Genomic DNA, 72,089 nt, shown 5'->3' with positions numbered 1-72,089 from the left:
TTGGAATTTGACTCATGAGCCACATGGACTTCTTTTATAATACTTTATAAAATTTATAAAATAAAACACTTTGGGTCTTTTTAAAGATGTAAATTGTTTGAACGGATTTTTCCGAATAAAAAGGAAAACCATATGGGTTGGGAAGTTGAGTACATAATAACTAATATATATATATATATATATATATATATATATATATATATATATATTAGTGTGAGCTATTCCTTAATTTTTTTAGATTTTGTTCAATTTATATGCCCAACAATGGGACAATAATTTTATGAAATCAATTCACATTTAAACAAATTAAAAATGCCCGTATTTTTACACTGTATAAAATAAACACGAGCTTTACAAGAATAAAATAATGAAATTCCAGTTTTTGTTTGGCCAAATGGTAGTAAACAAAGATTAATATTACTCTAGCTATGTTAAAACCAACCCTTAGCCTTTGTGTGATGGTAACACATGAGAGCGTCCTAATAGCATTCTCTTTACAACAGTAAACTAGCACCTGTGGACAGGACTGTAAATAACTTTTTGTTTTCTTCACAGATGCAGTAACGTAACACTGGCGCTCTACCTAAAGGTTTGGGGTGAAAGTGTGTGTTTGGGGTTTTGGGTGACGATGCATTTGTGCAAGAGTATGTGTATGTGTGTGTTACTGAACATAGCAGTTAGGTGTAACGTTACACCACTCTTCCGATTATTGTGACAGGTTCCCACACACTCCCACAAGTTTGATGAGCCTCACACACCCAACAAGACTTTCCATTGACTTCTACTGTTTTAAAACTGAACTAATGATACTTGATATCACCAACTGTTGCTACTGTAAGTTGTTTCTCATGTGAAGACTTTGGCTTGTCTCCTCAATTTAGGTGATTTTAGGTTTTGCTATACTTTTGGGGACGTTTAGTCCATACAATGTAGGCAAAACCTGGCCTACACACATAGCAAATATGTATCTTAAACAGAGATTGAATTCATTCACTGCGTTTATGTGTGTGTATAAATTGTCCTAGTTCAACGTCACTCACATTACATTACAGGAATGTCCTGGTCGGACAGCAGATATGTCGTCCTATCTTACCGCCACAGGCTATTAAACTCAACACACACACATTCGGCACTGTCTTGCTGAGAGAGAGAGAGAGAGAGAGAGAGAGAGAGAGAGAGAGAAACATTTTCACCAGCTTGAGTGCTGCTAGAAGAACACACTCACACACACATTTATTTTTAGGTATAAAAGTCTGTAGCCCGTCCATAGTAAAAAGGACAATGGAGACTTGTTTTCTTTGTTATGAGAGGAGATTGCTCTCTCTTGTGAACACACATACACTGAATTTACTGTATATTAGGATGAGATCAGCCAGTCCACCTGTAGTGTGAAACAGTGACAAGTGTGCTGTAGGCAGGGTTGGGATAGTTACTTTTGAAATGTATTCCACCACATATTACAGAATGCATGCTGTAAAATGTAATTTTTAATATTCTGTTAGATTACTCCATGTAGTAACATATTTTAATTACTTTGGATTACTTCTTCAGCACTGGTAGATTTTTTTAATTTGTTTTGACTAAAAAAACTCTGCCAGTACAGTATGACAAAATACACATTTTAAAAAATACATTCTCTGAAAAACTTAAATATCTTATGCAGTGTTGTTTCTAAAACAAGATCAATCTAATCAATCTTGTTTTAAGTTTTTTTTTTTTTTATATTTTTACAGGAAAACAATACAAAAAGTATTATCAAAAATACGATTTTTGCCCTAATATCAAAGGTCTTACTAGAAAAAAGAAATTATGATCCAACGTGAATTTTCTTGATAAATATGATCATGCCTGGTAACATGTGCATGTAAAATGACTAGAAATTACATTTTAGCTTAGCGTAAAGAGGACAATTTACACAAGGTTTATTTCTATTTCTTCTTCTCCAAACTTACTTGTATGAATGTAACACATCATAAGAAAGTGTTTCACTGCTGTTCAAATGCACTTTGGATCGCATCATTTATATGTATAAATGGTTTCCATCTGAAAGGAATAAATATTAAATGAAACAAATTACAATAAAATGCAAATTAATCTCTTCAGTAATCAAAATACTTTTTGAATGTAACTGTAGTCTAATTACTAATTATTTAAATTGTAACTGCAGTGGAATACAGTTACTTATATTTTGTATTTTAAATACGTAATCCCTTTACATGTGTTCCGGTACTCCCCAACACTGGCTGTAGGGCTACTGGCAAGAGAGAGAGAGATTCTTTTTTTCTTTAATGATTTTCAAAGTTTTTCCTTTTATATTGCTTGATCAAATACTAATTCAATTGTTCTAAACTATTTTCTATGTTGTTGTTGTTGTTTTTTAGTTTTTTTTTAAAGCTTTGGCAATACAAAATGTACTTTTGTCATGCCAATAAAGCGAACTGAATTGAACTGAATTGAGAGAGAGAGAGACGTCTAGGTTACGGATGTAACCTCCGTTCCCTGATGGAGGGAACAATACGTTGTGTCTAAGAAGCGAAACTAGGGGTCGAAGAAAATGTCTTAATGAAACAGACGCATTTCCCTCCCTTTATACCCGTATGTCCGGGGGCGGGACATGCAAATTCTGTCTGCCAATTTCTCATTGGCCTTTTCTCATAGAAGTTAGCGACAGATGGGGAACTAGACTAAGTAAACAGTTCACTATTTTTTTTCTGTTCTCCCTTTTAGATTTTTAGTTTTACCATATTTTCAATTTCCAATCAGCATAAATTTAAGATTGACATTTCTATGTAGATAGATATGATCAAAATTAAGTACATTAAGTACCAATCGGGCTAATCCGCCGAGAAGAGGGATAAATCTGAGCCAGATGCGGCAGTTCGGGAGAGAGAGTGAGACACACACACAGCTGCCGAGTGTGTATTTGTTTGTGTTTTTTTGAATCAATATATTACACACTGAACTACTGTCATGAACTATTCTGTGAGCCCCCCCATGTTGAAATCACCTTCTTCACTACATTTCCCAAGATGCACTGCTATCATCCTCATCTGTCCTGAGCAAAAGCCTTTCTTTTGTTATCATCTTCAATATTCCTAGTGCTATTTCTGTTTTTATATTTTTTTTCATTTTGAATAAACTTGTTTGGTTCAACAGCATTTCTCTCCGTGTTCATGTGCTGACAGAAGACTAGAACCAAATATGAACCCAGCAGAAAATCAGATCGAGGACAGTGATCTGGTGGATACATTTTATTCACAGAAAGAGAGATAGAGAGACACACATGCTTCTGTAAATTCTTAATTCTTGACCATAATGTTCACACAGATAAAAAGCTCATTATGGTCATGGACCTGAAGGTATGACTGCATTCTCTCATCTAAACTTATGGTTGTGAATCTCTCTCTCTCTCTCTCTCTCGTTTTGTCCGCTGGCTGACTCTCTTAGTTTGTGGCAGCTGCTACATAGTTTGCTGCTGTTGTGATCAAGCTGGAGTTTTCTCCCAAAATATGTCTTAATTTTTCAGGATTTGGTAATGGCATAAAATTGGTGCTATTTGTTGGAATTTTGTAATGTAGGCTGATCAAATATTGTGGTAGTGATCACAGTGCAGCAGGAAGTGTTCTTCTTTCTCCACCTCTCTCAGATAGCACAGTCTCTCTCTCTGGTGAATGCCGGGAGTTTAGGGAACGTGAGCATCTCATGGGTGAGAAGAGCATTTCTGGGGATAGTTTTCATTACTATTCTCGGTTATATTTATATATAATATATGAAGAGTAATAGGCATCAGGTGAAAGCTTTTTATGAAACAATTTTTAAGAACATGGACTTCAAGCTCTCATGTGAATAGAGACCTGTCTTACTCTGAACCCAGGAAAAACAATCTTTTTTTTTTACCTCTTTTTAATAATCCTTTACTTCCAGCAAAGGTGCTTAATACTAAAAGCCTTCAGAAAACAATGGCAAGATCTGGATGCACAAGGATAATGGACTTAAAAGATGACGATGAGTGGAAAAGCCCTCAGGAAATGTGCAATCTGACAGGAATTAAGTCTGTCAGATTTATGAAACATGTAATGGATGAGATTTTCTCTTTTTGTCCTTCTGTCTATTGACAAAAGTCAGGAGAAGAGGATTTGAATAAAGAAGAGAATGAGATGCAGGAGGACAATTTTCCTGAACTCAATGTTTCAGCTTTGGTGGAAGAGGAGCCACAAGAGGATTCAGTACTTTCTTTCTGGACTCCAGAGTTCCATGGCTTCAAAGAGACTTCAAAGAAAGCATTATATTTGACATGTGTAAAAGTTGCTCATGAATCAGGTTTGAAGGACTGTAAAGAAACAAAGTGGTCAGATTTGCTAGGACCAAACTCTTCTCCTAAAAGGTGCTGGAGGTCATTGTATAAATCTCCCATTGAAAAACGAACTGCAGATCTACAGTGGAGAATTATACATTGGGCAATAGATACAAACAGACACGTGGCACACATCAACCCCACTGTAGAAAAGAAATGTCCCTTTTGTGATCTAGAAGAATCAATTGATAATCTTTTTTTATATTGTTCAAGATTGAGAGGTTTAATTAAGATTTTTAGAAAGCTGGATTTGAAAACTTTTGTTTTTGGACCAAACTATAAGGCTTCAGACTGGGAAGAATGGGTTTAATTAACTATCTAATAGGTGAAACCAAATTGGCAACATGGGTAACAAGGAAAATAAACTTAAAAGAAGATGTTTTCTTTGATCCAGAGATAATTTTAAGAGCTTTAGTGGCTTCAAGGATCAGAGCTTTGTCTATTTTAAACTGACAAAAAATCTGGTTTGTTTTATGGAAACATGGGGTTTTAGTGATGTTTTGTGTACTATAGATTATGAGGAATACCTATTGCTTTGTGGTTGGTGTATTTTTAACTGTTGTGTTGTATTTCAATAATTTTTAAATCTTTACTTTTTACTTTTTTTTTGGTATATTGATATAGTTTTGTATGTGATGACGGTTGTTTAATTGCAAAGTAATGTTTTTTTGAAGGAAAACAAATGTGTTTGAATAAAGAGGTATAAACATATCTCTCTCTCTCTCTCTCTCTCTCTCTCTCTCTCTCTCTCTCTCTCTCTCTGAAATGGAAGCAAATTGCAATTACACCCATACATTTTCTTATACTTTCCTTATTTCAGTTGTATGACAATGTTTTTGCCCTCACTTATTTTGTCTAATCCTGAGATATGGCACTCACGATGTGTGTGTGTAATTTTTTTTTTAAAGCAATCCACTGTCAATCCATAAGAAACTGTGAATTCCATCATTAGGCAATGAATGTGTGGCTCCATGTGGCAGTAACAGTGTCACATTTAGAACAATTTAAAAGCAGCTGCTTCCGTTTTGCTGGTAAAATCTGTCTCTTTATGTAGCTAACACCCGTTTTAGCTATTAAATGCAGTTTCTCCAGTTCTCAATTTATAACACTGGCAAGAGGGGAAATAAAAGCTAAAATGGATGCAGCCTTATAGATTCAACTCAGCGCTTTTTAGATGCTATCTCTGCACAGAAATGTAAGCTAAAGCTGTGATGAATTACGGCTTAAGTTGTTCAACCCCGCCAACCTCCATCTGTCTCCATTCACTTCATAATGTACATATGTAAGCATGTATGTCAGTGTATTTTAACTACGCTACCCATTGTGAGCAGGCATCTATAGCCCACATAACACACACACACACACAAATATCCACTTTCTATGAATCAAGAGAGTTAACAATAAAATACAATAAATATAAAATGGAAAAGAACATCCTGAAAAAGAGGAAAATTTAACTAATGTTATTATAAAATGTGTTCCCTATCCGTCACTCACTCAACGTTTTACCGCTGTAGTGACACTAGGGGTCACTCTTGAGAGCCATTAAAGGGTCAATGGGAATTGGCCAGTGGTATTTGCATGCCCCTCCCCCAGACATACAGGTATTAAATGAGGGGACGTGCATACCACTCATTAGATTTTCTCTTCGGAGCCGAACGGTTGATGGTTCAAGCTGTTCAAGCGATTTCCATCCCTCACCTCTGCTGGATCCTTATGCCGCATTACAGTGGCTTTCTCCCATCTCTGCACTGGTGCACTGCAGAGATTTCCCCTGGGTGATTCAGCAGATCTAAAAGAGGGTATATTCCAAAGAGCAGTTTTCCCTCACAAAAGAGAATATATTCCTAAAAGAGCAACACACTTCGGAACGTCTTTTTTAAGAAACGTCTTTTAAGATCGACTGGTTGCAGTCGATACCTCTTGCCTTCTGATGGCCATGATTGCTGTCTTTCATGCCTGGGAGCTGATGCTTATGCTCAGATGGTCCAGCTAATTTGGAGTCGATACGAGCAGGCACAGGTAGACCTGTTTGCCACCTCAGAATCCTCCCATTGCCCACTCTTGTACGCCCTGACCAAGGCGCCCCTCAGCATAGATGCGCTCTGGATTTTGGATGGCCATCTGGATTTTGCAATTATGCTTTCCCACCAGTGAGCCTACTTGCACAGACCCTTTGCAAGGTCAGGGAGGACGAGGAGCAGGCCACCTTAGTGGCCAACAACTGGCCCACAAATACTTGGTTCTCGGACCTGAATTTCCCTGAGGAAGGACCTTCTTTCTCAGGGACGGGGCACCGTCTGGCACCCACGACCAGACCTCTGGAACCTCCATGTCTGGCCCCTGGATGCGACGCGAATGACCTCAGTGGCCTACCACCCACCTTGGTAGATACCATCACTCAGGCCCCTACTGGATCATCGATGCCATAGCCGTCGCCTACCAGGCTCGGCACATGCCGCACCCTGCAGGGCTACGAGCCCATTCCACCAGGAGCATGGTGGCCTATTGGGCTCTGACCAGTGGTGCCTCCCTAGCTACACCCAACACCTTTGTGAGATTTTACAATCTCCAGTGTCACTACATCGACACAACACACAACACCGAGTGAGTGACTGATAGGGAACGTCCTGGATACTTTAGTAACATCCGTTCCCTGATGGAGGGAACGAGACGTTGTGTCCCTCCTGCCACAATGCTGATCTACCGCTGAAATGGCTGGGACCTTATTCTCGGCTCCTCAGCACAAACCCTAATGAGTGGTTACGGAAGTAACCAGGACAATTTGGCTTTACAATATTCAGATTTAAAACAATATATTTAGGGATACATTTATAAATATACAGGATTTATAATTATATATTTGTATTTGCAAATATATTTACATTAAAAAATATATATATTTAGATTTACAACTTTATTTTCAGGATTTATAACTATACATACAGAGCTGTATATTCAAATTTATGCTACATATAATATAATATAATATAATATAATGGACATTATAATATACATTGTTAAACCATGTTTTTGGAATTGTGCCATTACAATACATTCTCCACGGTTGGGGAGTAAAAGGGATGTAACGGGATTACATATTTAAAATACAAAATAAAAATAACTGTATTCCACCACAGTTAGAATTTAAATCATTGGTAATTACAATACAGTTACATTCAAAAAGTATTTTGATTACTGAATAGATTACTTTGCATTTTATTGTCATTTGTTTCATTTAATATTTATTCCTTAAGATGAAAACCATTTATACATATAAATGATGCATTCCAAAGCGTGAAACACTTGAACAGCGGTGAAACACTGTCTTATGATGTGTTACATTCATACGAGCAGACAGAAAAGTAAGTTTGGAGCAGAAGAAATAGAAATAAACGTTGTGTAAATTGCCAGATTTATGCTAAGCTAAAATGCTATTTCTAGCCATTTTACATGCACGTTAACAGGGGTGTATAGTAACGAATTACAAATACTCACGTTACTGTTGTTAACGACTTTTTCTGAATAATTGTACTTTTTTAAGTAGTTTAAAAATTATATACTTTTACTTTAACTCGAGAACATTTTAAGTGCTGTAACTGTACTTTTACAGCACTATTTTCCTACAGTCCTACAGTCTGTGTTCGCTACTTCCCTGTCCTGAATTTATTTTTATCTATCAACATGATTGGCTAGGGAGAGTCTCTTGACTACCATCCAATCAAATCACACGTAAAAAACTTGAACGGCAGCCTCAGATCTGGCACCGTTTTTTATGGATGCCTCAAGCACAGTTCAACACCTGAATATCACAGCTGCATCTGGAAGGGCTTTTCGTGGTGAAAAAGGCCAATTGCTTGATGTGAGTTTAATTTGCTCAAGCCAGATATCAGCATTAATCCTGCCTCTATTTTGAAGAAACATATCGAGGTAAATTTTATATTTCTGCTTACTAGATTCTGTGTATTTAATGTAGCCTGTAAATTAATTCACTATCTATCACTGGGATTATTGGGTCGATTGTGAGAGATTAAGGCAATGTAATCAATAGGGCTGGGCAATATAACAATCATGATGTTTATTATTGATGATAAACTTTTGAGTAATTTTCTGTGATAAGCCTATGATCTACATCTAGAACGGGGGTTGTAATTACATCGATCATGATAACAAGACAACCACTGGTTGGTTGTTCTAGATAAAATATAAAAGATTGACTTTTTATTTCCTGACGTCTGTTGCTGTGTGCTGTTTGACAGCCGTTAATGTTTGTGCACTATTGCGGTTATGCGTCTAAATGATCAAATACACTTTATAATTCCAATGCCCGTCTTGATGAAGCATTAATGTAAACACAGTTGATTTGGTCGAAAGTGAACGTTTGTTTTTGGACACATCAAATGTTGGACATAAAGTGTACATGTAACCAAATTGAGCACTGTCTAGTAGGCTATGTCATATATTAATCAAACAACAATAATAAGGAAACGATGAAAGCCACTCACTACTTTTGGCTGAATATCTTGAATAGCTTTAAAAGTATTCATGTAATATAATACATTTTATAATAATATTTTTTTATATTATTGTTAGGTTTTTTATAATACTGACCCCTGATGTAGAGAGAATGTTATTATGTATAATAAATTACCAGGTAAGTAGAGATGATAAAATAATTTAAAGTAGCCTAATCCATGTGACTCCAGTGGTTAAATCCATGTCTTCGGAAGTGATATGACAGGTATGGGTGAGAAACAGATCAATGTTTAATTACATTTTTGCTAGAAATTATTCTCCCTGCCCAGTAGATGGCGATATGCATGAAGAATGTGAATCACCAAAAACAAAAGAAGAACGTTAAAGTGAAAATTGACATGACGGGGAGGAGAATTTCTAGCAAAAATGGCTACGTGCAGTCCGAATGCATCTGTTCCTACACTCACAGTAGCTTGCCTACACCTGCATCGGCAGTTAACTTAACACAATTTAGTCATGTGGCATTTTGTATAGGGACCCCCTAGTGTCACTATATCGACACAACGTCAAGTGAGTGACAGAAGGTTAACATCTCGGTTACTGTCGTAACCTCCATTCCCTGATGGAGGGAACGAGACTTTGTGTCCCTTTTGCCACAGGCTGTACTACACCGCTATAATGGCTGGGACCTTGTCTTGGCTCCTCCATTACAGTAACCAAAAAATGTTTATTATAAAAGGGCATAGCTTTTGCTCAGTACTCAGTACTCAATACTCACTACTCATGTGTACTTCTAAATGAGCTACACTTTTACTCTTACTTGAGAGGTTTTTAGGACAGGTACTTTTACTCTACTCAAACACATTTTTTTTTAAGAAGTAACAGTACTTTTACTTGAGTATTATTTTTCAGTACTCTTTCCACCCTTGCATGTTACCAGGAACGATCATATTTTTTTTATCAAGAAAATTCACATTGGATCATAATTTCTTTTTTCTAGTAAGACCTTTGATAATTAGGGCAAAAAATCTTATTCTTGATAATAATTTCTGTATTGTTTTCCTGTAAAAATATCTATAAATCCTTAAACCAAGATCTATTTGATGTACAGTATCTTGTTGTAGAAACAACACTGCATAAGATTTTTAGGTTTTTCAGAGAATGTATCTTTAACATATGTGTTTTGTCATACTGTACTGGCAGTATAGTAAAAACAAGTGAAAATATCTACCAGTGCTGAAGAAGTAATCCGAAGCATTTAGAATATGTTAGTGACCTTGTGTAATCTAACGGAATATGTTAAAAATTAAATTTAACAGCATGTATTCTGTAATTTGTAGTGGAATAAATTCAATGCCATTAGTAATCATTCAGTAGTACCATGGTTTATATTAAAGTAGCATCATACTATTATCTGATATCATCATTATACCATGGTATCGCCACAGTACATTTTGTAAGACACCTTTTGAGTTATCGTGCCACAGGATATTGCACTCTAACATCAGTACACACCAAATTGTACTTTTATTTAAAACATTTTTTAAAAACATTTAAATGCAATTGCAAATCAACCTGACTGTTGTCCCTAAGTGAGGCAATTCAACAAATCAAGCTTAATTAATTTAGCAATATAAAAACCTTTAAACCATATTGATTTGTTTTTACAATACTGACATGATTTAATTTGATTTAATATAAAACTGCATTTGAGCGTAATAATACTGCAGGCTAAGATACCATTAGTGATTGCTCTCCATTGCTCTCCCCACCCCCTTTGCCATAACCCTTGGATTTCCACATTCACATTCAATCATCCACAGGTGTCCTTTCATTCCATTTGTGTGTAATCTGGAACCATCATCTTCAGCATTCTCTCTCTCTCTCTCTCTCTCTCTCTCTCTCTCTCTCTCTCGCTCTCTCTCTCACTATCTCTCTCGCTCGCTGTCACTCTGGTGCACACTGGGAGCAGAACTGTGTGAGAGATGGCTGCGCTGGTGAGAGCGTATACTTTTAGGGTGGTTTTCTTTGGTTAGTTTTTTCCCCTCGTTAGCCTTTCAAACTCATGTTTAAGTATTTATTTTGACGAATACTCCATGTTTCGCATGTAGCGTGGTTTTTGGAGACCAGTATAGCGTCAGTCACTGACTCTTCGTATTGCATGTAGGTGTGTGCCAGAGCCCATTGTAACTGCTCATGGCAGTAAGCGAGCAGGTCGGATTTGAAAATATCACTTCAGACTCACATTTGAATAAAGGGATCGTTGTGCTTTTAAAAACTGAAAACCTTGTGAATCAGTTGACTATGAGCAGAATATATGTCAATGGAGTTTTCATTCCCGTTACCACGCTGTCCGCTCCAGCAACTAAAATTACAGTTTCAAATGTACTGCCATTCATCTCAAATGAAGTCATTACAAAGGAAGTAGATTTGGAAAAATCGCAAGTCTTATGAGGATGATTCTTTAGGCTGTAAAAACACAGTTTCAAAGCATATACTTTCTTTCAGGCGTCAGATGAACTTGTTTTTGAATTCCCCTGAGCGAACTTTTGAAGTTTTGTTTCGTGTAAAACATGGAGAGAATTCCTATGTAGTATACTCGAGCACAATGAATCTGAAATGTTTTGAATGCAGGGATGTAGGGCATAAATGCTTTTCATGTCCACACAAAGAAGCAAATGGAATCAAAGAGCAACGGTCATCTACATCTAATGCTGAGATACACATTGCTGAGGATACAGAAGAGAACGAAGGATCTAACAGAACTGAAGAGCAGATTAAAGGGAACACAGAGGAAGCAAAAGGGCTCCATGTGGTGAGTGATGAACAACCTGGCTGCAGTAGTGCCACAAGTATGAGAGATGATGAGGATGATGAACATCAACTTTTCTCTGAGAAAGACCTTTATACTGTTGAACAAATCAATGTGTTCTTGGATGAAACAAAATAAAAATCTGGTGTTGAAGTCAGTGGTTATTTTCCTGACATGGAAAAAAGTTTTTCCTCAGTTGCATGGGCAGGGAAAGTGAGCATTTATAAGGATCTAACTCAACAGAAAAGTTACTGGCTTAAAACAAAACAAAAAACAACCGAAGGGACAGGAAGACGAGTGATTTACCATCACATATTGTAAATGTTAAACAGCTGAGTGTTATATTTCTACTAGAGTCTCATAGTGATCAAATTAATGAAGTGGACTGGGGCTTGTGGTGAACAGGAGATACATTTCACAGCCATGGGACTAACTTAAGTGCTGGAGTTGCAGTGCTTTTTTCAACAGCTGTAAATCAAAAATATTATCAAAAGAAGAGAATGAACCAGGTAGATTGTTGATGGTGAGGGCTGAAATTAATACTTTTATCTTTTTCTGAATATCTATACTCCAAACACTGGACAAGAAAGGATACATTTATTCAATAATTTAGAGCACGTATTAAGACAACAGCAAGGTAGAGATTTTATTGTGTTGGATGGTGATTGGAATTGTACATTAGATTTCACAGCAGATTGAAATGGACAAGAACCACATGCTCAGTCAGCTAAGTGCTTAGCTAATATTATTGAAATATTCAACCTCTCAGATGTGTGGAGAGAAAAGAATCTGTCAACACAATAATACACTTGGGTGAAGGTTAATAAAGGTAGGATTTCTGCAGCATGCCTGGACACGTTTTATTCATCATATAACATGAAATAGCCTTTTACATTCAGAGATTATTCCCATGTCTTTGTCCGACCATAAATTAATAACATTTGATTATATTTTTATAGTAAGAAATCACAAAAGTTTTTATTGTCATTTTAATACAAAGCTTTTATATTAATTTTTTTTTCATATAAAAAGAAAATAAATTATTTTTATTGAAAGAAATATGATGGTTTATAATTCTGTTAATTTATAAGAATTATAGACTGCCAAGAAACAAAAGCTGAATTCAGTTTTCAATTAAAAGGTTAAAGGAGCTCTTATTAGTAGTAGGTTTCCAGATGCAGCGTCAGCCGAATTTGCCGGGGCTTCAGCCCCGAATGTTTTGAGTGTAGCCCCGAATGTATTTTGAAAAGTTGACTGACAAATATGAAATTGGACAATAGCCTATGTAAACCCCCGAAATCATAAGTTGCCTTATTTCATTGTGCTTTGGCTTTGCACATACTGCATACAGCCTGTAAAAATAGACATCTTAAAAATAATCTAGCCTATAGAATAAGTTTCTTTGCTGTTGGTAGCCTATGGGCTACTCCGTTTCTTCCTCTCTGTTGAATATGCAGCAGGTAGGGGAGGAGCTAGCACAGTCGTTGACATCAACTAACGTTACTTAGTGGCGAGTTAGCAGGAAAGACAGCAAAAATAAAGCAAATTAGGCTTTAGGGATTTTTCCGAAATAAGTCAGTGGATAAGAATTCAAATTTTTTTTTGGTCCTTAAAGTCTGAAGATCATCATCTGGCTGGCTTTCACCCACAGTAGGCTAGTTATTACCATAGGCTACGTTAGCACTTGGACCAGCATGCTTATCATCGCATTTGAATATAAACAACGGCTACACATTTCGAGATAAGTATGCCCATTTCTAGAAATGTGTAGGCTACATAACCTTGCTGTAGGTAGCCAGAAACACTAATTTTATCGCACTGCACTTAATACTTTCCTTGTGTTGTTTTCTCTAATGATAACCAATAAGCATTAACATAAAATGTATGTGTGACTTGTTTTGTGATATTAGTTTTTCAGTAAATATACACTTTGATTTGATTAAATGGTTTTGTAGAGTGTAGCAAAGATGAGCAACAGACTGAGGAGCAGCAGCAGCAGCTGTGCCAGAATCAGGCATGGAAACTGGGAACAATTAATCAGTCACTTTACTTTAGAGAAAGTTAAAAGTGAAACATTGTTTATCTCAATGATCCTAATGAAAGGATTTTGACAGATGAACATTGAGAATGATATACAGTTCGATGCCATGGTGTGTCAATGAACTTAGACTAAAGTCTTTCATGTATTGATTTAACTTCGGATCTTATACATCATTTTGACTATTTATGTCAAAAAATATAAATTATTTATATTTAATATTTTTTTACTTCACTTTACTCACTATATCATAACTATTTTGTGATGTGGTAATGTACATGAAAATTCAAGAATCATGATAGATCTTAGGGCAATCCCACTGATCTGCTCTTCCCAATACATTTACTTCAATGGTATTAGTATACAATTTGAAATATGTAACACTTGATGAATTAGTTGTTTGAAGCTGATTTGCAATAAGTCATGTGCTGTATATGTTCTTTTGCATCACAGATGATTCAGGGAGGAGAGAGCATGAGTTAGTCGAGGATAGTAATAGAGAGAGAGAGAGAGACAACATTAATTGATGAGAGAGACAACAGCAAGTGATGAGAGAGTGAAATATAACAAGTAATGTTATACTTGGACACCAGATAGACAGCAAGAGGTGAATAGTGTATGTTGTATGTTGAATGTGTGTGTGTGTGTGTTGAGAGAGAGAGTATATGTATGTATGTGTGTGACTGTGTGTACATAATGTTAAACTAATGTTAACATTAAACACCTTTTGTCTCTCTGGTAGCTTTCTGGTGGAACGAGAGTGAAAAAGACAGCAACACTTGATGAGATGGGAGAGCGACAGGAGCAGGTGAAAATAGATTGACTGAACTCTCTAGGACAGTTGTTTTGTTGACTTAAAATGTAATATACCAATACACAACAGTTCATATTATGTTCTACTAAAGTCTCACACAATTAAGATGTACTTTGTCTGAAAGTAAAGTGTTTCTATCACTAAAAGATTTGGATGGGCCAACTGCCTATTTTTTTTTAATTTGGAGCAAAAAACTGCACTGGAAAAACAAATGTATGGTCTGAAAGATAATGGACAATCGACATGACACCACTGACCCTAGAGAAATGCTTAGAATTGCAGTGGACTTTTACTCAAATGTATATGCTGTTGAAGAAACAGAGATGAGCTATTGCAGAATCTCCCCTGCTTAACCTCTGAAAAGATGCAAGCTCTAGAGACTGAAATTACATTTCAGGAAGTGACTGCTGCTGTTATGGGCCATTCTTCAGGCTGCTCACCAGACTGGATGGACTCCCTGCTGAGTTTTTATAAGAACGTTTGGACTACTATTGGACATTGTTTTTTTAGGTATTGCAAGAATGTTTTCATGTAGGAGTTCTTCCAAGGAGTAGTTTTAACACGGCTACCTAAGAAGGGTGACCTTCCCATACTGACGAACTGGAGACCAATTGCAGTTTTGTGCTCAGAATATAAGATTTTATGTATATGCATTGTTAATAGGTTAAACGATGAATTACACAAAATTATAAATACTGATCAGTCATTCTTTGTGAAAGATAGATCTATTAAAGACCATCTCTATTTGGTTTGTGATATGATCGATTATGCCTTCAATAATAACATTAATATGGGTAATTTGTCATTTGACCAAGACAAAGCATTTGATAGAATTAACCATATTTTTCTTTTTCAGTGTTGAAGGTTTTTGATTTTGGTGATAAATTAATTTAAATGATAAAATTACTGTATAATGAGGTTACATGTATGGTAAAGATGCCAGGTGGTCTTAGTACCCCTATTAAAGTGCATAGGGGAATAAGGCAGGGTTGTCCCTGATCTGGCCAGCTTCACAGTATTGTCATCCAACCTCTTTTGTGCCATTTAAGAAAAAAGTGAATGGGTTTACAGGTAAATGAGTCAGCTTTACATCAGAAGATAAAGTTTTAGCATATGCTGATGATGTAACAGTGTTCATAAGGAATAATAGATATGTTCATTTATTAAGTAGGGCTATAGAGTGTTATGGAAAGGCCTCAACAGCCAAAGTGAATTGGGGTAAAAGTGATGCCTTATGGTGTTGCTTAGATGTTACAGGTCCTCTGTTTCCTGATGGTTTCAAGTGGGGAGGAACTGGGTTTTAAATATTTAGTGTTTTTAGGAAGAGAGGAATATAAAAGACAGAACTGGGAGGGATTAGAGGAGAAGGTGTGTGCTCGGCTGTCTAATTGCCATTGGTTGGTACCCCAGTTATCCTACAGGGGAAGAGTCTTGATATGTAACCTGGTTTCATCATCTTTATGACACAAAATGGCTATTCTTGAGCCTGCAGAAGAACTGTTGAAAAATATCAAAAAGTGTTTAGTCACTTTTTTCTGGTCCAGACAACACTTGGTAAAGGCTTTTGTATTGTATCTGCCTAAACAGGGAGGGCAAGGATTAGTAGACATTAAGAGTAAAGTGATGGCTTTCAGATTTCAGACAGCTCAAAAATTTGTCTGGACTGAAATCTTTTTATAGGACGATGCTGAAAGAATGGAGAATCTTTAATCTTTCACGAGAACCCAAGGGTGTCAGAGATTTTTGGCTGAGTGAAGAGCCACTAATGTACAATCCTGAGTCGGTTTTGAATATCTTGCAGTCAGCACATCTGAAAAAGCTCTGCTAAATGTGGGAAGAAGAAAAATTGGAGATTTAATTACAATTGATGGATGTCTGCTGAGAATCTAGCTCTTAAGCTTGGAATGAAGTCGGTTCATACTGCGCAAAAATTGTTGACTGAGATTTTTGAGTTTCTCTCATCAGATCATACTTTTTCCAAAGACAAATGATGCACACAATTTTCCAGAGTTAAGAATTTCAGCAACTGTTGGAACATAGCAAGAAACAGAAGTGAACTTGCTATCTTTTGAAACACAGCAACTAGGACTCTTAAGTGAGACCCTGAAAAAAGCACTTAACATAATATGTGTCAAGGTGTCACATCTTCATTCAGTGGAAAGCCTTAAAGAATCTAAATGGCAACATATGTTTGGATCAGATTTTTCCCCTGAAGGTAGCTGGAGTACTTTGTACAAAAACCCCATTGAAAAAAGGACTGGTGACTTCCAGTGGTGGGTTGTAATAGCTACAAACAGACACAGAGCACACCTTGATCCAAATATAGAGCAGGGTTGTCCTTTTTGTGATTATCAAGAAACATTGTATAATTTATTTCTAAATTGTGAAAAGTTAGGACCCCCAATTCAAAAATTAGAGTGGTGTGAACGATTGAAAGAAGTTTTTTCTCAAAAGCTTTTCATTTATGATCCGAAATACAAGCTTAATAAAAGAGAAGTATATATTTTACTTAATTATTTATTTGGTGAAGCAAAATTGGCTATATGGTTATCTTGTAAAGGAAGAATCACGGGTAATGGGTTGACTTATGTAATATCAATTATTAAGGGTTTGATAAAATCTAGTTTGAAAATAGAGCATGCATATTATGATCTAACTGGTGGTATAAAAACCTTTAAATGTATATGGGGGATAAACAATTGTATTTGTGAGATATTAGATGATGGTCTTATACACATCTATGTTTAATGGAATTAAAAAAAAAAAAAAAAATGTATGTACATTTTAAACATGATGGTGAATTTATCCATACATTTGGCTGTGCGTTTACATATTTAAAATGTATTATATATTTTTTTTAAAGTAATACGTTAATGGAACTATGTTTATTAAAGAGTTTTTAAAGTCAAGTCTCTCTCTCTCGCTTTCTCTCTTTCTCTGTCTGTCTCTTCCTGTCTAATGTTCAGAGCTGTGATTCTTTACCAACACAGCCCTGGCATTGTTCTGCTTTTCTCCTCTCACACTCGTCTTTCACTGCGTTGCCTCACTCCGTTCTTCTCTTCATCCCTGATCGTCTTCAGATGACCTGCCATGAGATGACAGACTGACAGATGTGTGACAGGAGCAGTATGGCAATGATAGTGGTGTTCATCACTACAAGAATGCTGTAATACAGTGGGAGAAAAACGGACACAAAGTTAAAGGGATAGTTCACACAAAAATGGAAATCCTCTCACCATTTACTCACCCTCATGAAATCCCATGTGTGTATGGCTGTCTTTCTTCGGCAGAACACATTTGGTGAAAAACAGAAAATATCTCAGCTCAGTAGGTCCATAAAATGCAATCCCTCTAAAGTCCAATGTGACTGCAACTTTAGTCATGACTCTCATCCTCTTTTCTAATTGGTGAGTCATTTGACTTTTTGACATTTTTTAAAAGCATTATTGCCTAATTGATAACATAATGATAATAATAATAAGCAGTTTACATAAGGAAGTGCCAATGACAATAATGTCATAGCTGCTGCAGATATCGTAACATGGTGTAATTTGTCTCTGATTAATGATGTTTGTCTGATAAGTTACTTTATATTTGGAGAAAGATATTTAGCTTTATTGTATGTGATTGCTGAATCATACATTTTAGAGTCACATGCCATAAACTTATGTTCACACCAGCTGATGTCACATGAGTAAGCAAAATCATAAGCACATGATATGGTATGAAACTTTGATTGACAGCTCTATATGGAGCATGTAGCTAATCGAGAAAATTCAATTCATGTTTATCTATGTAATATTAGACATGTCACTATATCTACAATTCACTTTACTGAAACTGTTTGAGGATGAAATCATATACAAAATAGTTTCGTTAACAAATTAGGTACTGTTTAGAAACAAGATAAGGGGCAGAAAAAGCATTACATATGAAATTAACTTAAACCTTTGTACAGGTGAAACTCGAAAAATTAGAATATCGTGCAAAAGTTCATTAATTTCAGTAATTCAACTTAAAAGGTGAAACTAATATATTATATAGACTCATTACAAGCAAAATAAGATATTTCAAGCCTTTATTTGATATAATTTTGATGATTATGGCTTACAGCTTATGAAAACCCCAAATTCAGAATCTCAGAAAATTAGAATATTGTGAAAAGGTTCAGTATTGTAGGCTCAAAGTGTCACAATCTAATCAGCTAAACACCTGCAAAGGGTTCCTGAGCCTTTAAATGGTCTCTCAGTCTGGTTCAGTTGAATTCACAATCATGGGGAAGACTGCTGACCTGACAGTTGTGCAGAAAACCATCATTGACACCCTCCACAAGGAGGGAAAGCCTCAAAAGGTAATTGCAAAAGAAGTTGGATGTTCTCAAAGTGCTGTATCAAATCACATTAATAGAAAGTTAAGTGGAAGGGAAAAGTGTGGAAGAAAAAGGTGCACTAGCAGCAGGGATGACCGTAGCCTGGAGAGGATTGTCAGGAAAAGGCCATTCAAATGTGTGGGGGAGCTTCACAAGGAGTGGACTGAGGCTGGAGTTACTGCATCAAGAGCCACCACACACAGACGGGTCCTGGACATGGGCTTCAAATGTCAAACGTCTTACCTGGGCTAAAGAAAAAAAGAACTGGTCTGTTGCTCAGTGGTCCAAAGTCCTCTTTTCTGATGAGAGCAAATTTTGCATCTCATTTGGAAACCAAGGTCCCAGAGTCTGGAGGAAGAATGGAGAGGCACACAATCCAAGATGCTTGAAGTCCAGTGTGAAGTTTCCACAGTCTGTGTTGGTTTGGGGAGCCATGTCATCGGCTGGTGTTGGTCCACTGTGCTTTATTAAGTCCAGAGTCAACGCAGCCGTCTACCGGGACATTTTAGAGCACTTCATGCTTCCTTCAGCAGACAAGCTTTATGGAGATGCTGACTTCATTTTCCAGCAGGACTTGGCACCTGCCCACACTGCCAAAAGTACCAAAACCTGGTTCAATGACCATGGTATTACTGTGCTTGATTGGCCAGCAAACTCGCCTGACCTGAACCCCATAGAGAATCTATGGGGCATTGCTAAGAGAAAGATGAGAGACATGAGACCAAACAATGCAGAAGAGCTGAAAGCCGCTATTGAAGCATCTTGGTCTTCCATAACACCTCAGCAGTGCCACAGGCTGATAGCATCCATGCCACACCGCATTGAGGCAGTAATTAATGCAAAAGGGGCCCAAACCAAGTACTGAGTACATATGCATGATTATACTTTTCAGAGGGCCGACATTTCTGTATTTAAAAACCTTTTTTTTATTGATTTCATGTAATATTCTAATTTTCTGAGATTCTGAATTTGGGGTTTTCATAAGCTGTAAGCCATAATCATCAATATTATATCAAATAAAGGCTTGATATATCTTACTTTGCTTGTAATGAGTCTATATAATATATTAGTTTCACCTTTTAAGTTGAATTACTGAAATTAATGAACTTTTGCACGATATTCTAACTTTTCGAGTTTCACCTGTATTTCGCAAATGGTGCACCTTCTATTGATTCTTTTATTGTTTTTGTATTACCCTTACCCTTTTCCTCGTGGGCACAGTTGGCTGGTCCCCACAATGTCTGTGATTTCAGGTTTTACTATCCTTGTGGGGTCAACCTGACCCAAACACACACACACACACACACACACACACACACACACAGACACACACAAAACGTTTTTATCATTGTTTTATCATTGTGGGGACTCTCCATAGACTTCCATGCATTTTATGGATTTTATACAGATCTAACGATAATTTCTATGCCCTGACCCTAACCTACCCCTAAACATAACTCTCAAAGAAACCTTTTTTTGCATTTTTACAGTACATTGTTTTGTATGTTTAATAAGCCATTTCTTTCATATGGCTGGGCCATACAAGGTAGGTGATCTCAGGATTTACTATCCTTGTGGGGACATTTGGTCCCCACAATGTAGTATAAACATGTATACACACACACACACACACACACACACACTCACACACACATGATCAAAGTCTTTATTAATACTATCTAGTCACAGCTAATTCATCAATTTATATGTATGTATGCAAAGACCCACCATCATTTTCCAACAATGCTAGCGTAAGAAGAATCAGTGGGTTAATTCAGATCTTTTACACTCAAACTCCAGCATGGCCTTGATTCACGACTTCAGCTTTTGTCACACATGAGGGAATTTGAGAAATAAAAAGATGTTAATAAATGCATAATTCAATGTGAAAATGTGCTCACGGGGACAGCCAGACAGTGCGTATCCTACGTGGTATTCAAAAAGTAGGTTGGTTTCACAGGGGTTTCAAAATAGGTTTTATGATCATTGTTGTTTGTATGCAAATTCCATGACATTGAACTGAAACAGTGTGATTGCAAAGGCAACGCTTTGATGGATATCTCAAAGCTTTCTCAATGAAAGGCGAGAGGGGGCGGGGCATCTATTAGGACACGGACAATGGAGGAGAAGCCACTCAGTGAATGAATGCTGTTTTGTTAACTTAAATGTTTGTATAAAAGACTCCAAAGTGAAGCATTTACATGACATTGACACTGAAGTAAACACGTTATTCTCTGATTTGATGTCAAACCATGAAGAGGCATGCTCACAACACTTCTGCACATTGGATAATGCAGTAAGAAGACTGGCAATCGGTTAATTCTTACACCGTTTATCATCTTAGGACCTTACACCCATAAAGGGATGCTGTTTACATGAACACACATTATCGCCTTATTAAGGAAAATTGGTTTAAGAATGTGCATGTAAACGGGCTTACTGTCTCAACCAACGGTATGAGTTTGGGGCAGGACTACCTGTTTAAAATGGAAAAATGGAAGCAAGAGGTAGGGTTTGAAACTTGTTTGAAAATACTATTTTGGTGTCACTAGTGATGCAGAAACTACACACTTAAACTTTAACACCATGTTTCCATGCACAGTTGTAATCAAGCAACAGTGTTCATCTGTCTGTCACATGGCACAATGTTTAATTGAATATTTCAATGAAGTATGTCAAATATGCTAGGTTAAACACACGTTGCATGTTACCTCTGTCTTTTAACGCATACACATAACACTGAGGTCAGATTGTGTTCAGATTAATATTGTTAGCACAGATTGTGTGCATTAAAACATACTGATGAATTTGTTGGGCAAAATTACAAAATTGACAGATTCTGAGTGGCCTTCCCTCAGATCAATAAGGGATAGATTTCAGTTTTTAAATTATTTCGTCATATTTGCAGACATTCCTGTATCAGCATATTTCAAAGACGGATAATAATTTTCACATTGGCCAACCTGAAACTGCAATAAACACACACCCAAACACACCCAGCACACCTCTTGGTGACAAGCTATGAGCTGAAACACACTCAACATTTGTCTACTCTGTATGTACAATAGCAAACAAACAGGCTGGGGATTCAGACAAAGGTGAAATGCAACCAATAGCTACAAAAAGACAGAGGCACACTCTCTGTAAAGTCAAGGGGTGGAGGTGAGCAACCCAATGCTGTTGTTACGCCAACATTGCAGACCTGAATCTTGATTCGTCACAGAGTGATGCATCAGTTCTTATAGTTCATCCTCTCTCTCTGCTTCTGTTAAGTTTCTGTTGTCAGACACAACATATTATTGATGCACTGATGATTGCCTTGGTATTCGAAAATTGTAACATACTCTACTCTTCTTGTGTTTAGTGACAACATTGGGAAATTGCTTGGTCATGAACCGTATAAAAATGCTTTCAATTATACTGAAAAACATGTTAACTTACTTGTGCTTCATGTGGTAACATCTTAAGTAAATGCATTTATTCAAGTCAAAAATATTACTTAACATGATTGAATCAACTGGAATACATTACAATACAACAACAAAACAAATTTTAAGGGTTAAATCAGGTACAAACAGCTTCTTAAGGTAAAAATAGCAGGTTACCACTTTTTGCAGTGTACAGAAGAATCATTCAAATTGATCCAATTATATTACACCAGAGTTTTGGTGTCAGTATTGCAGTAACCGTGCTGTACCTCTTGGCTTCTCTGACACAATATGAGCATTATTTCCCAGCCCACATCCATCCTGGGTTTTCAGTTAAGCCCTAAACTATCAGCACATAGCGATAAGAGAGCTAGACACTCCCTGAACACCAAATCCCAGAGAGCAGAGCGTATAGTGTTAATCCTGCGAAGAAAGAATTAATGTACGGAGGTTTGAAACAATAACATTATTATCTTTCCTTTAGTTTGATGCTTGCTCTATTTATTCTCATCCACCAGAGACTTCCACAAACAAAGAGTTCAACTGTGCCATGTGGCTTTTCTAAAAGCAAGCCAATTGTAGAAATCGGCACAGATTACTTTAGAGGAGAACTCTAGAGACTTAATGCTCTCTCCCAGCCAACAGATTCATAATACTTGGGTCATTTTATTTCTTTCATCTAGGCCATTCCACGAAAATATTACATATTCAAAGGTATGCTTGAAGTATGTGAAATGAATACTGGTGGTTGAGTAGGTTGAGACAAACAATTGGAAATGTTAATCCACGTTTCACCCAAGGTCAAGATCTGGTGAAATCATGTTTTGTTTGTGTGACACATCAGAAGTACACAATTCATATTTCCAGAAGCTTTTCCTAGTCATTGATTTTAAGGACTTAATTTAACTCATAACCTCCCTGAAACTCATAAGCTCTCTGATTATTCATCACAAAATCTTTGAAACCTTTATAGATACCTCTTTCATTCTTTTTCTATCATTTATTACTTCAAAAAGGAGGGAAATATACAGAAGAATGTGGAGACGAAAAGAAGAACAGTGAAGATTCCCTCCTTAGTGCTGGAAGGAAGCACTGTTGAGAGACCACCATATAGATCCTCCACTCCTTCACAACATGGAAAAACAAGAAAGTGCACAAAACATCAAATCTCAGCATGCTGTCAAAGAAGTGAATGTTTGTACAGCCTGCACGATGATCTTCAGATAAACTTGAGGAAAGTGAGGAACCCTCTTTGCATAATTATTCACTTCCTCTTTTGTTTCTCCTCAAATGCCAAAGTTTGCAGATGGTACATAATTTAGTTGAACTTTGCCTTACTGAAATAGACAACAAATGATTTGGAAAAATAGACCTCTAGGCATTCATACAGCTACATTTAACAGCTGCCACTAGAAACTACAGAATAATATACCAAATATTATTTATTTAGAACATTGAATTTATGAGGCCCTATGAACATACACAAAAATATTATTTGCGTTTGCCTAATTATTATTTTGTATTATTTATTAACTGATTACCAAACCATAATGTGTGCTTCATTTATTCAGGTTGTTGAGAGTCAAATAGAGTTTGTTAATTTAACAAGAAATTATGAGAAATAAAGTCCAGTTGTAAATGGACAAACTCTACCTGACACAATGTGTCAAAACCCTTTAAATAAACATAAATGAGAACTGAAAGTTCCATAGGAAAAACATTTTATTGAAAAACATTTTCAGTTTGTAACAGACTGGTGGAATGTGTGCCATTTAATTTCTATGACTTTTATAATGTTGCAAGTCCTGATCAGATATCACTGTGAGAGAAGGGTGGGCATGTCAGCCAATGGGAAACGACAGCAACAGAAAAAAATTATAACAGGAAACGGAGAAGTTTGGAAAAAACTCAAATGATAATACTGAAATTGCATACAAACTAAGTAGAAAATCCAACAGAAAAAAAAAAAGAACTAATTAAATAAATATCTATGTTACACACTTATGGCACAAATATGCAGCAAGCAGTCAGTTTGGCAATTCTGTATCTCATTTTCATTTTTAAACCAGATCACCATGGGAACAGTGCAAAAGGATTGAGTGGGAGGGTTCTGACGAGTGCTAGCTAAAATACATAGCAAAAAATTCAAATTCTATACAAAACATCTTACTTTTAAGAGTTTATAAAAAACAATGTATTGGGTTATCGTCATTATATACACAGGTAATTTACCAAAAAAATTAGTATGCTCTCTTTAAACTGAAGTGATTCATGTTTTTTTTTTTCTTATCTTTTTTTTTAATTATTATTTTCTAGAAATGTGAGAATAAGGCTATCATAACAAATGGGGATCCATATACAATACAAACAATAACGTATTTACAGCCTCTTACCTACAGATGCACGGTGCAAAAAATAGAGTCTCGGTAACTCAGGGTGACCATACAAGCAAGGCATTTTACAGTGGCCCGAAAAAACTTCCCTCAGAGTTTTGCAACCATTCCATTAACATTGTTGCAACATTTTCAGCTACTCGTTGAGTCCAATCAAACAATGTTACTGGAATTCTGCAACCTGCTTGCTGGAAAGGTGTCTCCAGATTTAAAGAAACTAAGGAGATTGTCATATTTAGCCCATATGGGACAGCAACCAAACAGCAACATGTGTTTAATTTTAGTAGAATGAGTGTCTTCTATAGTTTAAAACAACTGCTCAGACTCCTAAATGTGTTAGTGTGCATGTTTTCACAGTTAACCTCGAACCTATAGCACAATGTAAAAAAAACAAAAAAACAATAGGAATAAAAACACACTGGGGTTTTTGTATTTTCTTAAGCTGTATTGTTTCATTTAATTTCTCACTCATTACAGTGGTTAAGAACACTTTTCCATAGGTGAACCTATATCATCAATTATTTCCCTCAATTGTTATAAAAATAAATAAAAATTGCATATTTGCAGATTTTGTGGCCTCTTACAGAGGCACAAAGCTCTGATCACACAAGGCTTGGCTTCTCTGTGAGATTGAAGAACCTCCATGAACAAGTGAAAACAAAATTAATGAACAGTTAACAGTGCGAACATGGCAATGAGCAGTCAAATGTCCCCATACAATTTTTGGACATTTTAAATGAGATTTAGATTTAAAGTCAATGTAGGAAATAAATGAATATGGGCTTAAAGGCTGGAATTGTTTAGAAAGGGGTTTGCACAAATATCAGCACACATAACCACTAAGAGAGGACTGACTAGTGGGAACATGGGAGATTTGAGATCCTTTTGAAATTAAGGATTGTGGGATACTAAATCCACATTGTGACCTCCATCAGTCACAAATGACAATGTGTTTTTTCCCCTTCAGAAACATCCCACAATTTGAGCCTAAAAGATACTGTTTCATGCACTACATTTAGCCTGCACTCATTCTCATCTGGTATGCCTGCTAACCCACGTCTATAGCTTTCCATCCAGATTAGGAGGCCTAATTTCAACCTAGAGCACATCTGAGCTTCATCAAGAGAGACAGGCAGGCCGGAGAAGTTGGTTTAGTCAGGACTCTGTTAGACGTGCCCTTCCTTTGGTCCATTTATGGCCCTTCCCTCTCATTCCTTTTGGCTATTTTAAAATCCAACATGCTGTTTTCCCTGAGGGCACCTTCCAAAGCCGCCCCTTCCCTGGCCATGAGCACATGCGAGTGTGTTTGCGGTTGAAAGGCAGCTATGTGTGTAGGGATCAATGGAAAAAAGCAAATAGCAAAATGGAGAAAACTACATGTTAACAAAAAGGACAACCCTATCAAGCTTGCATACTGTGCAGATTTACAATACATTTTTCATATTCTTGTCTGTTTTTGCAGCAACAAGCATCTCTAGCAAACATGCCTGGGGAAGGTGGCCATTTTCTTTCTAAAATGACAGATCTCTTCACAGCTCAATAAGCCTTGTTTGGGAATTCGCTCCCTGTTGTCTCTGACTGTTTTGATGCTGTAAATGTGTTTTACTTGAGTGTGTACTCCACATGGGCAAGGTGAGGCTTTCTGAGAGCAGTTAAAGTGTTCAAGTGGGTCCTCCACCTTCCCAGCAGGTAACAGGACAGCAACAACTGTACCAAAATTTTAATCATTTCACCTGACATTCCCTATCTTTTTCTCCTTTACTGTCTCTCTCGTTCTTCCAGCCCTTGGCAGCTAAGATACAAAATGAAATGTGTTTGTGTCTCCCATACTACTTAGAAATGTCCCGTAATGCCAACACAAAAGGATCTCTATTACCTATTCTTCTACAATACAAATCTGCAAGTGGACTGAACAGGGAATGACAAAAAGAAATGCAAGACATATGACCATACAAGAAGACAAAAAGAGAAAGAGGTGGGAAATAAGGAGTGTTTTAAAATAAAACAAATGTAAGCTCTGAACATCCATTGAACCGTGGATGTCAGCTTTCTGTTTCCTCGATTAATCCACTTCTTGTAACAGTGACCAATGGGCTGCATTCATTTCCTCAATAAGCCATGCCCAACATACAACACAAGGTCTTACTTCTTGATGTTCATCATACTGTCACCTCACTTCTCATTTCCATTTCCTTTTCTGGATGTAGTGAAATAAAAAATTAAAAAATCTCTTTTCATGCCCACCCCCTCAACCCCCCTCTCCCATGCTCATCTAATTCACACTCCCTCACACACACACTATAGTATCCTTAGTGTCCATTATAGTGCACGTCAATGCCCCAAAGGGTTTCCTGTTGTCTTTAATTTAGTTTGTATAGTTTTTGCAGGTGCATGAGCAGCAAATCAGGAGCTTCACTCCACCATCAGCAACATCTATACTGAGCGTTTTCATCAGGAATATTGTAAAATAAACAAGAGCAAAAAAAAAAATAGACAGCCACGAGGGGGCAGGTTGAGCTCAGGCGTCAATCCTGCACTACAGTGGGGTAATCGAGGGGCTTTCAGGGGTTAGAGTTAAAATGTCACAAATAAAGCGTGGCCGTTTTCACACTTTATAATAGATATTCGCTGGGCTCTGTGGCGGCATTTCCTGTACGATGTAAACGGGGTGTCCATAGTCGCCGCTCACTTTCTCGTAATGTGGGCAGAAGACACTGTCAGCAGTCCGCAGCGGGATGATGATGTCGCTGGGCTCCGAACCATTGTTGTTGCCACTGCCACCGCCTCGTTTGGGTGTGGCTAGCGTGCTAAGTGACAGTGAGGTGGCGTGCTGAGGTGAGTGTTTGCGATGTCGTCTTCGATACTTCAGCAGGAGGAAAACCAGCATGATGATAATGACAATGACGATGACGCTGGCTGATGCGATTCCAGCAAACAGAGCGACCTCTGAACCGATGACTGAGGATTTATTTCCTTCTCCTTTTTCTTCTCCATGATGAGATGCATCTAAGAAGAAAAAAGCACAAGTGTGAGCTTACCAAAAAAAAAAAAAAGAAATACACAAGAATGTTACTAGAAATTCCGAAGTGATACTCTCAAAAGAAATGATAGACTGATATATCATCCAGGCCGATTAGTTGGTTGGTATTTGGATATGTTCAGATTATCTGCGACTGTGGCCGATAACTGCACTTGATTGGCCAGTTTAGATGTGCTCATTCCATCTAGTTTCAATTTCAAAACCTACAGAGAGACTTGATAATGAATAATGCACAATTTATTTGTAAATTTTATATAAATAACAATGCATAAATGTAATTAATTTAAAGCTGAAGAATGTAATTCCTGCGACATTAGCGCCAACAAACGGAATTGCTAAAATTACATTCATTTTCAAATAATCGATCTGAATAAGCCCCCACACTACAATTAGGCAAACAAAGAAATAGCCCACCTCCATCTCACACCATTGGTTGAGTAACATTGTTGGGGTAGATAACAGTGTCACAGAAGGACAAAGCTTACAGCTTGTATGTTTATCTTATTGACTATTATTAAACAGTATTACACTGGCATTATATTCTGTAGGTCATCTGCCACCCTGCTCTCTAGACATTAAAAAAATCCATATTGGTAGACCACTAATCAAAATTAATTAAACACTCTTCGGACACTTTTATCCATAGCAACTTTCAAATGAGAAATCAAAACAATTGATCACAAATAGTGGTCGATCAATATGGGTTGTTTAATGGCCGATGCTGATATCCAGAGAGGGTGTCCGATAGGGCAATACAATGATGATATTTCACACAATTTAATATATTAAATAACAAACATTAAAAATGCTAAAAAAAATAAAAAATAATAAACACTTATTTAGCACTATATTTGCTCAATTTCACACAAAAATAACAAATAATACTGTATTTTAATGGTAGATAGCAGTTTCTTCTGATTTCTGTTTAGTCATCAAATTTTAGGAATTTATTTGGAGATGAAGGAATTGTTAATATATTAGGAAGAAGGAAATAACAGTAAGCACAGTAGTCCAGCAAGATGGCATGTCCAAGTTAGCAATTGCATTTACTCAAAAAATTTCTAATCAAACCAATTGTACATTCGGTGCATAGTGAATAAGACATTTACTTATAGCACACGTGAAGCGCTTTTACCTTGTTCTGCATCTGAAAATGTAGCCAGCTGACTTGCTACCTTGCTGCCTAATCAGTTAATGACAGTTAACTGACAGCTGTTTTGAATTAATGGAACTCTTAAGGAAACTGATCTCCGAAAAGTTTGAAAAGGAGCTTCTTTTCATCGTACCACCGTATACAGCCTCCGGAGGCAGTATTTTTCTGGTTTCTGACGCAGCCTTGAAGTTGCACTCACGAGCTCCTGTGGATCAACCGTGAGCCTCAATCTCCTTACAGTTTAAACGGCCTGGATCGTCTGCTTGGATTGTTACAGACGGGTCGTCATGATTTGTGAATGTGAGGAACTTTTGATCCTGATCCTGAAATTTTTTATTCTGGCTGATAGAATACACGGTTCAGAGGAAAATATTAGGTGAACGCTCAACATGAAGAAAATGCTGGATTTTCGTGAGGTTTGTAAATGACATCTTTTTAAACTAGATATCTGCATATTTGCAGATGGTATATATTAGTTTTATTGATATTTGCCTTTTTCTTATTAGACAACACAGTTAAAGTTACAGGGAACTGTTGAGGAGAGAAAAGGAGAATTAAACATGAAAGCACTTTAACATTATGAGCTCAAACGCATCTGCCGTGACACTGATATTTAGACCGTTTAAATTTACATTTACATTTATGCATTTGGCAGACGCTTTTATCCAAAGCGACTTACAGTGCACTTATTACAGGGACAATCCCCCGGAGCAACATGGAGTTAAGTGCCTTGCTCAAGGACACGATGGTGGTGGTTGTGGAGATCGAACCGACAACCTTCTGCTTAACAGTTTAGTGCTTTAGCCACCGCCACTCCTTAAATGAGACAGATGTTGCACACTGGTCTGTTATTGAAGTAACGCGATGGCACGTAACAATAAAACAAACTGTGACTGGTTATTTACATGTCTCCGACACTTCACATGCAAGCAGTTGATTTTTGGCGCCCTCAAGAAAAAAAATCTTCCCAACGGGAAAATCGAACATCTAAATGTCTGTGAATTAGTTAAGTCGTGTGTCTTCAGATGTTTTCTGAAATACATCCTGAGCTTTCAAAAAAGCATATAAAGTTTTTACAAGTGGATTATTCTACCTAAGACACTCCACTCAGATGACTTTGATGGCCATATGCTTTTAGTTGGAAGGGTGAACAAGAGAGATAGAGATAGCAATGAATGACTTCCAGCATGTCCGTCTAGCTCTGGCACATTAATGATTGCTTTTCAAAAGGATTTTATGAGAATGCATCAGAGATATGTGTGTGTATTTGTTTATGTCTGCAAGTCATTGTGACAGGATGAGTGTCATTTGTTAAGCAAAAATAAGGGATAAAAATGCTCAGAGAAAGAGAGAGAGAAGTATAGAGAATGATGAATCAGTGATGCTCCCCTAAAACGCCTCTCACACCACACATGTAGTTCTTTATGAATCACAGGTGTGTATAGTGATAAAGTATGTGACATACCATGCTTGTCAAGTACTTCATTCGATTTGGTGTCCTTTCCCCCTATTTCGTGATGTTTGGGGGGGTATCTGGTGGGGTAGTCTTTGGGGAAAATGGGATCAGAGGGGTCTGCAAAACACAGATAAGAAACACATCCATCACTTTGAGTGTGTGTGTGTGTATTTCCATGTGGAGAGCTATTACTTTAATGCTGCTCTAGGAAATAAAAGTGTGTATGTGCATTTGGGACTGATAGCATCCGTATGTGTGCATTCTTAATTAAAACACAGGCAGCCATGATTAATCCACTGACCTTCAACATGTGTGTGTTTGTGAGAGAGCGAGAAATTTCCCACTCATGTTGGAATGCATGATAATTACTATTGATGTCACTGGTGAAGTGTGTGACGAGGAGGAGGGCGTGGCTGGGCCATGAGGGTGCAAGGCCAGTGTTGAGTCTCGTAATCAGCAGGAGAGAGAGATAAAGGGGAGCTGGAGATGCCAGATCGAGAGAGAGAGTGTGTGTGCATGCATCTGTGTGTTTTATGTAGTTTTAAGTTAACTTATGTAATTTAAGTTATCTTGACTGTTCTGCCGGTTACCTCCTCCTCCTTGTCCATCCTGAACCCGTTACAAATTGATTTATGAATAATCTTCATTAATTACAGTGCAAAGCCTACTGCAGGTTCGAAGGGCTCTTGAACAATTATCCTATTGTTCTACACCCAAATACATGTACACTGTTAAACAACTATTACATACAGTACATACAAACACTAGCAAAATGTTTACTCACTTTGTCCAACCTTCATGACGATTTTCATCGACTTGGTTTTACACACCCCTCCTTCCTGATTCTCCAGCCCCTCCATCGTTCCATTAGATGTAGCTGGAAGACAATGACAACAAACACAATTTTAGCATCATATTATCTACAAATGCAAGTGCTGCTTTTATGTATGCAACTACATAATTGAAATTGTACATATCATGTACCATCTTTGATCAATCTAGATGATATCACTGCATTATTAACAAATCGAATTAATCTTCAGGTATCTTTATAAAAAGCTAAGCATCTTAACAAGTCTCCATGCAGCACCTTCATAAAACATGCTACCAAACTTGTAGTAGCTATTAAACTCAAGTGCTACATGGAGCTGTTTTTTGTGTGTGTGTGTGTGTGTGTGTGCGTGTTTTAGAAATTTGCATTTGTTTTGGCATTGAAAGATGGTCAGAAGCCCTGCTGTACATGTGGCGAAGCACTTAAACATTTCACTATGAAATAAGAAGGATTAAAGGAATAATAAAAAGATTATTTTGTTCGCAGTCGAAGGGAAGGCCTCCAGCACCAGTAGGAGGGTTTTAATTATTTAGCAAAGAGAGAGTGCTATTAAGAGCACATAACGCATAACTTATTAGTTTAAGAGCGCATAGCCACAGCAGATGTTTATCAAGAACTAGTGAGCAAGAAAATTTAACAATTAAAAAAACTGTCTTTCTTGTTTGTTTATTTAGCAGAGGTTGGACTGGCCTCAAAAAGAAACAGTTTCTAACAAGAAGATGATATATTTTCTACATGCATTACATAAGATAATGCATTTGTCTTACAATCAAATTTACTTGTATACTAAAAATACAGAAATGGAATGGAATTCAATAGAGCACAATAGTCACAGGTTACAGAGGTAAAAATCCCATTCATTTACTCATGGACAAATTGATTTTTAATGATAACTTATACACCGTTAAAGACAGACTGTAAGCTCAATTTTGTTAATCCATGTTTTTTCCTTCTGTTGTTGCCATCATTCAGCATTATTTCAACTTAATTTTGGGGAAAATTTGAAGAACAACCCGTGAATCCTGATGAGAAAGATCCACTCATATATACTCATATTAATATATAAATTATATACTTATAATCAACAACTTCAATTGTTTTATATATTTTTTATATATTTATAAATTGTTTTTAACCCTAAAAAAGGGCAAGCATATACATGTACAAAAGACAATTTATTAATTGCTATTTTTCAACACAATAGGGGGCACATAATAGCCTACATTTCCATGTTTTTTTTCTTCCCCCAAGGAAATATAGTTTTTATTTTATATTTTGTAGAAAACGTTTCAATAAGTTCAATTTAAATTTCAATCGAGGTCAGCTGCCTTCTCAAAAAATGCAGCCTTTTTACTTTTAGATAAAGATTGTGAGTTGATACCAGACTTTATTTACAAAGTTGCATGTCCTCAGTATTTGCAGGGACCCCTATCAATACATTTACATTTACATTTATGCATTTGGCAGATGCTTTTATCCAAAGCGACTTACAGTGTACTTATTACAGGGACAATCCCCCTGGAACAACATGGAGTTAAGTGCCTTGCTCAAGGACACAATGGTGAAAAAAAAATATTTCACCAAAAATTGACAGACTCATTGCTCCTCTCCCCAGCGTCTTAAATGTTTGTATCGCCCAGGATACAAAAGCCTTTTCAGGGCTAATTAAATTGTGTAATCTGCAATGCTTAATAGAATTGTACTTCATTCCATCAAGAAAGACATAAAGTACACAGTCTTTTCAAATACCTTTTTTGCTTAAAATTCAATTTTGTAACGTGATATGCCTCGGACCTGGTTGGTTTGGTTCATGGCTTAGAACATATTTATAAAGGATTTTATGAAATCCCTATGGAAAAAATCCTTATCCATGAATAGATAAAAGCACTTCCTGAACAAAGACGGCTGAACAAATGGGTGGGCACTGTTTTTGAGGCTCTGTTGAAAATAATATTAGTAGGCTCCCTGATGTACATAACAAACAAAATACAATCATCAGCACAAACTGTATACAGACTGTATACAGACCATGAACTGAACTAAGACATATTTGATGCCATCATCTGTGTAGCTGAACAATCTATCAGCAGTTTTCTGGCCACTGGTCCCACGTGTCCCACGTGGCCTTTTAAACCAAACAATGCAGTAATGCCATGTGAGTGTGCGAGTGTGTATGTGTCCACGCCTGGCAGGCTTGCGATCTATTGGGTCAGTAACACAGAGCTAACGAGCTGCCAAGGGCTTAATGTCTGGTCAGCATCCAAAACAATGTGGCCTGCATTCAGAGCGAGAGAAAGAGAGACACAGAGAGAAGGGGGGGGGGTGTTGTCTAGCAGGCGCCTATCCCCCCCTCACTTTTTTCCAATTCTGACACATTCATGAAGCGGAAAGTGTGTGAGTTTGGATGACAGCGGTATGTGAGTTCATGAATGTGGCAGCATCTTTCCTTTACTCGACCTGTCATCTATCTGCTCCTCTTTTACTATTCGTCTTTTTCTGATTAAAGGACAGCATCACACGTCTTGATCTTTCTCTAACCTGTGGCTTTTTAGTGTTGAGAAGAAGACAAGCTCATTACATCGAAAGCTCCTTAAAAGCTTGCGTACCATTTAGTGTGTTCATTTAAAAAATCTGGTAAATGAGCCTACACATACATCTACATACAAAAATTACAACCAAATACATCACATGCAAAAAACAATCACATGATGAGCTGAACATTCCAGGTCAACAGCATAGTCATGGTCACATGACACATGTGTTTTATGAATGCTTTTTGAGTAAAAGATTAAGATAAAGAGAGACTACTTTTTAACCACTTCTTCAAAGCTTTCTTGTGACCAAAATAAACCACAAACACACACATACACACACACACACTCGTTCACACGCAAACAATCATATGTATGAAGCCCTCATGAAAACTTGTCTATTCGACCAGATGTTTAGATGTAATTTGACTTGGAATTGACAGAAGGGCTGATAAAGTGTATAAAGTGTGTACTTGTGTTACAGACAATACTGACAGATAAACCACAAATAGATTTAATTTCACAACCATCACAAAGATTTCCATCTTAAAAACAAAAGTAAAAAAAAAAACACAAACACGCTGAAATTCTCATACCTGCTTGATAAAACTTCAAACCTGGTTGAGAGGTTTGTGAAGTCCTGCCACAAGAAAAGCACAGCTACACTGTAAAAATTGGTAACCTGTGTTACATTAATGAGCTATTTCTACCTAAACTAACCTTTAAAATTAGTTTGGTTAGTCTAGCCTAATGTATTCAGGCTGATTAAGTGATGTTAAATAATATTTTTGACTTGAATAAAACCAGTTAATTTAGATGTTACTACATGAAGCACATTTTTAGGTTAACATTTACAGTACAGGACAGGACTGCCAATCGGAAAATAGCATCATGCAACAGGCATGAGAAACATTTGAGTAGAATGATAGTGAAGCATCATAAGTTTTTATGTTTACCTTTATTTTGATATTAATATTATTTGTATTATTAGTATTATTTTCTAGATGTATTAGATTATGGGTATGTAAAATCTTGTATATTTCATGTATATATTGTTACTATTGCTTTGGAATTGTAAAGCTTTATTTTTTACCAGTAGTTTGAATCTGAATGAGTGTGATGAGCTGTTGTTTGACCTAATCAACATGGCATCAGGGTCACTGAGTGGTGAGCAGTGCTCAGGCCAATAATGAGAGCTGACACACAACAATACACACACAAACATTGCATATCTTCTCTAATAAGATATGGCACAGCACCTCGAAAAGCCCTCACTGCCTTTGACCAAAGCCAAACAACTTCTGTCTCTCTCAGAGTAGTACAGAAAACGGACAGAATAGATACACATACCAAAAATAAATATAGTGAAGTAAATAAAGAAATTAATAAAATGAAGGGGAAAAGTAGAAGGAAAACGTCAATAAATAGAAAACGAAAACAATGGGAAAGCATTTTAATACGATATAAGGTTTACTGTAATAAATCACCAACTGAGTAAAGTGCATTAAATGCTCATCACTGGTGGACAGTGCCTATTGACATGCTGTTATTGTGCTTTGCAATGTCACGCTGATAAATTAATTCAGGAACTTGTTCTTTCTCTCTTTCTGCTTCAGGGCCTGGCCTGAACCTGTAACTCAAACACCTGCCTAGAGTTTCTGCCAATAACAGCAAACACACACCCTTCTTAATGTCCTACTGTATATGATCAGGACAGTAGATTGTCTTAAAGAACAAGGTCTGGTTGCAAAACAAACCTTCACTTAAGAAAAGCCATGTTGATAATACACTTACAATATAAATACAGCTACAGTCTGCATCAAGTTTGTGTTTATTAAGTCAAAGCACGGCTGACCATGTGATTTCAACATGGTGGCTATCATGAGGGGGGAGCACACATAAGTAGAAAAAAGAAACAGCTTTTTCTAGGCGATATGAGTTCAACTCATGTGAGTGAATGCCATGAATACACCTTTAAGATTTACAAAGATGTAGTTTAATCTTCTTATCGTCCATTCTTTTATCACATCTTTTCTTTGGCTTATGTTTACGAAACATTTCTGCTCTCTCTCCTCAATCTTTCTCTCTTGCCATATTTAGATCATGTATCTCTCTCTCCTGGCTTCTGGCTCTAGGGCAATCTGTCAGGCAAGATCACATCAAGCTCATCTTCACACACACAAACACTGCAGATGAACAATAGGAGAGCCATTTGAAAGTTTGACCAACACACACACACACACACACACACACACACACACACACACACACACACACACACATGTTGTGTGGCTATCCTTATGAGGACTCTCCACAGAGATAATTATTTTTATACTGTACAAACTATAGATTCTGTCCCCTAACCCTATCCCTAAACATAACCCTCACAAAAAAAAATTCAGAGTTTTCTTTAAGCGATTTGAATTATGGAGACACTACAAATGTCCTCATAAACCACATTTATTGCATAATACCCTTGTAATTACCAGTTTGTAACCTAAAGCAATTTCCTTATAAACCACCCAAACCCACCCATACACACACACACACACACACACACACACACACACACACATTTGTTTGGCTTGCTGAACATGTTTGTAAGGGACTGAAAGCATCTGATTGCTTTCTAAGCAGATCTCATTGATAAAGACAGAGAGATTAAACAGAGCTATTAGGTTTAAACTTTTTAATTAATGACTTATCAAATAAACCACCCTAACACACACACGTGCATACACACAACAGTCGTACGTCTCTGCACTTCACTTCACTTCACACACACACACATACACACACACACACACACACACTCACACATGATTCCTGCAGTACAACAGGGAAATTAACATCTACAATGCAGTAAAATGAACTAATTTCTCTTTCTCCTCCTTATTTCTCATCTGTTTCACTTTGCTCTCCACAAATTAGTCACTTAAGAGAAACTGAGAGAGAACAAAATAAAAGAATGAATTTCCCAGAACTGCAAAATTGGATTTTCTCCTTAAGCTTGAAGAGAACTTTCACTGCAAGAGAGAGAGACCTGAAAACTGCTCATAACTTAGTGAAGGGGAATGAGACTGATGCGGTGTGTCAGCCTCTGTTTATGAGTCTTTATGTCTCAGTTATTCCATTTGCTATATCCCTTTCTCCTCTCCAACCAAACCTACATTGTTTCTACAGCTTGCTTTGAGCCTGAAACGTGTGTGAGTCTATTATGAGCATCGTCACACCTAGTTCGTTTGGGCACACCAAGCGCTCTCAGAGTGGTATAACGTGTATGTGAACAACCCAAGTGGTCTCAGACCACCCTAAAAGGACCCAAAAGCGAACTGTACACAGACCAACTCAGGAGGTGGTCTGAGTATGGTTCGTTTGTGGGTCCTTTTGTGGTTCGATTGATTTGTGCGATGTGAAAGCGAAGAGGTACCAGTCCGCTTTGCATTTTATGACATAAGTACCTTGTGGCTTGCCATACATAGCTGCATTACATACGTCATAGTCCAGTCACAATTTACTGTCCACATTTGGCAATTTTAAGCAAATATAGATATACTATGATTACCATGACGTGTTTTTGTGTCCGTTCTTGTTGTATTATTTGAGCACCTAAAATGAACGAAGTGGCCGCATTCAGAACAGAGCTGTGCGTTAAGATGAACCGCTTTAAAGTGCTCTGATGGGCGTACCCTCTACGGAGGTACCGCCAAACTCCCACAAAATGCACAATGGCAAATGTTCTTGGCTCATACACACAATGTAAATGACGTGCAGGAGGAGATGCTTGCTTGCTCCATTACTCTCGAGGTGATAGATCAAAAATGCACATAGAATTTCAAATGTTTTCCTTCATGCGAAATATGGGCTTGCAGGTTTTGTCTGAGAGCCTTAAAATAACGTGAGAGAGTGAAGAATTTAGGACCGAAATATCCATTGTTACCACTGCATTATGTAATATAATTGGTGGTGTTGTACAAAATATTACTTTTTATGTAATTCTATCCCTGTGGAATACTTTTTTATGAAAAATGCAATATCTTTTAAAGCCTTAAAGGTAATAATATACATAACATAGTAAATAATATTCTATATTATTTCAAGTTAAATATCAATAAATTACTACTTAAGGTGGCATAATAATCAAATTTATTATAAAAAATTATTGTCTGCCAATTTTCATAATCGTGACAGCCCTTGCTGCAATGGGATATGAGTTCTTAAGGAGCTGTGGTATGAATAACAAAGGGTCTGAACCACAATAATGTGAAGAGGACCAAAAAAGAAACTGGGTCCTCTTTTAAGTCTGCTTATATTATGAACACCAAAAGCACTGAGGTCATTTGCAAGTGGTTCCCTTTCTGGCTCACATTAACCGAACTAGGTTTGGTTACCTTAAAAAGTACTATATGCGGAACCACCCTATGTGTGAGTATTTAGAGGCCACGTGTGCAGTTATTGTACTGGCAAATGCATAAACTCGATACACTGCAAACGTAAACAACAAGTTTTTGTGTGTGTGTGTATGTGTGTTTGTTGTATCTGTCAGTGTGTGTGTGTGAATGTATGCGTTCATGGTAAAATGCACCTCACACTTTACAAACCAAAACTTTCTGTCTCCGTAAATCTTTAACCAACAACCATTCCAGCTGACATAAACAAACACAAACAATCATGATATAAATATACTGTATCATTAGTTACATCTATGAACACAGCAACTAGCTCACAGAAACATAACTAATGTTTTTCCCCTGTACTACACATTTTTTATTTTTTTAAATTTGTGAAAATAAAAGGTAGTACCAAGAGAGTACTACTATGATGCATAAATACATCACAATTCAATTTAATAATTCACAATTTTTTTACATTTTGGAAATTACAAATTTCATAACGACCATCTTTTTTGCATTGTGGTAATAAGTATTGGGCTAAATGGCCCTAAAAATAGGTTTCATTTTCTATATATACTACATATAATTAGTTATTTGTTTCTTTTGATTTTGGAGAAATATAGGACCAGGACACTTTCCTGACAGTTTTCGTGAGAATCTGCCATCCCCTGTCATACTCACAGATAATGTAGTAGTCTTTTCCCCTGAAGAATTCCAAGCCCCAGAGGTTTGGGCTGAACTCCTGGAATTTGAGGGTGAATTTGACGTCCTGGTCTGGTTTGACGCAATTGAGTAGAGGCGTGTCCGCCTTTGTGACTGTACAGGACTCCAGCTGTTCCCGAGGAACCATATAGAGTTTATAATACTCCACTCCTTCCATTGAGCCACCATCCACACGTGGGCATACTATATCCATCTTATCCCCGATCTGTGGGTACAGCACCAGACCCTGTCCTGGCACAAACCTTCGGGAGAAAGACAGAGAGAGAGAGAGTGAGACAGGCCACAGCTAATAAATCATATCTGCACCACTCTATGGATCACAAATATGCTAGAAGGTGCTGAAAGGAGTGATCAATAATTTAAAAAGGCTAATCAAATATGTACTAGTGATTAGGAAGAATAAAGCAGGTGCTGAACAAGTTGTGCTGGTTAATGAAAATATGGGAGTAACTGACATTATCTTAAACTGCAGGCTTTTGGCATAGAAGGGTATTCAGCACATTTTCAAGTTCCTTTATGAGAAAACGAATACAAAGTGAAGCGACTTGAACGAGGCAAAGGTGTTGATTCATGGCTGATACGGCTGACTTAAGAATGAAGGCAAATGTCAGTGTCTCTGACGCCAACCGCTCAAAAAACAGCGCTGCAAATAGAAACTGATGTCATGGGAAATACGGAGGAAAAGCGCTGCAACCGAACACACTTTCAATGTGCCTCTGTGGACGGCATCAGGCGATGCTCCCAGTCCTTCGCCTCAAGGGACTTAAGCAGGAGTAGCTGGGAAATCTGTTCTGGTGTGTGTGTGTGTGTGTGTGTGTGTGTGTGTGTGTGTGTGTGTGTGTGTGTGTGTGTGTGTGTGTGTATTTGATGTGCAGCAAGGTAGCTGTCAGGACTATCTGTTCGACAGATCTAGCCACGCAAATCCTCTCATGCCGTTCTCAGCATCAAAACTCAGTTCAAAACACTGGATTGTTATCTGATTCATGTCTTATCTTTACGCTGGCTTATTTGAAAACCCAAGAACAGACAAACATTCCCTGTGTGTTCATCTGTGTGTGCATATGGTGTGTTTGAATATTTGCCTTGGGTTCGTATAAAAGAAGAGGGCGAGACTTGTACATTTACTGAGTCAAACATGTTCACACCTTAAAGGTTTTAAACATTGCTACAAACCCACAAATAGGCACACTACTGGCTGACTCAGCAATGAAGTTTTCCCAAAAGGAGGTCAAAGGAGACGCTAAATGCTTAACATTTACAACAGAATCAGCTCTTGCACATAATGCATGTCGGCAGAAATAAAATTAAAAATTAAAAACAGACATGCTAATTGTATTTAGTGACATTCTGATATATCAAATATTTCTAACCATGCCTGCTTATATTGCCATTACATCTGCCCTCTGCTACCTTGATCTCTTTATATTGGCTATTTTGAATATTTTAATTTCATTTCATGGGAGGCAAACATGACTGGTCTAACACAGGGCAGACAAACGGAGAAGGAAAATGCAGCCTTCTAGTTACGATACACATATTTAGCTCACCAACATCCCCACAGATATTCATTATCCTAAACCACAGGGTATGCAAGGTCACCCCACAGCCAATACATACACACACGCAAACACTCATTCCGCAATTCAAGCCGTGTTTTATGTATCAGTATTTTACAGGAATCACAGTGAAACAGTCATTGGTATGTTTCTGAGGGGTGTGGGTTTAAAAGTGGGGGGTGGTTGAAGAAATAAAGCCAGAGGTCACACTCATGTTTGTAAATGGCTTTAATCATCATGTAAAAGACACACTTCTCCCAGTGGTCATAAATATGTGAATGTGAAAAAGAAAAGAATGACAGAATGAGGGTTTGCACACGTTTAACACAGACCGCTCATTCTGTTAACAAGACTGCAGCTGCACACAGAGAAGCCATTAAGTATGAGAGTGTGTGTATGTGTGTGTGTGTGCGCGCGCGTGCCTGCGTGAGAGAGAATGGTCAGAACATGTGCACCACATCTACGAAGACATGACCATTCCATTTGCATTTCCATTTTCGTGTGGCTTTTGAGCATCTGTTACACACACACACACACACACACACACACACACAGCGATTTAGTTTTATGGAAGTTGGTCGTAACATGTACATAATGCCCAAGTCCGTAGGGAGTACAGAACTGATTTTAAATGCACTTCTACCAATGTACAGCTCTGAACTGTTAAAAAAGAAGGCATATCCCTAAATGCTCACAAATATTGTATATATTAAAGAAAGAAAGAAAGAAAGAAAGAAAAAAATGGATTAAACATATTTCAATGTAACGAATGGCAATTTAGCCAATAAGTCTGTGTGTGTGTGCGTGTGTGTGTGTGTGTGTGTGAGAACATGTGCACCACATCTGACATTTGCCAGAATTTCTCCATAATTATATTTGCGGTCAACATTTTCTCTCTTCATCATCTCCTGCACACAGGGCAGCTGTTTTGTCTTTTGTCATTGTCTTCGCAATGACTCATTCACTCACTCTCAGTTTGAAATATCTGTTTTTGGCAGCACTACTGAAAACGCAGAAGCACTTCAAAATGAAGTTCATTCACTAAACTTGTTGGCCACAGACATAAAAGACCTAAAAAAATGAAACTCGCACTGGCTTATGAGTGTAAGATTTTCAGGACTCATTCTGTCCACTTACACATGATACACATGCTAAAACTAAAGCTGAGAAACAGGTGGGCTGGATGGATGACTGAAAGGCATTGAAGAGTAAAGGATAAGACATCTGTTTTTTTTTTCTACTGCCCCTCCCATTTTTCTTTTATGTCTGTCTCTTTTTTTGTGGGACTTCTTGGGGGTCAAAGTAGAGGGTCACAAACTAGTTTATGACAAAACACATGTTCCTTATAAAAGTTTGATATATTTTACCCAGATCCCTTTCTCTGTCATGCTCCCTCTCCCAGGAAATGGTGTCTTTCATTTACAATTCTTTGTCCATCAGCTTTCCTCTGGCTGCTTCCTTTCCTCTCTCGCTCTTTTTTTTTTAATCTCAGCTTCTAGTTGTGTGGGCTGCGTTGTGACACTGTGACAGCAGTACCCTAATCCTACCCCAAAAGAACCACAGCGCTCTAACCCAATGTTCTGAAACAACACAGGAGATGGACACATTGGGGAGGAGGGAACATAAGCCATTTGACTTTCAATCATTTGACCAATATGGAGGTCCATTGGGCACAAAAAGACATGGATATAATGCAAGAGACAAAAGAAGGCAACAGACATCTCATGGTTTAATCACTCCATCAGGCTCTGCAACAGGGACCTGTGTCGGGTGAGAGGGCAAAACGACCAGACAGGCGTCTTATCCCTTTGTATGTTCCATTGTTGTCACCCTATCCTTTCTTTCTTTCCTCTTTCCATCATTCATTCATTCCGTAATACTGAACTATGTAGCACAGATCCCTCCTCTTTTGCTCTCCCCTCACCTTTCAGAGCAACACAAATGCTATTTTAATAATCAACTTCTGTTAGGCACACTCCATCTGTACAGCTAGATGTCATAGCAGTCCCTTTCCTCTCACACATCTGAGAAACAATCCATCCACTAACATGATGAATAAAAGAGAGATGTGCAAAATTTCATCATGATAGCCTTTCACTGGCAGTCTATTATAAGCACATATACAAGTTCCTACATCTCTAAACGCAGAGGGGGGAGGGGTAGTTATTATTCACGGCCAACTCGCCTCTCATTCATTCATGCTGTATCTGCATGTGTATGAAGCCATGGATGTGCCCCCATCAGAGCCCTGCTAAGAGACGTAATCTCCTAATGAAGAGAGTGGGGGCCTCCTTTCACTTAAAATGTGTAGAGCAGACTGCTTTTGTTTCTCTACCTTCGACAAAATGGATTACCAGAAGGAACAAGAAAGCGAGGGAAAAGGAGAGAGAGGAAAGGAGTTTGTACGTGCCTGATACATCAGTGAAGTAGTTGAGGGGTAAACAAAAGTGTGCAACAAATTGATGTACATTTTTTATAAACGGGAGGAAAAGATAAAACAGCCATGTGGTTTTCACACACACACACACACACACACACACACACACAACCTGATTCTCTCATTGCGAAAATGGATTAAAACATATTTCAATGTAACAAGATTCCTGCTACCTCTTATCTCAAAGTTTTGCCTGTTTAGCTTGTTGAGATAATTGTGGTAAACTTCTATAAATGAGGCAAAAATACAGCTGTCAGCCCAAACAATGCTATCAGTGGCATCACTCTATGGTCCTGTGATAGAAAGAGCCATAAATTTGAACCCATCACCTTAACTGAACATCAGGAATGTGCACAGTGGCTAATTCCATGGAACGCCAGCTTGCCCAGGGAGAATGAGGCCTGCAGCAGAAATGAGTCACATATTTACAGTGACACAATAGAGAGACAAGCAGTTTGAGGTCACTTCATGGTCGCTCTGGGTCTCTATCAATAAAGATGTCACAACAGATATGGATAAAGAGGCAACATTTGACATTCCAGTGTGCCAGATACATATATATATATATATATATATATATATATATATATATATATATATATTAATTTAATTATTAAAGGAAACAATTTACAATGAACAAACTGCTCTATGAACAATTACTTTTAAGTACATGAAGTTATTCAGTACTACTCAGTACTTGCATATGTAATTACATAAACTAATGTAAAGTGTGACCGACATGGCTTACTTATAAACTATTGGACAACTAAACTGCTCAATGATGTGTCTTGGATTATTAAGAAACAAAGAAAATTGTAACAGTATTTGGTGATATATTAAGAATCACCAATCCAATCTGTTAAATGTCCATATTCAAATATGATTAAATGTATAAATAACTGCGATTGTAAGTATTAAAAAAAATAGCCTATATAAAAAGGCCTGATATAGGAATAATTTAAAAGTATGTTAAGTGGTGTAGGCCAAGGGTCATGAGCACATTTAGCAAAAATAATTTGAGTTTCTCAATGAAACACGACGTCCTCTTCATTTGTGTCCTTTCAATTCAAAGTTCAAGTATCCTAGTATTTTATTTCATCCACCTGCTACCTAAAAATAATTTAGGCCAGCAATCCAGAGCAATATGGGCTATTACTATATTTTTCCAAGTTATTTCGCTTTGCGCATTTTCACATCTGAGAAAATGAATATATCGTATCCAGAAGGATTTCTAAAGTGTAAAGCGCTGTAATGTAGGCCGAGGATCCTCTCAACAGTGATTCAATCCCAGCGCATCCTGTGGAGAGCAGAGCGCCTTCATGATAATTTACACACTTATTAATTAACGTACTTAAGGACGCCTGCGACACCGCGAGAGGGCCAAAGACAGCGGCTCTATTACCTGAGTAATCAAGACTATGATTATCAACACGGGACAATTGGGCCTTTAATGCGGTATATTCTGCCCACACTTTCCAAATATATGATGCAGGGGTAACAGAGAGGGGGTCTTTCTCTCTCAATAAATAAAATAATCAAATATGTAAATAAATAAATAAATAAAACTGGATTCTATGTTGAATCGAGAGCAAAGGTTGAATTATTTAACAAGCTGGAGTTTCTCAAGAAGAAATCTCATCGAAGCGCTCGAGAGTGTTCTCGGCACGAGACCCTTTCGTATTTCAGCAATAGTGGATGTTTCAATGTTTTAATGCATTATTCAGTGCCCATGGGCTAGATGTGTGTGCTCATCTTCAAATTTTCACGACTGACTTCGCTTCGGGGAAAAATTATAAATAATTAAATAAAACATAACCCTACGCGTCTCCAATTGAATGCGACTACTATTGGACCTTTTGTTCAGATTTTTTTTTTCAATGTTCAAGAGGTGCATCAGAAAGGTTTTCTTTCCCTTTTTTTCTTTTCTTTTCTTTTTTTTTTTTTTTTAAGAAAAAGGCCTGTTACTTACTGTTTTTTACAACTGGCTTCTTCATACATACATATATATAAATTAAATATAAAAACTAACAAAAACAATAACAAAGAAAGCCAATTAAAAATGAGTAAATCACGACTCATCTACCAGGGAAAAACGGTTTTGAGGTTCAGTTTCAATCAGAGGATCATAACGGTGAAAATTACCCAAACATTTCCTGAGCTACTGGACTTGGGGCCTAAGCCGTGCATTAGTCCTATGTCTAAACTAGAGATTGAATGTAGCTTAACCACATTTGTGCCACGAACATGTATATAAACATGAATTGCCATTTCTCTAATTGTGTTTAATTGAATGTGTCAAATATTTATGTCGAAAAAATTAATTGTGTAAACACTAACCACTGTGCGCGGAGTTATGAGGTCCTGTGGGGCCATTCAAAACAATTAACTTCTAAGAATGCCCCCCTAATTTACAAGATAGCACAAGGCATAATGAATTACTGGGAAATGCAAATAACGTTTTATTAATGTCCAAAACCCTTATGAATGGAAATAAAGCGTCATTTACGAATAGTGCTGGTCGCGCCACATCACCTGCTGTTCATTTTTCTGTTATTCAGGACGGACGGGTTAACGCGGCACAAACCCATTTATCCTGCTTTACTGAAAATGACTTTGGTCTGCAACAGCTACTTTCAGGCGTTGAATATTGCTCTGAGGGAGAGGAGGAGACACTGAAGTACGGTTAAATGTGACTGACGGAGCTTTGCGGGCTTGCGCACTTACTTGGTATTCGTCGTGTTCCAGTATATGGAGTCGAGGATGAGCGCGCGTGACAGGTTCACCTTGCACGCGATGACTAAAACTCCAAAGTAATACCTCCACATAGAGTCGCCCATGGTCCGTTATGACCTTTACGGTCAAATTCCGTTTGGAGGGAATTTCTAATATAAAAAAGGAAAAAGACAACCACAAAAAATAGAAAAAAGAGGAGAGCAGACTGTGACAAGCCAAACTAATTTATCCCCGTTCCAGGAGAAAGGAAAACAATGTTGAATATGAACCCGGTTAAAAGTGAACCATCCAGATGAGAAGAGCTACTCCTCTAATAGTCCAGAGAGAGAGAGCAGCACCGTGGATAGCAGGCAGTTTCTCATTCGGTAATATATATGACAGAATGGAGCACTCTCCGATCAACCGGCCGTGAGGAGCACGTATACATTCCCCTCAGATGAAGGCGACTCTCGTCGCCGCCGTTGTGTTGGATGTCCGTTGAGACATGGAAGTTAATCCCCCCTGTGTGGATAATAAGCCAAGCAGGTACCAATTCCAAATTCGTGAAACAAATGCTCGTCTCGAGGTATTCCGTTCAGGCAGTGGGGGGAAATTACCAGAGTTCCCAACAGGAATGAGGCAGTTGGAAAAGATGAGCAAGAATTTAATAATTGGATGAAGGAAAAAATAAGAATGAAGAATGATTGAAAATAAAAATAAAATGAAATAAAAAGATGAAGTCAAATGAAATTTCTAATGGGTCGCCGTGGAACCCGCGCAGTAGCAGAGAACAGCAGCGGCTCGAACCCCTGCAGGTCCGGATTGAAATGCTGTGTGCGTGAATCGCGGGACTGCTCGGTTCTCTGCTCGGGTCTATAATGCAAGTAGCAGTGAACGGCTGCAACACGGCATATTTGTCAGAGCGAGTCTTTTGCTGACTCCTCCCACCTAGCGTCTCATTGGACAGGTAGCGACGGAGAGAAACCTGTCAATCAAGCGGTCGCCCAGCGACTGGTCGAGCAATGAGAGACTATATAGGACTTCAGGTCGCCAACCCAGATTAAAATGCTAAAGGATTTATGAAATGTCTGTATTTCAACAAGAATCGTGGCCAGCATTTGGAAAATCTCAACTATTGCATTAACTAAAGCAGCAAGTCATACTGATAAGGTATAGGTAATAAAAATGAGATGCTTACAAAAAGATGCTACATGCATCCAAATAATTACCATTATGTGTGAAAACTATTCTTTCTTTCTTTTTTTTTTTTACATTGATATGTTGTATAAATTCCAATGCATTGACAAAGGTCTCGCGTGGCCAATCGTCTTAAAACAAAGGCATTTATTTCGGTTGAGGTCGATGCCGCTTCCTGAAAGCGTGAAGCATTCATTTAACAGACAACAGTGCCCACTAGCGGCCAACCAGAATCCTCTGTATGCATTAAAGTAAGTGCTTTCTGAGTATTCTTTGATTTGTTTATGAACTAATAACATGTTAATTACAAGAATTTAGCATTGTAAGGCCTTATTCAAATACACAATAAGCAGTAGACCACAAGACAATGTGTTGAAAAACACACCAGTTTAAACTCAGATGAAAATAAGTTAAAAGGGAAATGAGTATTGTAAGCGTGCTAACACAGCATTTATATAAAAAAAAAAATCAAAAACTTTATGGTATATTCATATAAACTATAATATAATGAACATTTAAGTAAATTCTACTACAATTACGGATGTTGTACATAATAATAGCCTACCATAATATGTAATAATGTAAAAATACAAATTTTCAACTTTTCAGGTTTTCAAGAGAACTGCATCACTTCATTAAATGTAGGCTATTGCCCCATTGAGCTATACTTATGTGCAATACACAGCTTAGTCTGTTGATATTTTTCAACATACCCTACCTCTTCTACCATTACATTCCCTTGCACTATAACAGATTTGTATTTCTATATTGTACATACTTATATATATATGTGGTCTTATTGTGTATTTCTACTTTATTTTCTATCCGCTCTTTATTTTAATTATATTTATTATTAATAATAATAATAATAATAATTTTTTTTATTATTATTATCTATGTATTGTTTTTGCACTGGAAAGTCCTGTCACCAAGACAAATTTCTTGTAGTATGTGTAAGCATACTTACTCGGATTGTCGGCACGTCAGCAACTCAAACTAAATTAGAAAGTATGTGTGAAGAAGAGATCGTGTGAAAAGCATTAACACTTTCTTAAATTGAATTAGCGCATATTTACTGCTATCAGTGTGTATTACTCTGCTGGTTTAAGGGATCATCAAACGAGCAGATTCCACATCCAAGCCACAATTAAGACGTTGTCACGTAACCATATTGCTCTTGGTCCATGCATTAATGAGGGTGTTTATTAACTTAATCAAAGATAGGCCAGTTATCAAATTATGACGTCTATTTGTCTGAGTATACACGTATTACATTATGTTATTGGTTTACATTTGTGCACAAAGTGTAAGTGCAAAATTGAATGGGCGTCCTTGTTTCTCAAGTCCCTATGCGGATAGACCATCGTATAGGTTAAACACAACTCAGGTATTACATCATTTGATTTGTGAAAGGGTTGTCTAATTCTGAAAATGCTCCCACACTACCAGACAAAAGAAAACAATAGGACGAACCTGAAAAAGTCTTCCCAACGGGAAAGTAAGGAAACGACGAGTTCCTGCAGCGGTTTTAAAAATAACCAATGCAAATGAGTTGTTATTTACAACTTGAGACACCAAAGTATTTTTGGCCACTTAACAAACGTTTTAGTTAATACTATTTCTTCAAGTAGGTTTTTATAATTTATATTCGAACAACAGTAGGCCTAACTAAATTAAAACCATTTGAGATTAATAATTCATTTAAAACATAATAGCCTAACTTACAAATGACAAGCAGCCATACTATTAGCAGCAAATTACTATTTATTTCAATCCATATAGGCTACATTTTAATTAAAATATCACCCAGTTTCCTAAAAATCATGTTTTTTTTTTCGTTTTCATTTCCTTTTTTGATTTAAGTGTAATTTCTGTCAGGAGACCTTTAAATGAAAAAGTATTTTCAATGTCAATTTATTTACCCCATCCCAAATGTTCCCAAAGCCCCAGTCACAAATTAAAAAATAAATAACCCTTCACACCTTTAAGATAACTCAGTGCAACTCCCAAATCTTGAAATCAAAGGTCAGTTCGATGTTTATTCATTTGCGCACGAATAAGCTCATGGTCTGTGGCTCCCTCGGAGCATACCGTGATCAAATACATTAAACTAAAGAGAAAACACACCTGCTGGACTCTGTTCACACAAAGGCATCAGTAAAGTAAGTATTCTTGGTTAAATGTTATATATCATTTCTGAACAGAAACGCTGCGTCATCATAATTATTTCACAAATTATGTCGCGCGCTTGACACTGTATTTTTGTCAATAAAATAATTCTGGACAGCGCGCGCGGGGAACGTAGTGGCGGGAAAAAACGTTCCTCGTCATGGCATGTCCTCATACGAAGAGAGTTAGATCAGTCGTATTTCAGCGCAGCATTGTTAAAGCTGACAGTGACTAATAAACGCTAGACTGCATCATGCGGGCTTGTCAAAAAATCACACGTCTGTGACAGAAGAGTTTGCCAACATTTCCATTAGTGTCTTGCAAGTCACATGGGAACCCGAGACAGCTCAAAAGGTAACCAATCTCGGTCTAGTAGTGATAAACAAACGCAAACTTAAGAACTGGAGAGGCAGTCCATTACTGGTTGTGACGTCTTCAACCCATAAGAACACGTGAGGAAGTTCACAATAGGGGAATTCACTCACCGAGATCTCATCTTAGGCCATTATGTACTTTTTTTTTCCTTTTTTTTTCTTAGTTTTAACATTTCGTTAATTAGTCAGCTGACGAAATATTGGAAAACGGCATCTTTCCGAGAACTCCAAAAAAATATGTGTTATGAAAATGAGTTTATTCAATACTTTCAAGCTTTACTGAATCTATTTGTGTTGTGACTGAAACTGGGAAGGTTTCTAATTCCCAGCATGCTTGGCATGGCACTCGATATTGAAAGTTAAAATTATGTTATATAATGTATTTGCAAGTCTCCCCCTTTAAATTCATCTTGCAGTGTTTAACATTTTGTTGTGTTGAGCTCTAGAAGAGTTTATGTTGTGTTGGAGTTTTGGTGGTTACGTCGTAGTTAAGAGTGGAGCTCAATCTTAGTTTGAGAACAAGTAAATGTTGACAATGTTACTTGATATTTCTTTACTCATTGAGCAATAGCTATTGTAATCATAGCGCTTTACCATTAGCATAACTTCAGCATGGTAGTATTCACTGTACTAGCTTAATCACTGAAAGCGATACATATGAGTTCATTTAACATGTCTAATTTAGTTGGGTTTACTCAACTATTTAAATTGAGATTACATGGTAGATTTAGTTTAAGAAAACTCTTTTTAAACACATGGAACCACTGTCCATGATTGTATTAAGTTTAGCCAAATATTTTATTTTGTGTATTTTACATAACACCATAAATCAGATATGAACTTGATGGCCAGATATCACTATGCAATTTCCTTGTATGGAAACTATATTTTAATAACTCCTTTTGTGTTCCACTAAATTCAAAATTCAGTTCAAAACAAATAATCTGCAAAAGGTGACACAATTGGACTGTTTTACATACAAATGCAGTTTCTTCTTAGTGTCCAAAAATAATCACATATAAAGTAGTTGAAGATTTTTTTATTATTTTAAAACTACATATCCTACAATACTTCTGCCATGATTTATAGCCAAAATAAGTAAGTGTTTACTTAAATAATTACAAATGCGTTTAATTAATTAACAGAGAGAAGCTTGGGACTGTAAATGTCTTTTGCAGAGAGCTCAAGAAACATCAAGAGACTCGGGTAATGTTGCATTCATTGGATTTATTGGTAAACACACTAAATGTCCCAGATCACAATAAAATGAGTAATATACCACAAGACAATAACACCCTCTAGCATACTCTCATACATCCACACAAGCTCGCTTCCATACACACCCTAACTAGTCTTACCTGTGATTCCCGATTTCCTTAAGGTACCAACAGAGCACTAGACATTACAAGACTTGCACATTTTTACCTCCAGATTTTTTTTCCACTCCACTGAAAATGTTTGTATACAAAATGCTATACAAGTGCTGGTCACATATTCCTTTCTACGTTTTGAGCATTATGAGTGATCTGTATCAAAAAGGACAAATGTAATCAACATTACAATGCAATAAATGCAGCTCATATCATTGGTGATTATAGGAACAATGTGTAAAGCAGCAGTTTAGGAGCTCTTCAATGTTGAGAGGTGTTGGATCATACCGCAATTAAAAAAAATAAAATAAAAATACCTTCACTAGGAGCATATATATTCACAAACAAAAATGTGCAAGCACAACATTTTAAACAGTCTGGTCTGGTCTAGTCTGGTTATTTACATTGTTTTAAACATCATCTCTGTAGTTCCCACAATAATACAACAGCTTGATATTATGAACAGGAAAAAAAGTGTTTAAAGTTTATTACAAGTTTATTTTAAATTTGGTTTCAATAGAGCTCCCAAATCTTGGACATAAAATGACCAATTGACCACACACTCATATTCAGAATTATTTACACTTTTCCTTATTTGCTCATTGAAAAGAAAAAAAAAGAAGAAAAAAAAAAAGAACAAAATGCCCTGTGTTTCTGATGGAGGTGCACCCAGCATAACATTGTCAAATATCTATATAATTCATTGGTAGAAAGTAAGAGATGGCAGCTGATCTGTAAATCTGTGGTGGTGCCAGTAAGTCCAGTTTTGAAGTGTGAGGGTTCAAGGGGTCTTTCTATCTGGATCTACTGACAGCAGTTTTTATGGACAAAAGCACACCGGGCAGACCTCTTCTTGAGACTCTAACCGATTCACTTCAACATGAAGCACGCGTCCAACAAGAGGAGAGGAAGAGAAATCACTCTGCAGCTTTGAGAGTGAAGGAGAGGCGAGGTCGGGACTTGCCCTTCCCCAATATGATCTTCTGCTCCTCTTTCTGTTGTTTCTGCCTCTCCTGCTCCAATTTCAGTCGTTCTTCGTGGATCTTCCTTTGTTCTTCCACTATACGTAGCTGATCCTCAGCCTGAAACAAACAAAGACATGCCGTAAAAACACAATGTAATAACACCACATTTTGTAACAACTATCTTAAATGCAAAACGTAATAAATATCCCTGTATTTTGTAATATAGTAACTTATGACATTATTTATGGTTTGTGTTATATTTGTGGGTATATGATAAGTAAATGCATTATGTAAAATTTATAAAAATTATACTATTTAATTAAAACTTGCTCTAGAGCAGGGGTGCTGAACTTTTCTCACCCCAGGGGCAAAATCAGACACTGCGTTTACCTGGGACCCATGCTAACAAAACTGCAATATGCTGTAAAAAAGAATTTTCACTGATTTCAACTGAAATTAATCATTAGAACATGCATAAAACATGCTCACTATCAAAGTAAAGATGTAAAGAATAAAGTCTACGTTGAAATTGACGATCAATTACATCAGGTTTGAAGTGAAGTAAAATATCTCATAATGTTAGAGCTTCCTCTAACCACGAAAGTAAAGTCTGAAGTATCCAATAAAGTATCCTCAAAGAAGTAATGTCAAGAACGAGGAAGTCAAATTTCATGTCAGATTTCTATGGCGTTTCTAGTCGATTGTGATTATTGTTGAATGATTTAAAGTGACAGGCCTGGAAACTATCATTTTAAAATTCCCAGATGTTTTCAGGTATTCTAATGAAACACTGTCAAATATAACCAAAATATTAATGTGGATAATACCAAACATACCACCATCACCTCCACTAAGGGAGCATGTTTTAAAAGCATTAAAAGCATTTTTACTTTTAATTAAGTTGATTATTTGTTATAATATATATATATATATATTTATTAGGGCTGTCGATTTAACGTGTTAATAACATGCGATTCATTTTCCAAAAAATAATGCGTTTATTATTATTATTTCGGCATCATTTAATTTCAAAATCACTTTAAAAAAGTTAATAAGAAAACACTGAACATGCGCAGCGCAGCCTTTTTTTCTTGCCAGAGCGGGAAAACACTGGGAAAAAAACTGCCACAGAAAAATGGGTCTATCCGGAGCTCCCAAGAAGTCGTCTTTGTTCATATAATAAAGAATTGGAGAAAATATACACATGGTTAAAACCAGTTACAGGTGACCCTAAAAAAGGAGAGTGCAGGGTATGCCACTGAAGTTTCATGGACAGCTCTGCTGAAGCATTTCAGTGCCCCAAACATGACAGCTCTGATATCTTTGGCTTTGAGCAGTCCCGTCACCAACGCGTTCGTGGAGAGGGCGTTTTCACTGATGACCGCTGCGTGGACAGAGACAAGGAACTCAAGGAAAGTGAACACCTACACCTGCCAGGAGTTCTACAGTCATAATGAATGAGAAATGAGCCCTACTCGAAGCAGCCAGATCAGTCAAAATGTTTTAATTCAAGATGCACGAAAACCGGTAAGAACGCATTTAATCTTTCTAGTCTTTAATAATGGAATTGATGTGCTTCACTTCATTATATTTACATTGAGTAGGTCTGAGCTGTTAAAATTAGTTTGTATCGTAGACCTTATGCCAAACTGAGTGAGGTTCACAGCGCCGTCATTAACATTACTGCAAAAATACATCTAATATAAAATCAATATTTATTCACCTAGTACAATAATAGTAAGTCATCTCTCCCTCGTGTCCCTGCCCCTCACCTATTTTGGGAATGTGCCCACGCAGTAGTATTTTAGAGAATTGTTTTTTAATATATTATTTAAATACTCTTTGTACCTCCAACAACTCCAAAGCATTGAAAACCATTGCACTATGTAATGAATATAATGTCTTTGCATTATTGTAAAATACATCTGTAGTATTGTGTACCATGTATACCCCTGGCTTGTTTCTAAAAAAAATTAAAATAATATCTGACGCAGGTGTACATTGACAGATTCTTAAACAAGCGCTCATAAATCTCCAAATGATTGACAAATTCACTTGTGAAATGGATTGCTGTGAACTGTGTGCCAATGATTGTCTTATGATCAATAATATGGTCGTAAACAATACATTGTATTCTAAAGTCGTTTTTTGTATTTTCTTATCAATGATGAACTATTCTGCTACAAGAATGTAATGCATTTTAATTATCTGATTATTTTTAATATACATTTTCTTTTTTTATATATTTAAAGATAACTATGTATAATTATTTCATCATTATATATTTAATTATTGTTATATGAGGGGCTTTCGCAGCAAATATTTGTATATTGCGATTACAAATATTTGTATAATGCGATTAATTAATCGGGACACCATGTAATTAATTCGATTACAAATTTGTATCGATTGACAGCCCTAATATATATATATATTCTATGTATAAATAAATATAACACACATACCAGCTTAGCCTGCGCATCAGCAATTTTTCGGTTGTTTTCTTCCAAAATTCGCTCCAGTTCCTCTCGTTTGGATTTTTCTTCCTCCTAAAGGGACACGGTTATATGTTAGGGTGGGCAATCAAACAATCCAAAACAAGTCCCCAAACATCCAGTTTAACACACTACACTCGCACAAACAGGTACCAGCTAGCAACATTCACACAATCTTTCTCACTCGCTTTCACACGCTCTCTACATTTTCGATCTGCAGCATCAAATGTAAGTCTGACGCTAACTTATACGTACACAATAATTACCAAAATAACCCACCCACGGATGTATTCAGTCACGCCTTTAAACCCTGCCACGTTATATCCAGACATTCAATTGTTGCATTCACATACATACATACAGAACAGAAGACAACACATCAACCACTAACGAAGAATCTCATTCGTTTGCAGATGAAAAAAGTAAAACTAATCAATCAGCTCGTTCTCTCTCTTTTTTATATATTTATCAGCATCCATAGGCAAGAAGTTTCAAAAGAAAATGAGAGAGAAAAAATAAAAAGATTAACTTAAAGGAGAGATTGAATAGTAGAAGCTCACCAATGCTTGTATACCTACGCCTTTCTCCTTTGACTGTGTACAGTACCTACACAACTGCTGATTAAAGGGGTGAGTATTTACTGCCTGGTCCCGTGTGTCCCATCCTGGACAGCGCAGCACCTCCTCTTTAAAATCACTTGAGCATCTAGCACGAGCTAGTGCTCTTACACAGCAACACCACATGCAGTATAGCACAGTCCAGGAAAATGAATTATGTTAAATCATAAAACATTACCGTGTGGTGACGTCAGGCTATTAATGTTAAACGTTGCAAAAGACTGCAAAAACACAAAGGCTCATTCATTAGATGATTGTGTTTGTTGGAAAAAAAAACAGTGATGTGTTGGGGTTTGAGCTCAATGGCAATGTATGGGTAGTGTGTATCTGTGTGTGTACCCATACGCCAGCACTCCTAAGGAAAAGCAAACTGTGAGGACAAAGCACATTTACAACACTGCACTTTTAATGATGTCAAAAAGTTAATAGTCAAAGGAAAGTGTTAGAAATCTGTATTAAAATAAGCAATTAATAAATATAAAACAAAAGACAGAAATAGATGAGCAATAAAGGAAATGGGGTGGAGCATTGAATTTTTTATGATGCAAATAAAGACAAATTCATCCTATGAGCAAATGCTAAACGTACAAACAATACAGATTAATTTAACGCTTCAGTAATGGGGCATATCGGAAAAGGCATATTGAACATAATAGGCATATTTGGCACAAATCTCAAGTGTGACGAAGGAGGGCACATTTCTAACCCTATTAGTGCTGAGCCGCTGGATTTTGTGTGTGCTTGTGGAATGGAATTAGTCTCTTGTTCATAACTCATGGAGTCTATACAATTAGTGCATGCTAACCCTCCTTTAATATGGCGAAAGATAAGGGTGGAATTACAAACTGTAGCTTCCACAATTTAACTAGTTAAAGTGCGGTCTGGTAGCTACAAATGACATACACAAATATGTTTGTACAATCCAAGACATTAAGCATATCAGACAATTATGGTGGTCGTTCACAATGAAAGCTTTGGAACAAAAACAGGCCTAGTCTGAACGCAGAGTAACCTTTTTAAGAAAAGCTGTTTATTGAAAACAAACAGTTTCATACACCGGTTGAAGTAAAACAATAAAAAAACATGAAAGCAGGGTAGGGGTGAAAAAGGGGGGGGGGGTACAATTTTGGTCCCTCACAGCCATGGCAAAACGCTCAATTAAAACCCGAGAGAGAGCACTAAAGGTGCGCTTCTGCTGGGAAATTTCCCATTGACCCTGATTCCAGGAAGTAACATTAATAAAACATTGCAGAGCTTGACCTGTCTACAGAATAAAGCTCTTCCAGACACCACTGGCCGATGACCCACTGAACTGAATATCCTTACTTATTCCCAACAGCTCAATTGTAACGCTCTAAGCATCACGTAATAAAACAATCACAATTTGCTATCAAAGTTTGAACTTATTTGTATCCCACCTACTAATTACTTTCTCCACCCAACCAATCAATCAAGCACATTTATTTCGGTCTTCCTCCCCAACAGCTACCCTGCATCTCCTGCTCTCTCTTGGGGTGGAACAAGTGTCAGGTTGTGCCAAGGCCGCAGGTGTGCGGTTTGCGGCTGAGCTCCGCTGTGTTCCGAACGACCGAGCGTTACCTCTCTGGCTCTCTTCGTGTTCAGTTCAGCCTGCCTCTGCCTCTCTAGCTCCTGCAAAAGCTGTGCCTCCATGATGCGCTTGGCCTCCTCCACCCGGCGCAGGACCTCTCGCTCGATTTCATCGCGCCGTTTCTCAAGCTCCTCCTCCACGCGCCGAGCCACCATCTCCTCCACACGCCGTGCCGTCTCCTCCGCAATCAGACGCTCCTCGATCTCCTGCTGACGGCTGTGGGGAAGGACAAAACAAGAAAGGATCAAACATGGCAGTTTTATCCTCAGACCCTTAACTTTTAATAATAAATATAGATTTAAGAAGGCTGAGGAAAGGCTAGTAACCTTAAGAGTAACACTCTAGTACATTAACATGTGCATTATAATGGAGCTTACAGCTGATTTTGTCATAGTCAAGCTATGTAATCGAATATTTGAAGGCAAGATGTCAAATATGCCCGGTAATAGGAATAGTCTGTGTTCAATAAAAGTTAAAAGTTCAGCATTTGTGGCATAAATGTTGATTACCACGAAAAATAATTTTGACTTGTCCCTCCTTTCTTCTTAAATTAACAGTTAGCCCAAAACGAATTCTCTCCTCATTAAGTCACACTCATACCATCCCAGATGTGCATGACTTTGATTCTTCTGCTGAACACGAACAAAGATCTTTAGAAGAATATCTCAGATCTGTTCATCCATTCAATGCAAGTGAATAGTGGCCAGAAATTTGAACTTTTAAAAAGCACAAAGGCAGCAATAAAGTAATCTGTACAACTCCAGTGGTTAAATCCATGTCTTCAAAAATGTTATGATAGGTGTAGTTGAGAAACTGTTCAATATTTAAGTAATTTATTTTACTAAAACTCTGCACTTTCAAACAGCCCTGCCAGGCACGTTCTCGATGAGGTTCTCACCTGAAAGCACATGGGAGGCCTATTTGAAAGAGCAGATTAATATTAAGAAAGGTTAGATATTGAAAATAAGACAAATATTGATCCGTTTCTTACCCACATCTATCATATTGCATCTGAAGACATATGGATTATTTTTATCCTGCCTTAATGTGCTTTTTGTAGCTTCAAATTTCTGGCCACAATTCACTTGCATTGAATGGTCCAACAGAGCTGAAATACAGTGGTGTGAAAAAGTGTTTGCCACCATCCTGATATCTTCTGTTTTTGTGCTTCTGTTGTAGATCTCTAAATGGTTTAAACAAATCTAACAAAAGGCAATCTGAGTAAACACAAAATACAGTTTTTAAATAATAATGTTATTTATTGAAGTAAAAAACCCTGTATTAACACATGTTGTAAAAAAAATAATGATTAAAACAGGGGTGTCAAACTCAATTTCAGCCTGGGCCATATCAGGGTTTATTTGTGCCCTCAAAGGGCCCTTTGAAAATGTGGCACCAGCACCTGCTTTGGTAGCACCCGTGCCAATAATATTACTTTATGTGCAATGAAATCCTCATTTAACACTACAGCATTAATTTTGAGGTCGGGATGCAAATTACAATTATGATATTAACAACAGTAACATCTGTGGAATAAATAAACACAGAAGTTTACATACACCTTAGCCAAATACATTTAAACTCAGTTTTTCCACAATTCCTGACATTTAATCATAGAAAACATTGCCTTAAGTTAGTTAGGATCACTAATTTATTTTAAGAATGTGAAATGTCAGAATAATAGTAGAGATAATTATTTATTTCAGCTTTAATTTCTTTCATCACATTTCCAGTGGGTCAGAAGTTTACATACACTTTGTTAGTATCTGGTAGCAATGCTTTTAAATTGTTTAACTTGGGTCCAATGTTTTGGGTAGCCTTCCACAAGCTTCTCACAGTAAATTGCTGGAATTGTGGCCCATGTGGCCCATTCGTCCAGACAGAACTGGTGTAGCAGAGTCAGGTTTGTAGCCCTCATTGCTCGGAAATGCTTTTACAGTTCTGCCCAAATTTTTTTAACGCATATTCACTTTGTCGATAACAAAACAGTGCAAAAAGTGTATGAAAACTAGGTTACTGTAAAATGTTATATAACTTTATACAGAAAAGGTTAGGAAGCAATTAGAAGATGTAAAAATCATGTTAACATGCAAATGTTTTTGTCTTTTGGCTATACTTTTGACAAAGTGTGGATTTTAACGTTTATGGATTTGACCCCATTCACTTCCATTGTGTCTCACTATGGCCCAGATTTTTACTTGTTTTTTATTTTAAGAAAAGGAAATTCATTTCAAGAAGAAAAACATTTTTGTCACAATTACAAAAGCAATTGTTACGGTTATTTACAATTTTACCCTGACTAAACCATTAGAGTAGAGTAGGCCGTCACACCTGGCCTTAGATGGAACACAAACACACAATTCTGAGTCAAGTGACCATAACACTGCCCTGAATCCAAAACACAAATCCACCAACAGCAACCATCTCTTGATTTGATTTCAGTGTCATGAAAATGGATCCTTTTCGTATTTGCCATGTCTCCTCTGAGTTTAAAACGACCTAAATGCTGTTATTATGTACTCAAGGTGAAGATGACAATCTAATCAGGCCTGAGGCTGCAGCACTTCTCTTCCTGTTCTTTCACTGCAATCATCCCTTCTCTTTCACAAACCTCTTCTTATCATTATACCAGTGGCCTCCAAACATAAAAGAGCGATGTTAACAATATGTGACAGATACAAAGACATATCAGTTAACATGGGCAGGAGATCTTAGTGATGAAATGGCCTGATCGGTGACATCTGTCCATGATCCGTCTACGTGAATTCATACAAGAGTGCAGAAAGTTAATAGAATACAGACGTGTAACATGAAACATGTCTGTTTTTGACCAGTAGCTAAATCCTTTTAATTTATGTTCAACATTAAACAACATAAGGGTTATTCTATGCGTAGAATAACCCTCATCAATGATATCAATTCGTAAGTGATAACGGACAGATAGGTAGATAGATAGATAGATAGGTAGGTAGGTAGATAGATAGATAGATAGATAGATAGATAGATAGATAGATACTCACATCTTGCACTGTCTCTCTATCTCTGCTCTCTTTTCCTCCTCTTCTCTCTTCTGTTTCTCATCGAGCTTTCTCTTGCTCAGTGTCCGGCCGAACATGTCAGTCCGGTTGGGTGGTGAGCCGCACCTGTCCCTCCTGCTACCGGATCTGGAGCGGGACCGTCTGCTCCTCTTCAGCTCCTTCGATCTGCTTCTTTTCTTGCTAGATTTGGATCTTGAGCGGCTCCGTTTGCGACTGTGTTTGGAGTGTTTGGACCGAGACGTGCTGCGACTCCGCGAGCGGCCCATTTTCAGTACAGATTTAAACCGACTGACACAAGGCGATAGGGGCTTACCAGTGTAGCACTGTCATTAACTATCTCATGCAAATTTTATCTGACGGTTAGCTGTGTTATCGTTTCATATAAACTCGTTTAATCACAGTCTTGGCTTTCTGCTCCAATGAATCTGCGAAATCAAACAATATGGCGACTGCCTCCAGTCTTCCTTATCCCATAATCCAACGCGTTCGGCTTTTTTCGGCAATTTCCGGGCTGACAAGTTACGCACGCCAGTGCAAAGGTGATGAGACTGTGTCCGAAAAAAAATACTGCACACTGTATGCTACATTAGATCATGGGTTTATAAATTCTATAAACTGTAGATGTATGTAGGCTACGTATGCCGTCCCTAAAACCATAGCCACCGTCTTCTGAAATTATTTCAAGATGTTGAATATTAAGTTATCATATTTTCTCAAATAACATAAAAGTTTTACCTGAAGTGACTTATCCAGATTTGTTTTTGATACTGAATGTTTACGCAAGAGAGGTGATGAAAGTGTATCATAGTTTAGATGCTCACAATTATTTCCTCAGTGGAAAGACTGGCAATATTATAGTTTTATGATCAATGAAGCCGTTCAATGAAAGTGTCTGCAAGAACTGCAGGATAACATTTTTTGTTCCTTATTTTGTAGGTCATTTTGGATAAAAGTGTCTGATAAATGACTAAATGTAATAGTAAATTACAGAACTTGCACAGCTTCATTCATTATAATGGGAGCGATCTGTCAAACATACAATAAATTGGCATACATTTTCTTCACCTACTAGAGATAAGATATGTGCTACAGTTGATAGTACTACACTTATCCAGCCATCTTGCTTCACGCATCCATTTGTTGTTGCTATTTTTGTAATCTAAACACTTTAATTGCCGTTAGTTCCAAGCATCCAGGGAGAATCCAGCCACTGAACAACATAGCCTATATTTAAATAATGACATATTATGACAATCGTGTTAATGTTAGTAACATTAATCATGTTAAAGTTACTATGAACGAAGCTCTTCCCACTGTTGTTTTAAATGAGTTTGATAACTAGTAGGAAATGTTCAAGAAAAAAACACATCACTTTCTTAAACCGACAAATAGGCCTTGAAATGGTCTATAGTCTGCTTCTCTATGCATATGCAACTTCACTTGAGGTAACCAAACGGCTTAAATGAAACCACCTTGTTAGGTGTACCACATAGGCCTATACCTAAATAAAAAATGAATAAAATAAAAGCAGTCTGCAATGCTTTTCTGAAGGAATAATGAATTTCCTGTCCAAATGTTTTGTCAACATTTTTCTGGTTCCATTCTGCCGGTCCTTTTTTTTTTTTTTTTTGTACAGTTGTTGGTTTCCTTGATAGATAAGCTAATCCTAGCTCTATCTGAAGACAAATTTATATCTTTGTCTATTTTTATCAGGTCCATTTGCTGACAGAGCATTCAGTGTAAGATTAGGTTACAATCCCATTGATATGCCAAGGGAACATTGTGACAGGCAGTTGCTTATTCTGAAAATCTAGTGTCTAAGAATATTCAGCCAGGGCTATTTTAAAACTCACACAAGTCAAGTCATAGTGGACATTCATTTTTGTGGTGGGAAAAGATTAGGAGACAGAGGACATGTTTCTCTCTTATTTTATTTTTGAGAATAAAAAAAATGGGGGTTAGAATATTGGATCATTATATTTTATGCACATTTATTATACAGCAAACTGTTGTAGCTAGAATGTTGCTGTAATAAACTCACTAGATAAATAAGTTGCTTAGATTAATAATCCAGGAATAGTGGGAGAATATTGTCATCTAGGGCTGAATTTGAGATTAAATTGAAGATGTCGGGAGAAAAATATTTGAGAAATAATTTTCAGAGAAACAACAGTGGCTAAGGTCTTACAGATGTTAGGTTGTTTTTTATATACTGTAGCCTGAATAAGGTGTGAATATAGATACATTAGCATGTTCTCAGATTTAATTCCTTAACGTAAACAAATGCACTTTGATTTCTGTTGTTTGCCAGTGGAAGTCCAAATATCAATAGCATTATACAGTATACAGTATGTTTGAGGTGATTTATGGGCAGTTAACTAAATGAGTTATTCCCAGTTGCTAAATTAAACTTAATTTCCTTCCAGTGGAGTTTCGTCTAACAAAAGACAAACGCCACCTCAACCTGCTCTCAATCTACCCATTTTACAGTTCTCAAACATATTAACCTCATCTTTAAATGATTAGTTGAACATTATAATACCTCTGCTTTTTGCCGCTCTACCAGCATGAATGGCGTTCATGCTACTCTAGTTAATGAGAAGTCGCTGGACTCTTTCTTCCCACTTTTTACTTGTTTGATCAAAGATGCCCTCTCCTCTTCGGCTAACCTCTCCTCTCAGTTGGCTGTAGCCTCTGTCTCTTGAGGGTGAGGGCACTTAACAAACACAGGATCCCACTGCTGGGGCACATTGTCATGTTGATGTCCCATGGGCCCCCACACAAAGGGCCATTGAGGGGAGGAAAGGAAAGAAAGACCTAAGAGAGAGAGAGAGAGAGAGAGAGAGAGAGAACAAGGCTCTCAGGAAAAGTTTATTTAACCCCTTATGCAGCAGGAGTGTGTGTGTGTGTGTGTGTGTGTGTGTGTGTGTGTGTGTGTGTGTGTGTGTGTGTGTGTGTGTGTGTGTGTGTGAGTGGGGGAGGGTCACAGGCCAGCTATAGCTCTAGTGTTGTTGGTCAGTGGACTGATCCTGGTCACTGACTTCATAAAATCTCCTGGGGTTGGTTCTGCAAGTGTCACCTTACTGTGTGTGTGGCATCATGGAAATTCAAGAAGCGTTTTAGTTCAAAATGCTTTAGTTGTGTGTAAACTCTTCCTATCTTTTCTTAGGTGATATTTATATGATAAAGGCCTACCACTTTGCTCATAATTAATGTTAGGGATTTGAACAATCTATAACTCTTATGTATTAAGTTTTATGTCTTACTCGTCCTGCATTATTTGTGGTTTGAACATGAAAGATATATCCATAGGTGGAGTGTGTGTTAGGATGAGGAAGGATTGGCCACAACCATTATGTGTGTATTAAGAAATATAGGTGCCAATAGGGATTTCGGATTTCCATTTTGGGAAAGCTTGTAACTGCTGGTCTAGGATCAGTTTCCCCACCTCAAATTCAAACCTTTATTACTAGTGAGTAGGGAGAGCTGACTCTAGATCAATGACTGCGGCCATTTTTTATTAACATCGCCTGAGTGGCTGCGGCTTATCGCTGCATGTAAGAGCAAGGATTGTCTTCATTTCAGAAATAATTATACATTTTGAAAACTAATATTAAATAAAGTATTGTAATTCTTGAATTCAAGCATGTTTATTAGATTGTGGTTGCATTGCAAACAAGTTAAAGTTTGTAAGGTTCCTTTTTCATTTTGCATCCATTCACATTTAAATTAATAAGGGTCCCAATCTAACTCAAAACAAGACATTGCCTTACCCTGCAGTTTGTTCACATTCTGCCTATGGATACTTCACATTATGTGGGTTGTTGGGGAAATATGTGCCATTACGTTTCTGTGTGTTGGGATTTACAATTTTTTCCAGGTTGACAATAAAATGGGCAAACAAATCCCATAGACTTACATTGAAAGAAGGACATGAGCCATGCAATATCTAGGGATCAGAATATCTGAGACCAAAAAGGGCACTGGGCTCTTTTTACTATGGCCACATAGCAAGGACATAGCAACTACCCACAACACCCAGCATTTACCCATCAACCCCATTTTGCAGAGTTACTTAAAAGCGCCATCTGCTATTAGATATTTCTGTATCAATTGATAAGTGTTTATCTTTTCCTGTGGAGTGTGTTTCGTCAGCAGCCACAGACTCATGTGTTCATGTTGAAACCAGGAAGAAATTGCATTGACATAATAATGATCTGTGTGATTCTGAGGTTAAGATCATATTTTTACTCCACTGAAGGTTAGATTTAGGCTTGAGGTTTGGGGGAAAGTTAATTAAATATGCATTCAGTCACTGTATTACTTATTAATTTAAACTAAAAGTTTTGCATGGGCAAGAACCACTCACATTTCCAAAATAAAATCTACATATCTGTGTTGAGTGTTTAGATGTGTATCCAATCCATTAGATCCAAAGTATCTGTCATTGAAGAAAGAAGATATTCAGAGATCTCTCTGTCAAAGAGCATTGAGCTCTAACAGACCCTTTTTTATTATTGACAAGTGTATGGATAGCAGACCATGACAGGCCAAGCAAAGAGGTGAAAGGTCATTTCTGAAGTATTGGATTGACCTGAAAGTTGATCAGACAAAGGCAAAATGGACTGTTCCACAGCCGCATTCACTTTTCTCTTCTCTTCTTTTCTCTGCTCTTCTCCTCGCTTCTCTTCTCTTTGTTGCAAAAACAAATTTGTATGCCAGAAAAAAAAATCTATCAATCAATCAACTGCCCATATTGTAATAGTAACAATTAGGTGTTACAAATAAGTAATGATATTAGTAATATTTTACTTTTATGGTAAAAATAGTGTGACTTCATCAGAGAAGAATATATAGTGCATGAGCTCTGATACGTAGCGTGGTTGTGCTTATCTTAAATTTCATTTAAATGCTACAATTTCATTGCATCTAGTAAGCATATTTATGATTATTCAAAACTCATGTTTATTTTTGGAGTGCTTCTTCTTAACCATTTCTTCTCCCCAAGAAGATCCTTTAGAAAAACGGGAGAGAGTGTGACAGTGATCAGTAACACAGGAAAAAGAGCCTGAGAAATTCCCAGCAGGAAAAGAGGCATATCCATCATGGCTCCAGACTCACTCTCTGTCCCATTCTCTCTCAATACCTGATCCTGAAACAATGGCCATTTCCTGCTACTGAGACTTAAGCCTGAAAGCTGGAATGACAAAGTGAATAATCATGAAAGAAACACACACACACAGAGAGAAGGAGATATAGAAAGAAACCGTGAGAGAGTGTCCTGCAAGGAAAGAACCAACGTGCCCTAAAGCGTACGTCACCTCAGTGTATCTGTGCGTGTACACATTTGTGCATACATGCATTGCTTCCTTCTGTTAAGATAGTCAGAACACAATATATTAATGGCAATGTAACATTAGGTACTGATTACAAAATACATGACAAAAAAATGCAATCAGTAACATGATCTTGTTGATTACATTTTGGGTTAATCTAATATGATTACTTTTGGATTACTTTCAACCGAATTCTGCATGGCTCAATCATTTGAGTGGTGCTTATGTCCACAAATTCAGATAAATGATTGCAAATATAAAAATATGAAGGACGTTTTTATATTTTCAAGTTTCCCCCGTTATACTGATAGAGGTCTAGGCCCTCCATCTATAACAGAATCAAACAGGGATTTCTTATTGGAGTTTCTAAAATGATGGACAGGTTCCCGGGGTACATTAAGACAAATGTGGTCATGCAATTTCAAAATTTTACAAATGCCATCCACATGTAGTTAGAGATCAGACCAGGTATATTTGTCAGTCTGCATCACAAAAACTTCTCAAAGTTGCCAGTACACCAAAAGTGCATTCATATACATTTTTGAAGCCGACTACATTAGCAATAATAAAAAAAAACTAGTTTACAACACTAATCCAATTGAATATGAAATTACGTGTTTTTGTGCATTTTGATGTGTTTGATGGACAAAACCCTTTCAAAGACATTGCGACATGGTTATATTACACACAGAGTGATAATTAAAATAAAAATTAAGTTGGTTAGATTTGTGATGTAAAGTTTCCAATTGCTTCTTTGGATCTGATTAGGGTTGCAGCGGTATGACATTTTCACAGTACGATAACTGTCTCAGAAAATATCACGGTATATGGTATTAAACAATTATTATTATCAGTTACAATCAGTTTATTTTTTTGGTTGAACAAATGCTTTATTATAGTTTAAACTTCATTTTTGTTTTTTAATGGAAGTATGTGTAAAAAAAGTCTCTCTTTTGAAAATAAATAAAACAAATAGAATAAATAAGAAAGCTAACAGAATTATAACAATAAATCACATTTTAAACATGATAAAAAAAACAGCATGTAACCATAACATGTTATATAACTAAAAACATGTTAGTTTACATGTTAGCATAGCATGTTAAATGAACTACTAAATGAAAAATAACATCAGCTGTGAGCGCTTTTGAAGTAACGTCCGATGATTATTAACAGTTAACATATACTGTAGGTGCATGACAGCACAGCCAGACTGCTCCTGTCTGTACCTTTAACTCAGTGCTTCTCAACTGGTTTTGCTTCAGGACAGATTTTACATTGGAAATCAAGTGTTGACCTGTCATAGTAAAAACATAACCTGTATTTAATGTATCCTGGGTTGCATTTCCCTTTATGTTTTGTTCATGGTTTTCAAGTACAAGGACACGTTTCAAGTGACATTATTTTTGTTGTTGACGTCAACAACAAAAGTGACAGGAAGTTTTCTCTCCCCCCTTTTAAAATTGAAGAGCATATTTACTTATATGAGCCAATTATTATCCAGTTTGTTTCCTAATTTCAAACAGACCATGCATATTACACAAGAGGAAATGCTCCTCATTTCCATAGTTAGGTCAGTGTAGCTAGTCTTAAATAATATTAATAATAAAAACAAATGATTTATTTATGAACAAATAAATACTAGTTGAAACACATCTTGAAACTTTAACTACAACTGCCACTGTTGATATAAAATGAGGTCTAATAGATTCTACCTTAAGATTATTTTATATGAAACTATAACAATTTGTCAAAATATAACAGTTACTTTTACTCATGTAAAATCATGATACAATTTTGTAAAGGTGATGATGCATAAGGAAAAAAAAATTGCAAGTAGCACAGTGTTGCTCTTTTCCTCCTCAGTGCAGTTTGGCATGTCGTGGCTGCCTACTGTTTGAGAGGTTCAACTTGACTTCCTCAGTAACACGTTAAACTAGAAAAGTCACACTAGAATTTAAATTGGTCACATAATTTTGTTATTATTGTTGTTATTTGTTATATACAGTTGTTGCATGCGCGCACCAGAGAGCAGAGCAGAGCAGTTCATGATCACAAACTGGTTCTGTTACACATGTGTGAAAGTGCAGATTAAAAGCCTTTAGCTGATTGCAAGATTATCATAAAATCTGCCTCGGCAGTCCTAAAAAGGCTATCACTTGTGCAGCCACCGAAATATCTTCAATGGGAGAACCATTGCATCGTTCTTTCCCTGCTGTCCGCGACACAGTTCGAATAGACCTGCGACCCATCAGTTGAGAAACACTGCTTTAACTTACACTCACTTATGTCAGACCCCCTCACCTCACTTCTCTCTGACATTTTCTCCACTGCATGTGTGTGTGTGTGGTTTAAATTGACAAGTCTGAAAGGCTGTCAAGGAGGAAAGGAGATGTGCACGTGCAGGTGAGATTCTCCTTCCGGTTGCATTATCTTTCCTCAAAACTGTAGATAAGCAAATGTACATGGTATGAAAACCATCAATTTTCATACTGTGGTAAAACGTGAAACTGGTATACCGCTGCAACCCTTGATCTGATGTAGAATCCTTTAGCAGTTGACAGGATATTAACTTATGGAAAGCAGAGTTTACTTTGCACAGTGATGTTTTGCCCCGTGTGTCCTTAAAAGTGAAATGATCTCCATTGATCCAGTGGTTAAATGCTGAGGTAGACTGCTCCATCTTCTCCTGGCAGGCTAGCGAGTATCAGTACTGAGTGCAATACGCACATCCCTCCCCCTCTCTTCCGAAAACATTGGAAGACTTACCAAAAGTAATTCAGCGGTGTGCTGATTTAGAATGAAAAATTTTAAAGATAAAAAAATAGAATTATTAGGATGATCAATAAATTATTAATAATTTACTGCTGTTGCCTTGTTAATATGTAACCATGTATTCTATAAAACTATAATCCGATTATGAGTATTTAAATTTTATCCAATTACAAGTACTTGATTTTTTAAATCTGATTATGTAATCCAGATTACATGTAACCCATCACAACCCAGCTCTGTGGACATGAAATATTTATTTGAAATATAAAAATATTTACTGAGTTTAATTTGAGTTATAATTTGAGAAGAAAGAGACTGGAAATGCAATGAGAGACATGAAGCTAGCACAATGCCAGGGACAAAAATATTTGACCTCAGAATGCCAAGATTGTCCAATCAGAATCAAGTCTTACAGAGAGTTATGTAAAAAGATACAATGACCCTCAGACTGTACGTACTTGTATGCATATAAGATAATAGATACATGAAAAAAAGTAGGTCTCAGATAAAACACTAGAAAACAGGGTGATGACATTACTGTTACACAATATTACATTTTTAAATGCCTGTTTGCCGCATTCCCTGCTCTCTCTGGGACTGCATTTTTTGAAAGACCCCCTTAGGCCTCACCACACTCTTTTTACAATCAACACACACACATACAGAGTCAAAGCCCCTACAGGTTTGACTGATGTCCAGCAGCACAGTTAGATGTGATTGATCTGTTAAATCCATCACCTTGGCTGTCCAGCGCTCAGTTTGCTGTTACCCTCTCGGTCTCCACTCCTTTTTCATGCAGTCGTGCATGTGTCACTGTCACTAACTGCCCTTTTGTTTCACACCTCGTCCGTCTCACTGACGCTCAATAAATCATGGTTTAAAAGTGGGATGGGGTCTGCATTTGCATATACATGTCTACTCATGTACTAAACACACATATGAATATCGTTATGACCAGTTTTAGGGAGAGTTCATCCAAAATTTTTAATTCATGTCAACATTTACTGTCATTCAGATGTTAAGACAGAATTTTAGGGACAAACAGCATAAGTTACCATTAACTTTAGTTGCAACAAGCATTTGTAATGTTTTATTACATTGTATTACGGGGCAGTGGTGGCTCAGTGGGGGTTCAAGCCCCAGCACCACCAAGATGCCACTGTTGGGCCCTTGAGCAAGGCACTTAAATCCAGGTTGCTCCGGGGGGATTGTCCCTGTAATAACTGCACTGTAAGTCGCTTTGGATAAACGCGTCTAACAAATGCATAAATGTAAATGTAATGTGAACTGCAGTCCAAATTCAAAATGTTGGAGAGTTGTCTGCCCCGCCCCAGACTGGCAGCTCATATGGGTTGCCAGAATGTTGACACACAAATAGTCATCTCAGCATCCATTTTAAAAGATTTCTGAGCTTTAATGTGTCTCCATTTACATGCACTCCAATATTTATCCTTGTTTTACTATGCTTTTCAGGGTCTGTATACACATACCAAAGTATGATACTTCAATCCCATGAGATTTGAGGGAAGCTTTAGTAGATGTGCCTATATTTCCAAGAACTACCAAAAATAATCTTAAAAGCACCATTTAAATGGTCTGTTACCAATCATGACTTCTTGTTTAGAAAGAGGTTTATATTATAATATACAGTAATTCTCCACTACCTTTGGTACACTGAATAAAATGTGCAAACAATAAATTTCAGTTTTATGAAAAAATACATTGTTGTACTGGTTTATACAATAAAAAATAAATAAAAAATATTATATATATATATATAGATATATACATACATACACACACATTTTAACGTGTATTTAACATATTTGTTTTTGAATTATTATTTATTATTTTTTAGATACTTTTAATGTAAAATGTAGGCTAATTAAAAATAAATGTATGCAAAAGATTTAAAACTGTAAAAAAGTAGAGAAGCATTAGATTATCGCTTTTATAAGTGAGGACAATGATCATTTAAACTTTAACATACTGATTTCTTGAAATGAGCTGGGAAGCTGACTCAGCTCAGCCATCTTCTTGTTGCAGACTTGTGTTGTAACATCTGGGAAGTTATTACTGTAGGCTATGCCAATTTACTGTCAAAAATTTGGCATGTTACTTGATTATTAGTTTAACCCAAAGTAAAATATCGGCAGACTATTCAGGTCTTGAAATCAGATGTGTTGAAGGGCTTGTGGGATTACTTCATACAGATGAACAAACGGAGCAGATTTGACTTTGTGTCAGATTGATGATCGTTAAGATGCAGTCATTGTATTATCATTTTATAAATTCCATTAGTGCTGTTAGGCTTCTAAAATGTGTAATAGTTCAGTGGTCGAGGAAATAAACACAGTCCGAAAATATCTGCCGGTTTCCCCAGAAGGAATGGATTCCAGCTTTGGAGTCCATTCCAATGTGTTGAATCGATTCTCGATATCCAACGCCTCAGAATCGAGAAATCACTCCTTTTTGGAATCAATTCCCAGTCTTAGAATATACTGGCTGTGGCATTGTTATCAGAGAAGCCAGTATTTCAATTTAGCATGTTTCCTAATCCTCTAATAACATAATATGGTCATTTTAGGATTTAGTACAGTCAACTTATTGCATATAGAACTTTTAAATGACGACTGAGGCTGTCACTCTAATCTCCTTTTATTTTCCATGGAAGAAATAAAGTACAGGTAATATGGGTTTAAAACAACATGAGCTATCCCTTGAATGGAAATGTTCATAAATGAAATGGAGATTAAATTAAATGATCATTGATAATGTTTCCTTGAACCGGATCCAGACAGGAAAACAGGGCAGTGAATGTTGCATACTCTGCTTCTGATAAGATTTGATGAAAGATTTGGGCCTAATTGCTAAATGCTTCAAAGATTTAAACACAATTGTGTTGCCTTTTAGAAATTATCACATCATATTTCAGATATAATCTCACCCTCCTTTTTAGTATTCAAGGTTAATCGCCAATAATGGTATAAAAAGATGTTGTCTATTCATATAACTATGAAAATTGTATAGGTTATTGGTCTGTGTTTCTCAATCTTCTCTAGGATTGAAAATATAATGTCTTCTAGACTAGAGACTGGTGGTGAAAATTGATGTCTTAGTTCAGCACCTAGATTTGATGCTAAATTTCCTGTTTAAATATCACAGAGAGGCTGCATATAGGTTTTTAAACAATAATTTGGAGGCTTCATGGTTTCTGTAGAAACTCAAATAAAAATAATATACAAACACATGCATTGTATTATACATGCAGTCTATGATGAATTGGAAACACTTCACAAAAGTGTTGTATTTGTTAGCATTAGTTAATGTTTTTAACCCTGGGTTAAGAAGCACTGCCCAGGAGCAGGTTAACACTAAATTGCAGTGCCAAAGGTATATAGAGTGAAACAACAAGAGGTACATTTTAATATGATGATGCTCAAGACATCATGTAAAAAATCAACTAATGTGACATTAAAATGTGTTATCAATGACTTCATCCCTCAATCTATGAATAGAATTCACATTAGATCAGTAAAAGAAGCTGTTTACATACTCGATGCTGATTTAAATAAAAATATGCAGTAGATAAGGTGGAATTTGTAATGTTTACCTTTTGCATTCATGGAGCAAATGCTTACATGCTATAGACATTCATAATATGCACCGATTACACTGTTATTATAATTTATGATGACACTGATTCTACTGCAAATATAGGTGTACAAAAGAGTGTTAATGGGTAGAATTCAGTAAAAAAAGAATGACGATGGTCATATCTTACTTTGGTCAGATGTGGGCACTTAAGAGTATTTGAGTAGATTTGATTCCTTTTGTAGACTAATTAAAAAATAAATAAAATTGAATGACATGTTCTTGGAAAATATCTTTACACAGTACCGCCAGTCCATATATGCATATTACGCAGTATGCGTAGGGCACCGACTCCCTAGGGGGGCAAACTGATGTTTTATTGCCCACTAACTCTCTGAAATAGAAGCCTAAAGAAGAGCACTGTGGCTGCAGTTGACCAAATGCTGGATACATGCTTTAATGTATTTGGGAAACATACAAGCGGATTAAAGACTATTGATTATCATATCGTCACAAAAGCGGTTCCTCAGACATAATGATGTTTAACACCAGAAAACAAGACCAGATACATGAGAAAACTTGACATGATCAGAGTGGAGAGCTGCTTATTGATTTTCATACTTTAATCAATCAAACATTTCTAAGGGGATGTATTTCTTGGTAAGTTTGGTTTGGAGGAGAGTTTTGTAAATGGTATTTATGATAAAGTTGCTGTGAAATGTGAAATTTTAGTTATATTATGTGTACAGTCATTTCATTAACCATCAATTATATTAAAAGGTATAAATAAAAAATGTTAAGATACCAATCGAATAACAAAATATTAACGTGACAATCAAAACTGGTCAAAAGTGCGCTAAGATCCAGTAAAATCAAAACTGCATTATCACCAGAATCAACTGCGAGTAATAAATCGTTCATCTCTTTTAACAAAGCTGTTTCAGTACAGTGATGAGTTGTAAAACCTAATTGAAATGGTTCAAGTACCTGAGTCGAGTTCAGAAAAGGAAGTAACAGTGATATAACCTTTTC

The 72,089-nt window shown here is 36.9% G+C and overlaps 2 protein-coding genes across 2 annotated transcripts; both read right to left on the bottom strand.

Annotated features, from left to right (window-relative positions):
• Positions 1-24,565: 24,565 nt before the first annotated feature.
• LOC127659269 (ephrin-B2a) lies at positions 24,566-46,390 on the bottom strand. The gene is made up of 5 exons (XM_052149010.1): positions 45,531-46,390; positions 38,772-39,055; positions 31,118-31,210; positions 30,343-30,450; positions 24,566-27,690 (listed from the first exon to the last, which is right to left on the bottom strand). The coding sequence occupies exons 1-5, from the start codon at positions 45,641-45,643 to the stop codon at positions 27,290-27,292; spliced, it is 999 nt and encodes a 332-aa protein (XP_052004970.1). The 5' UTR covers positions 45,644-46,390; the 3' UTR covers positions 24,566-27,289.
• Positions 46,391-50,465: 4,075 nt separating this feature from the next.
• Positions 50,466-59,822, bottom strand: LOC127658959 (arginine and glutamate-rich protein 1-A). Its single transcript, XM_052148540.1, has 4 exons — positions 59,335-59,822; positions 56,305-56,530; positions 54,059-54,142; positions 50,466-51,710 (listed from the first exon to the last, which is right to left on the bottom strand). The coding sequence occupies exons 1-4, from the start codon at positions 59,616-59,618 to the stop codon at positions 51,546-51,548; spliced, it is 759 nt and encodes a 252-aa protein (XP_052004500.1). The 5' UTR covers positions 59,619-59,822; the 3' UTR covers positions 50,466-51,545.
• Positions 59,823-72,089: the final 12,267 nt, after the last annotated feature.

The sequence above is a fragment of the Xyrauchen texanus genome, chromosome 18, assembly GCF_025860055.1.
Source record: "Xyrauchen texanus isolate HMW12.3.18 chromosome 18, RBS_HiC_50CHRs, whole genome shotgun sequence".
Taxonomy (NCBI): domain Eukaryota; kingdom Metazoa; phylum Chordata; class Actinopteri; order Cypriniformes; family Catostomidae; genus Xyrauchen; species Xyrauchen texanus.
The sequence above is the reverse complement of the archived record's forward strand: the minus strand, read 5'-3'. Positions and strand labels throughout refer to the sequence as shown.

Coding starts and splice junctions, on each gene's coding strand:
- LOC127659269 (XM_052149010.1), bottom strand. CDS start 45,643: ATGGGCGACTCTATGTGGAGGTATTACTTTGGAGTTTTAGTCATCGCG. Junction 31,211..38,771: donor AAAAGACTACTACATTATCT/GTGAGTATGACA, acceptor ATTGTCTTCCAG/CTACATCTAATGGAACGATG. Junction 27,691..30,342: donor TGAAGTACTTGACAAGCATG/GTATGTCACATA, acceptor TTTTCTTCTTAG/ATGCATCTCATCATGGAGAA.
- LOC127658959 (XM_052148540.1), bottom strand. CDS start 59,618: ATGGGCCGCTCGCGGAGTCGCAGCACGTCTCGGTCCAAACACTCCAAA. Junction 56,531..59,334: donor ATAGAGAGACAGTGCAAGAT/GTGAGTATCTAT, acceptor CCTTCCCCACAG/CCGTCAGCAGGAGATCGAGG. Junction 51,711..54,058: donor CTGATGCGCAGGCTAAGCTG/GTATGTGTGTTA, acceptor TGTTTGTTTCAG/GCTGAGGATCAGCTACGTAT.